We start from the raw sequence: 72,089 nt of genomic DNA on the forward strand, positions 1-72,089 counted from the left end.
TATTCGTCATCGCCATACTGGGGTATCACCCGGCGTGATGGTATGGGATGGCATCGGTTACACGTCTCGGTGACCTCTTGTTCGCATTGACGGCACTTTGAACAGTGGACATTACATTTGAGATGTGTTACGACCCGTGCCTCTACCCATCATTCGGTCCCTGCGAAACCCTACATTTCAGAAGGATAATGCACGACTGCATGTTGCAGGTCCTGTACGGGCCTTTCTGGATACAGAAAATGTTCGACTGCTGCCCTGTCCAGCACATTTTCCAGATCTCTCACCAATTGAAAACGTCTGGTCAATGGTGGCCGAGCAACTGGCTCGTCACAATACGCCAGTCTCTACTCTTGATGAACTGTGGTATCGTGTTGAAGCTGCATGGGCAGCTGTACCTGTACACGCCAGCCGAGCTCTGTTAGACTCAATGCCCAGGCATATCAAGGCCGTTATTACGGCCAGAGGTGGTTGTTCTGGGTACTGATTTCTCAGGATATATGCACCCAAATTGCGTGAAAATGTAATCACATGTCAGTTCATATATGTGTCCAATAAATACCCGTTTATCATCTGCATTTCTTCTTGGTGCAACAATTTTAATGGCCAGTAGTGTATGTGTAATAACTACAGAAATCAATGTGGGACATACGACGCACGTATCCGTTAGGACAGTGCGGCGAAATTTGGTGTTTATGGGCTGTGGCAGCAGCCGACCACCGCGAGTGCCTATGTTTGCTAATAGCACGACATCGGCTCGAGCGCCGCTCATGTGCTCGTGACCATATCGGTTGGATCCTAATCGGCTGGACAACCGTGGCCTGGTCAGATGAGTGCCTATTTCAGTTGATAAGACCCAATGGAAGTGTGTGTGTGTGAATTCCTAATGGACCAAACTGCTGAAGTCATTGGTCCCTAGACTTACACATTAGTTAAACTATCTTAAACTAACTCATGCTAAGAACAACACACACATCCATGCCCGAGGCAAGACTCGAACCTCCGTTGGAAGGGGCGGCGCAATCCGTGGCGTGGCGCCTCAAACCGCCCCGACATTCCGCGCTGCGCTGATGGTAGCGTTCGAGAGTGGTGCAGAACCAAGTTTTCAACAAAGTGCTGGACAAGTTGGTTCTGAGACCATAATGGTGTTCGTTGTTTTCACAGGGGATGGACAGGGTCCTCTGATCCAGGTCAACCAATAATTGGCTGGCAATGGTTATATTCGTCTACTTGGAGACCAAACAACAATGGATGTTTTTTGCGGATGATAGTGCGGCATGGTACGGGGCCACAATTGTTCGCGATTGGTTTTAAGAACATTCTGGACCTTACGAGAGCCTGATTTTGGCCACCCAGATCGCCCGACGTGAATCCCACAGAACATTTATTTGACATAAACAGTAGGTCTGTTCGTACACGTAATCCTGCACCAGTAACACTTCCGCAGTTATGGACGGCTATAGAAACAGCATGGCTCAATATTTCTGTAAGGGACTTCCTGTGGCTTGTCGAGTTCATGCCACTTCGAGTGGCTGTACCACGCAAGGAAAAAGAGGTTCGACAAATATTAGGAGGTATTCCATGACTTTTGTCTCCTCAGTGTCTGCATTTATTGTGGAAAAAGTACACATTACGAAAAGAAAGAAGATTAAATTTCCTAATTAGAATGACTTTTTTGTCATATGAATAGTTTGGATGGAAACCTGAAGTGAAATTCGTTTCTCAATAACAGCCCAGTCAGACACTTTCACCCATAAATGAACACCCTCAAAATTTTTTCGAATGAAATTTTGACTCTGCAGCGGTGTGTGTGCTGATACGAAACTTTCTGGCAGATTAAAACTGGACATAGGCTTGAATAGGTTAGTTGGTAGAGTGCTTGCCCACGAAAGGCAAAGGTCCCGAGTTTAGTCTGCCTCAGGCAGTGGCGCAACACAGGCCTGTTGTCCCAGCCACAGGTGCTCGTGGAAGAAGAAGTGTTTACACCACTGATACTTGCGCGAGTTGTTGTCTGACTATTTAGCCATGGCACACAATTTTAGAAAGACTACACGCCAATTTACGTTTGACAACGAATATGCCAGACCCAAGGCTTTCGAAATAGAGCTTTTTTGAGGGAAGAAGTTCGCTTACATGCTACAGGTAATCAAATGTAAGTCAAGATGACCGATGAAGCTGTATCTGAAAGAACTTTCGCCGCTGCTCAAATACGATTTAAATTTTGACACTCTGATGGTGATATCAGCGATGTAACAGTAGCTCCTTCAATCTTGGGTGTGAGGATCATTCGGATCTTTGAATTGCCGTTTGAGGTACCAGAATCGATGGTTATTGAATCGCTTGCGACCATATGGGACGGTACTCAGCCACATGCCTGAACGCTGGGCGAGTTTTAGCACCTATCCCGTGCTAAACGGCGTCCGACAGGTGAGGATCGTTCTTAACAAACCAATCCATTCATATTTATATATTGGAGGATGTCTAGCTATTGTAATTTATGGTGGTCTTCCATACACATCTTCTGGATGTGGTGGAGAAGGACATATCTCTCGGAGTGCATACAACGCCAGGTCATGTAACTGCCACATGGAGGTCAAAGCGAGAGGTTCCCACTCAACTGCCGGTGACGTACTTGTCTGTGACCCGTCGGCAGGTGTTTCCGAGTTCGGAGCGTTACACGTACTTGTTGATGCAAGAGCAAACCGAGTCAGCGGAGCATGGAGGTGACACGGAGAATGCCCCTACACCCACCTCACGTCAGATAAGGGAGGAACCTTCCGCACCCTCACATGTAGCACGCAGAGTGGAATTTGAGGTCGAGATAGTCGCGGCAGCAACGGACCAACCAACGCTTGACGAACACAGTGAGGCGTCGCCTATGGCGGCAGAGGGCAGGGCGAGCAAACAACGATAACCAAAGCGTCGCAAAAAGCGTCGCCATAGTTCGGGTGACGCGTCCTCCCCTAGGCTAGAGGACATGGAAAATATTCAATCAGATGGTGACTGGATGTCCTGCCTTTCAGACGGTCCCTCTTCATTGACACCGACTGGCCTGGTACTGTCGACGGAGCAGTCAAGGACCATGTCCCAGCAGTCATATCGAAATGCAGCAGAGGGTGTTTCTGGGATTGGTGACTAATGCGACTGGGTAGAACCAGTCGGAGAGATACAGGAATTGGCACCCCCACTTGATGACGGCTCATTTATAGGATGAACACCACAGAATAAGAAAAACGGAGGGCAGCCTGTTGGCTGGAACCCCTCGGAGCGCGAGTAGTGGACTTAAGTCCTCGGGGTTCACAATGACATGACACATGCATGTCAATGGCAACAGACCAAGCATATAAAGTGGGAACAGTGAACATCAATACCGCATGATCACTTGCAAAGATGCAACTTTTCCGGGAAATGATCACTGTTCTCCATGATGGTGATGGTCGCCCCTTGACGTCACAACAGGACATTTATCCTGGATTTCTGAAGCATTACCGCCTCCTTTTCACTGGAGCGCCGACGGAAAATCGGATTGGGAAAGAAAGTTTGCGGCAGATGCAAACGGAGGTGTTATTGGAACTCCTAACGGAAGATGACATACGGAGGGCACTCAAGAAGGGTACGATGCTTAAATCCCCTGGGCCAGATGCGATGACATTCAAATTTTATGGCGAATTTAATGATGTTCCAATGGGTGTTGATGTGTAATGAGTTACTGAGCCCTGGCACGGACGCCCGGCCGGCAGGAGTGGCCGAGCGGTTCTAGGCGCTACAGTCTGGAACCGCGCGACCGCTACGGTCGCAGGCTCAAATCCTGCCTCGGGCATGGATGTGTGTGATGTCCTTAGGTTAGTTGGGTTTAAGTTGTTCTAAGTTCTAGGGGACTGATGACCTTAGAAGTCCCATAGCGCTCAGAGCCATTTTTGAACGGACGTCCCGTCGCAATTCATGGCGTGACTGTTTATGCCGATACCGGAATTGGTAGGGATTCTCAGCGCCCATCAACTTCGACCGCTCACAATGCTCAATACTGACTACAACATTTTTGCGAGGATGTTGTCGGCAAGGCTCAATACTGTATTATCCAAGACATTACCCCCATACCAAGCTTGTCTAGGGGTTCGGAGCAATATCCAGTCTATCCTAGGCCAATACCGTGTCATCATTTCCCTGACTGAAGCTTGTCGTATGCGAGCGGCGTTCGTATCAGTGGATATTGATTATGCCTTTGACAGGATCAACCATGATTTCCTTGACTCGACCATGCGACGCATGGTGATATCTCAGGATTTTACTACCGTCCTCAAGCGCCTCCTTCGCGGCTCTTCCTCGACGGTTAGAGTCAGTGGCAGGGAGGTAGGAACGATTCCTGTTTGCAGCTACGTTAGGCAAGGATGTCCCTTGTCGATGATGCTGTTTGAAAAAGCGCTCGAACCATTGATGCAGCCTTTGGACGGACTCTTACAGGCGTCCGACTCAGTGCGAGTTCCTTCACGTGTCGTGCATATGCCGACGACTTGACGATACTCGTCCGGTCAGAGAACGAAGTACGTAGGGTGGTTGCCCTTCTTCCTACGTACGGAGTAGCGGCGGATAAAAGGTCGACATGAATAAAACCAAGATTATGCACATCGGACGAGGACTGGACGCTCTGCGCAGTCCGTTTACGACGGTGGACATCTTACGATACTTGGGAGCATTGTTCACCCGATCGTTAAGATAATCAGCGGCGGCGAGCTACCGACGTCTTTTCCTGCACGTCTGACTGCACATGCGCAACAATTCCCTCCCAACCCACGACCTGCTACAAAGGGTGGAATAATGTTCATCTGGCCTCGCGACTACCGCACTTAGCACAGGTACAGCCAATGCTACATGGTATTGCTGACAGGTTAATGGCGGTCTTTGGATACTATGTCAGCCAAGGGATATTGTTTAAGGTGAAATACGAGAATTTAGCTCTCCCACACCATTCTGGAGGACCTAATCTCACGAATGTGTGGAACAAGGCTCTATCTCTATACCTGCGAGCAACGATACGGACATGGAACCAACGGCAACACGGCGTCACGTCGGCGAACCTGGACATGCTTCTTCCCCCGTCCATTGAACCGCCGGTGGCGATAAGCACAATATCGCCTTCTTTTTCTCACGTCGCGCAATTATTTGTTGATTTTAGTTATGTTCAGTTACAGATAGCTTCTACAAGGATCCCCACTACCCGTCTGATATATCGATACTTGAGCCGTCATCATGGCAGCAGTATTGTCGAACTCAAGTACCCAATGAGGGATTGGCGACAGATATGGCGTGCTGTCCATACACATCTCCTCATCACGGCATCGAGATCGTCTTGATATACATTAATCAACCGCAAGACAGTCACTCGCCGACGATTGTACGACAATGACATGGCAGGTTCCCCGCTCTGTCTTATATTTGGCATGCAGTAGACCAACGAACATTCTCTGCGATGAGAAGAAGGATGTTTGGCGGCTCACGCCACGCACCATGGCACTCTTCCGACGTACCGACGACTCCACGATCACGACGGACGCTTTAATTTTCCCAGACGCTGTCTTTTTCCCCTCACAGAATACGTCGGCAATTCGCTGGACTGGAGGACGCGCATCGCACAACGTGCTCTCGCTGACCGTGGTATCGGGTATGGACTATTGGCATTATTTACTGGAACAGCACGAAATCATCCTTCACTCTAAATGCAAAACGCACTTTGTGAACTTTCTAGCCAGCATGTTTCATGACCCCCGAAGCGGTGGGGGTTCCCAGGTATACGTAGCTTCGCGTGATATGATATTACTCCCACTGAAGTGACGATGACATCACTTGGGCCCTATATTTGTTTCCTTTATTTTTCATATGTTATCTTTTTCCTGGGAAATTGAAATTAAATAAATAAAAAAAATTAAATGGAAAGGAAAACATTACTGTACAATGTTTCCTTCGCGCTGCCTTTCCCTTATCCTGTCAGGAGACGGGGACATCGTGGCTATTCAAAAATTAAAAAAAGAAAAAGAAAAAAGGAAAAAAGTTTTAGGCTGCCAGGAAGTAGGAAATTTTCTGAGTAGTTTATTACGAAGTTCATCACCTACTTTATGGCGACAATACTGAAAGCTGCTATACGTTAACTTCTATACCTCCAACCTGATACAAAACATTGCGATCAGTACTCTTCGCCTTTTTGTTATTCTGTAAACTCAGGTGCGATATGAGGGTCAAACAAAACGCAGTGGATTTTTAAAGTGAAAGTCACTTCACAAGAACGTATCGTTGGTTGTGGTCGATCCTGCTAAGCCTTCTTGAATTGGGCGGCAATCACCTATTCATTTTTCTACAATTTTCTGCACTTTTCGTGTTCTTCTATAGACGCAAGAGAGACGCTCTGCATCGCGGTGTAGCTTGCTCGCTAGGTTTCGCGAGGGTGCGTTTCTGGATGAGGTATCGAATATATTGCTTCCCCCTACTTATACCTCCGAGGAGATCACGAATGTAAAATTAGAGAGATTAGAGCGCGCACGGAGGCTTTCAGACAGTCGTTCTTCCCGCGAACCATACGCGACTGGAACAGGAAAGGGAGGTATTTACAGTGGCACGTAAAGTGCCCTCCCCACACACCGTTGGGTGGCTTGCGGAGTATAAATGTAGATGTAGATGTAGACGTTTGAAATTGACGTTTACACGATCTTTACTATTCCTGTTTGATTCAACAAACCCTTTACGTCAAGAATTCAGACTCAAGTTAAATGATATTCAATGTTTATGTTAACCCTAATCGATTTTTATTCTTCTATCCCATCTATAGATTTACCTAACAGATGTACATAAAATCGACATGTTGTACATTTATCACTATCATGTCTTATTGGCGTCAATTGTCCTGCAGTAGCGTGCAGTGTGAAACCCGGGACCCAGAGCACCACTCACAAACTAACGAGCTCAGGGGCCAGCTGCTGGAGATCATTTAACTATAGTCTGAGGAAAATTAAAGTTTTCTTACAATTTATCATACCACTTCGTTCGCCTGGCTACATTAACAATACAAAGTTAAAATTCTCGAATCCTCTTTGCCCTACTGTGATCATTCTGTTAATTATAACTCGTAAAACTTCACGACAAATAAAGTACACTTTCCCAAAAACACTCACGTCCAGAAAAATATAGAACATCTTGGATGACTAGAGATAGGACATTCATATTCACAGCACACGTACATTAATATATTTTGCAGAAATGATTAGCATTTACCGGTAACATTTGCCTGAGTCTCTCGTTGTCCTATAAAACGAAGGGAAGGGATCATCATGAATTGAGAAGACGTGCAGAATGCCTCGCAGACTTATGCGTGAACCGTGCCGTCAAATTATTGAGTTTGAAAGACGGCTTGCTATTGGCATGAGAGAATGTGGTGCATCTATCGGCGAAATTGCTGCTCATGTGGGGCGAAGTGTTTCGGCAGTGCAACGGGTGTTTGCAGAATGGTTCACGGGAGGCCGCAGAACACTGCAAGGTGGGTCAGGTCTCACCACCCAGACCACCCCACACCTTATTGAAATGCCATTTGAGGAGAGATCTGAGTCCTTCTTTAGCTCTGCCGTAACAGTGGAACACATCATACACTATCAGGGGTGACAGTTCGTCCTGATTATTACAGCATTGATTACGTGTGCGTCGTCCACTTTTCTGCCTATCTTTCGCGAATGTGTAGAAACATGCTAGATGGCAATGGTGTCACTAGGGACAGAAATGTTTTCTTAAGGATCCAGGTTCTGTTTGTTTGAAAATGATGGTCACATTTTGGTTCGCCGCAAACTAGGGGAGTGGCATCATAGTGATTGCATTCGCAGAGATATACAGCGCCAACTCAAGGCCTTATGGTGTGGGGTGCTATTGGGTACAACCGCAAACCACAGTTGGTGCGTGTAGGGGTCACTGGGACTAGTTTGACCTACGTGAATGACATCCTGCAACCCGTAGCCATACTCTTTCTGAACAACACCCCAGACGCCTTTCTTCAGTAAGACAGTGCAAGACCACATATTGGTGTCACAGGATGTCAGTCTTTTGCCAGATCATCAGACTTATCGCCAATCGAAAATGTGTGGAGTGTGGTGAAACGACAGCTGCAGTTCTGACCCAATTCCAAACACCACAGATGAACTTTGGAACCAGGTGAATGCAGCGTGGATGGCTGAACCACAGGACGCCATTCGTGCCATCTCCTTTTGATAGAAATATAACAACATCGAGTCTCAGTCGCCTTCCGTTAATCTTCTTCCAGTTCTCTGAATGTAAAAGTCGCTAGCTCCTCACATTATTAGGATTTTATTTAAATCAGGGTACCACAGAAAATAGTAGTTTTTAATAGCCAAGCAATTTTCTACGGGGGCAGCAGTACTGGCACAGATACTTTTGTTCTTAACTTTCTACTGTAAGGCACAAACAGTTAAACAGTAGTTAAGTATCAATATGTTGCTTGATATTAACCTTCTAGGAGGATTTATTGTTTAAGCTATGTCCTTTTTTTGCTTTTTTTGTCTTCTTGAAACTACATTACCTTATCGCAACTTTGAGAAGTCTGTTACAACTAAGCCTAAGCAAATAGAAAGTTACCGTTGTGCACACCTCGTGAAAATTTCAGAGTATGGCAGTACTTTAGGGCTGACATTTGGCATCCTAAACGGAACAAATGACCATTTCCAGCATTTTGATTCTAGGAAATATTTTGAAAGATGTAACCACCTTCTGAGAATACTGCCCTGCCGCACTAATTTGACATGGCCACCTCTGGTAACGAATTCTTTTAGTGTGACTCTGGTAAACACAGAAAACAACGACATGACCTCACGATCCAGTACACTCTACCAAGCTTCGCGGTTGGAAAATACACGCATTGATCCGTGCATCTCATACGTAAGCATGCCATGCGATAGCGAACAGCGTAAGGGTCGCCTCTTTGAAAAGCGTTAAATGATTCCATTCGTCATTAGTGAGTATTTTGTGCTCTTTGTACCCAGTATTTTACTGCCATTCTTTATATTTTTGAGAGACTTTTCAATTATTTCTGAAGTGTGCAGTTTTCGTCGCTATGTTTACGTGGACACGGAGTTTTCTGGATTTGAAATCAATTTCATTTATGTTTCAGCAATAACATTAAATGTGTAGTATGTTCAGTAGGCGAAGTTGTTACTTGAGTGTTTTGTCTGTTCTGAGTACACTACAACACTTCAAGTCATTCACCGTAACCGTTTATGGAAGGAAGGACGATTAAGGTTTAGCTTTTCGTCGATGACTAGGTCAACATTGGCAGTGCACCAGTTCGGACTGAGGAAGAATGTGAAAGGAAATCGGCTGTGTCCTTCTCATAGGAGCTTAGGGAAACGACGAAATCTGTGATCATTGGTACATATACAATCAGACACCGTTAGAAGCTTGTAATGTTAGGCTCAACGACAAATCAAGAACCCGGATCGAACAAGTTTTCCAGGACTCTTTCAGAGATGTCACAGTGTGGCGGAAGCTGGGTGCGAGGCGTTAAAAATGGAAAGAGAATGTGGGTGGAGGAGAACAAAATTCAACACGAGTACAGAGAAATCTTGTAAAAAGCAATGATAATTTTATTCTCTCCTACCCTTCTATGTAATGGGAGCATGATGTCAGAAGGAAGTCCACAGTAATAATTGTGTTGCACTATTGGTCCAGACATCAGGTACTCAAATCGAAATCTTTAGGGAATTAATTTTCATTTTCTTCCTGTACCTTTTTGGGATACTGAACAAGAATTTCAAAACTGCCATCAAAACGTAGCAAAATATCACAAAAGAAAGTGAAAAATCATATTTTTGGTTGGTTTTTGGTTTATACCTAGAAAAACAAGCAAGGCGGCTGATAGCTGACTAAACTGTGGTTACTAGACACTTCTTGTTGAAAACAATGAAAATAGCACTACCTGTCTCTGGACTGTATTCAAAACAAATACGAACCGCGGAAAACCCTCAGCGTAAGAGTAAAGCACATTATACTTACTGAAAACTGTTAATCTGTGACTTTTTTGAGAAGAATTTCAGGCTTAGCGAGCGTTCGCAGTGTGTTGTTTTCGCCTTTCTCTTTACTGATATTCCCTTTTTCGTAAACTCTGGTGATTTCTCATGTTATCTGCTTTAGCAGAAGCTTCGCCAGCCACAAGCGGAGTACACGTAGGTTTTATAGGCCAGTACGTCTGTAATGTTCTCATTATACACTCATGGTCAGAAAAAAACAGACTTTGAACGTCTAGAGATAGGACGTTCATACTCACAGGATATGTTCTGCAGAAATGATTAGCATGTAGGTCACCTCGGTTCACTATGTGTTCAGTCGCCTAGTAGGCACAGGGTCCGCCATGGCCTTGATAACTAAATCCACACGTGATGGAATCGACGGTTATGGCACGAATGGGGTCCTGTGGTTCAGCCATCCACGCTGCATTCACCTGGTTCCAAAGTTCATCTGTGGTGTTTGGAATTGGGTCAGAACTGCAGCTGTCGTTTCACCACACTCCACACATTTTCGATTGGCGATAAGTCTGATGATCTGGCAAAAGACTGACATCCTGTGACACCAATATGTGGTCTTGCACTGTCTTACTGACGAAAGGCGTCTGGGGTGTTGTTCAGAAAGAGTATGGCTACGGGTTGCAGGATGTCATTCACGTAGGTCAAACTAGTCCCAGTGACCCCTACACGCACCAACTGTGGTTTGCGGTTGTACCCAATAGCAACCCACACCATAAGGCCTTGAGTTGGCGCTGTATATCTCTGCGAATGCAATCACTATGATGCCACTCCCCTAGTTTGCGGCGAACCAAAATGTGACCATCATTTTCAAACAAACAGAACCTGGATCCTTAAGAAAACATTTCTGTCCCTAGTGACACCATTGCCATCTAGCATGTTTCTACACATTCGCGAAAGATAGGCAGAAAAGTGGACGACGCACACGTAATCAATGCTGTAATAATCAGGACGAACTGTCACCCCTGATAGTGTATGATGTGTTCCACTGTTACGGCAGAGCTAAAGAAGGACTCAGATCTCTCCTCAAATGGCATTTCAATAAGGTGTGGGGTGGTCTGGGTGGTGAGACCTGACCCACCTTGCAGTGTTCTGCGGCCTCCCGTGAACCATTCTGCAAACACCCGTTGCACTGCCGAAACACTTCGCCCCACATGAGCAGCAATTTCGCCGATAGATGCACCACATTCTCTCATGCCAATAGCAAGCCGTCTTTCAAACTCAATAATTTGACGGCACGGTTCACGCATAAGTCTGCGAGGCATTCTGCACGTCTTCTCAATTCATGATGATCCCTTCCCTTCGTTTTATAGGACAACGAGAGACTCAGGCAAATGTTACCGGTAAATGCTAATCATTTCTGCAAAATATATTAATGTACGTGTGCTGTGAATATGAATGTCCTATCTCTAGTCATCCAAGATGTTCTATATTTTTCTGAACGTGAGTGTTTTTGGGAAAGTGTACTTTATTTGTCGTGAAGTTTTACGAGTTATAATTAACAGAATGATCACAGTAGGGCAAAGAGGATTCGAGAATTTTAACTTTGTATTGTTAATGTAGCCAGGCGAACGAAGTGGTATGATAAATTGTAAGAAAACTTTAATATTCCTCAGACTATAGTTAAATGATCTCCAGCAGCTGGCCCCTGAGCTCGTTAGTTTGTGAATGGTGCTCTGGGTCCCGGGTTTCACACTGCACGCTACAGCAGGACAATGGACGCCAATAAGACATGATAGTGATAAATGTACAACATGTCGATTTTATGTACATCTGTTAGGTAAATCTATAGATGGGATAGAAGAATAAAAATCGATTAGGGTTAACATAAACATTGAATATCATTTAACTTGAGTCTGAATTCTTGACGTAAAGGGTTTGTTGAATCAAACAGGAATAGTAAAGATCGTGTAAACGTCAATTTCAAACATCTACATCTACATCTACATTTATACTCCGCAAGCCACCCAACGGTGTGTGGGGAGGGCACTTTACGTGCCACTGTAAATACCTCCCTTTCCTGTTCCAGTCGCGTATGGTTCGCGGGAAGAACGACTGTCTGAAAGCCTCCGTGCGCGCTCTAATCTCTCTAATTTTACATTCGTGATCTCCTCGGGAGGTATAAGTAGGGGGAAGCAATATATTCGATACCTCATCCAGAAACGCACCCTCGCGAAACCTGGCGAGCAAGCTACACCGCGATGCAGAGCGTCTCTCTTGCGTCTATAGAAGAACACGAAAAGTGCAGAAAATTGTAGAAAAATGAATAGGTGATTGCCGCCCAATTCAAGAAGGCTTAACAGGATCGACCACAACCAACGATACGTTCTTGTGAAGTGACTTTCACTTTAAAAATCCACTGCGTTTTGTTTGACCCTCATATCGCACCTGAGTTTACAGAATAACAAAAAGGCGAAGAGTACTGATCGCAATATTTTGTATCAGGTTGGAGGTATATAAGTTAACGTATAGCAGCTTACAGTATTGTCGCCATAAAGTAGGTGATGAACTTCGTAATAAACTACTCAGAAAATTTCCTACTTCCTGGCAGCCTAAAACTTTTTTCCTTTTTTCTTTTTCTTTTTTTAATTTTTGAATAGCCACGATGTCCCCGTCTCCTGACAGGATAAGGGAGAGGCAGCGCGAAGGAAACATTGTACAGTAATATTTTCCTTTCTATTTAATTTTTTTTTATTTATTTAATTTCAATTTCCCAGGAAAAAGATAACATATGAAAAATAAAGGAAACAAATATAGGGCCCAAGTGATGTCATCGTCACTTCAGTGGGAGTAATATCATATCACGCGAAGCTACGTATACCTGGGAACCCCCACCGCTTCGGGGGTCATGAAACATGCTGGCTAGAAAGTTCACAAAGTGCGTTTTGTATTTAGAGTGAAGGATGATTTCGTGTTGTTCCAGTAAATAATGCCAATAGTCCATACCCGATACCACGGTCCGCGAGAGCACGTTGTGCGATGCGCGTCCTCCAGTCCAGCGAATTGCCGGCGTATTCTGTGAGGGGAAAAAGACAGCGTCTGGGAAAATTAAAGCGTCCGTCGTGATCGTGGAGTCGTCGGTACGTCGGAAGAGTGCCATGGTGCGTGGCGTGAGCCGCCAAACATCCTTCTTCTCATCGCAGAGAATGTTCGTTGGTCTCCTGCATGCCAAATATAAGACAGAGCGGGGAACCTGCCATGTCATTGTCGTACAATCGTCGGCGAGTGACTGTCTTGCGGTTGATTAATGTATATCAAGACGATCTCGATGCCGTGATGAGGAGAGGTGTATGGACAGCACGCCATATCTGTCGCCAATCCCTCATTGGGTACTTGACTCCGACAATACTGCTGCCATGATGACGGCTCAAGTATCGATATATCAGACGGGTAGTGAGGATCCTTGTAGAAGCTATCTGTAACTGAACATAACTAAAATCAACAAATAATTGCGCGACGTGAGAAAAAGAAGGCGATATTGTGCTTATCGCCACCGGCGGTTCAATGGACGGGGGAAGAAGCATGTCCAGGTTCGCCGACGTGACGCCGTGTTGCCGTTGGTTCCATGTCCGTATCGTTGCTCGCAGGTATAGAGATAGAGCCTTGTTCCACACATTCGTGAGATTAGGTCCTCCAGAATGGTGTGGGAGAGCTAAATTCTCGTATTTCACCTTAAACAATATCCCTTGCCTGACATAGTATCCAAAGACCGCCATTAACCTGTCAGCAATACCATGTGGCATTGGCTGTACCTGTGCTAAGTGCGGTAGTCGCGAGGCCAGATGAACATTATTCCACCCTTTGTAGCAGGTCGTGGGTTGGGAGGGAATTGTTGCGCATGTGCAGTCAGACGTGCAGGAAAAGACGTCGGTAGCTCGCCGCCGCTGATTATCTCAACGATCGGGTGAACAATGCTCCCAAGTATCGTAAGATGTCCACCGTCGTAAACGGACTGCGCAGAGCGTCCAGTCCTCGTCCGATGTGCATAATCTTGGTTTTATTCATGTCGACCTTTTATCCGCCGCTACTCCGTACGTAGGAAGAAGGGCAACCACCCTACGTACTTCGTTCTCTGACCGGACGAGTATCGTCAAGTCGTCGGCATATGCACGACACGTGAAGGAACTCGCACTGAGTCGGACGCCTGTAAGAGTCCGTCCAAAGGCTGCATCAATGGTTCGAGCGCTTTTTCAAACAGCATCATCGACAAGGGACATCCTTGCCTAACGTAGCTGCAAACAGGAATCGTTCCTACCTCCCTGCCACTGACTCTAACCGTCGAGGAAGAGCCGCGAAGGAGGCGCTTGAGGACGGTAGTAAAATCCTGAGATATCACCATGCGTCGCATGGTCGAGTCAAGGAAATCATGGTTGATCCTGTCAAAGGCATAATCAATATCCACTGATACGAACGCCGCTCGCATACGACAAGCTTCAGTCAGGGAAATGATGACACGGTATTGGCCTAGGATAGACTGGATGTTGCTCCGAACCCTTAGACAAGCTTGGTATGGGGGTAATGTCTTGGATAATACAGTATTGAGCCTTGCCGACAACATCCTCGCAAAAATGTTGTAGTCAGTATTGAGCATTGTGAGCGGTCGAAGTTGATGGGCGCTGAGAATCCCTACCAATTCCGGTATCGGCATAAACAGTCACGCCATGAATTGCGACGGGACGTCCGTTCAAAAATGGCTCTGAGCGCTATGGGACTTAACTTCTAAGGTCATCAGTCCCCTAGAACTTAGAACAACTTAAACCCAACTAACCTAAGGATATCACACACATCCATGCCCGAGGCAGGATTTGAGCCTGCGACCGTAGCGGTCGCGCGGTTCCAGACTGTAGCGCCTAGAACCGCTCGGCCACTCCTGCCGGCCGGGCGTCCGTGCCAGAGCTCAGTAACTCATTACACATCAACACCCATTGGAACATCATTAAATTCGCCATAAAATTTGAATGTCATCGCATCTGGCCCAGGGGATTTAAGCATCGTACCCTTCTTGAGTGCCCTCCGTATGTCATCTTCCGTTAGGAGTTCCAATAACACCTCCGTTTGCATCTGCCGCAAACTTTCTTTCCCAATCCGATTTTCCGTCGGCGCTCCAGTGAAAAGGAGGCGGTAATGCTTCAGAAATCCAGGATAAATGTCCTGTTGTGACGTCAAGGGGCGACCATCACCATCATGGAGAACAGTGATCAAGGATAGGGGATTACGTGCATGATACATGCTAGTACGTTCTCCATCGAGGTTGCTCAATCATTGGGCACGGATCGAAAGTCCCTCCAATCAACATCTCGTGATCGATAAAATGCATGCCGAATGCAACAGATTTCAGCTTGACGCTCGTGCGAAGGGGCCCTGGAGGACACGTCACGGAGCACCATATAGTAATAATCAAGTGTATCTCGGAGCCATGTCGCTTTTTTGTCGCCATACCTTATGACAGCTCTTCGTACCGCCTGTTTTGTCCATGGCAGCCACCATGAAAGAACCATACTGTGCGTCGACAGACGGCGAGTGTATGTCTGCCACGTTTCTTCGATCCATTGGCGACATTCTGGATCCACCAATAAGGAGGTGTTAAGTTTCCGCAAGCTTCGGCTCCATCAGACCCGCTGTCGTGGTAGTGTTAACGTGCATAAATATACAAGGTGATCCGTAAAAGTTGTGGGCCAACGTTCAGCAATCAACACTTGATCTCTTAATTCGTCAGAAACATAAATCCGATCCACCCTGCTCGTCGAGTGCCTAGTAAAAAACGTGTAGCCCTCTCGCTGTCAATGAATTTTTTCCGAAGTGTCCATTAGTTTCATTTCCCGGCAGATCGCGTGCAATGCGTAGCAGGAACACAAATTAGGGGTTTGATCTTTCGATGTCAGAACACAGCTAAAATCCCCTCCTACCAAGACGTGGTCATATCTCCCATGGAATCGGGGCGCATTCTCATCTGAGTTGAATGGCACACGCACCCGTCGATTGTCAGGTCCGGAGGATGCACAGATGTTGACAATACGATTGCCGTTCACGGTCACCGCCAAACCGAGGTCACACACAGCAATCTCTCCCCGGACTAATATCGCTGTGCCACGTCCTCCGTCTGGAGTCGGTGCCAGTTAAGTATTGTAACCATGCACGTCGGGAAAGGCAGCATCGCAGGTGTCCTGCAACAGCAGAATATCCACGTCTGTGGCGTAAATCATTTCCCGGAAAAGTTGCATCTTTGCAAGTGATCATGCGGTATTGATGTTCACTGTTCCCACTTTATATGCTTGGTCTGTTGCCATTGACATGCATGTGTCATGTCATTGTGAACCCCGACGGCTTTAGTCCACTACTCGTGCTCCGAGGGGTGCCAGCCAACAGGCTGCCCTCCGTTTTTCTTATTCTGTGGTGTTCATCCTATAAATGAGCCGTCATCAAGTGGGGGTGCCAATTCCTGTATCTCTCCGACTGGTTCTACCCAGTCGCATTAGTCACCAATCCCAGAAACACCCTCTGCTGCATTTCGATATGACTGCTGGGGCATGGTCCTTGACTGCTCCGTCGACAGTACCAGGCCAGTCGGTGTCAATGAAGAGGGACCGTCTGAAAGGCAGGACATCCAGTCACCATCTGATTGAATATTTTCCATGTCCTCTAGCCTAGGGGAGGACGCGTCACCCGAACTATGGCGACGCTTTTTGCGACGCTTTGGTTATCGTTGTTTGCTCGCCCTGCCCTCTGCCGCCATAGGCGACGCCTCACTGTGTTCGTCAAGCGTTGGTTGGTCCGTTTCTGCCGCGACTATCTCGACCTCAAATTCCACGCTGCGTGCTACATGTGAGGGTGCGGAAGGTTCCTCCCTTATCTGACGTGAGGTGGGTGTAGGGGCATTCTCCGTGTCATCTCCATGCTCCGCTAACTCGGTTTGCTCTTGCATCAACAAGTACGTGTAACGCTCCGAACTCGGAAACACCTGCCGACGGGTCACAGACAAGTACGTCACCGGCAGTTGAGTGGGAACCTCTCGCTTTGACCTCCATGTGGCAGTTACATGACCTGGCGTTGTATGCACTCCGAGAGATATGTCCTTCTCCACCACATCCAGAAGATGTGTATGGAAGACCACCATAAATTACAATAGCTAGACATCCTCTAATATATAAATATGAATGGATTGGTTTGTTAAGAACGATCCTCACCTGTCGGACGCCGTTTAGCACGGGATAGGTGCTAAAACTCGCCCAGCGTTCAGGCATGTGGCTGAGTACCGTCCCATATGGTCGCAAGCGATTCAATAACCATCGATTCTGGTACCTCAAACGGCAATTCAAAGATCCGAATGATCCTCACACCCAAGATTGAAGGAGCTACTGTTACATCGCTGATATCACCATCAGAGTGTCAAAATTTAAATCGTATTTGAGCAGCGGCGAAAGTTCTTTCAGATACAGCTTCATCGGTCATCTTGACTTACATTTGATTACCTGTAGCATGTAAGCGAACTTCTTCCCTCAAAAAAGCTCTATTTCGAAAGCCTTGGGTCTGGCATATTCGTTGTCAAACGTAAATTGGCGTGTAGTCTTTCTAAAATTGTGTGCCATGGCTAAATAGTCAGACAACAACTCGCGCAAGTATCAGTGGTGTAAACACTTCTTCTTCCACGAGCACCTGTGGCTGGGACAACAGGCCTGTGTTGCGCCACTGCCTGAGGCAGACTAAACTCGGGACCTTTGCCTTTCGTGGGCAAGCACTCTACCAACTAACCTATTCAAGCCTATGTCCAGTTTTAATCTGCCAGAAAGTTTCGTATCAGCACACACACCGCTGCAGAGTCAAAATTTCATTCGAAAAAATTTTGAGGGTGTTCATTTATGGGTGAAAGTGTCTGACTGGGCTGTTATTGAGAAACGAATTTCACTTCAGGTTTCCATCCAAACTATTCATATGACAAAAAAGTCATTCTAATTAGGAAATTTAATCTTCTTTCTTTTCGTAATGTGTACTTTTTCCACAATAAATGCAGACACTGAGGAGACAAAAGTCATGGAATACCTCCTAATATTTGTCGAACCTCTTTTTCCTTGCGTGGTACAGCCACTCGAAGTGGCATGAACTCGACAAGCCACAGGAAGTCCCTTGCAGAAATATTGAGCCATGCTGTTTCTATAGCCGTCCATAACTGCGGAAGTGTTACTGGTGCAGGATTACGTGTACGAACAGACCTACTGTTTATGTCAAATAAATGTTCTGTGGGATTCACTTCGGGTGATCTGGGTGGCCAAAATCAGGCTCTAGTAAGGTCCAGAATGTTCTTAAAACCAATCGCGAACAATTGTGGCCCCGTACCATGGCGCACTATCACCGCAAAAAACATCCATTGTTGTTTGGTCTCCAAGTAGACGAATATAACCATTGCCAGCCAATTATTGGTTGACCTGGACCAGAGGACCCTGTCCATCCCCTGTGAAAACAACGAACACCATTATGGTCTCAGAACCAACTTGTCCAGCACTTTGTTGAAAACTTGGTTCTGCACCACTCTCGAACGCTACCATCAGCGCAGCGCGGAATGTCGGGGCGGTTTGAGGCGCCACGCCACGGATTGCGCCGCCCCTTCCAACGGAGGTTCGAGTCTTGCCTCGGGCATGGATGTGTGTGTTGTTCTTAGCATGAGTTAGTTTAAGATAGTTTAACTAATGTGTAAGTCTAGGGACCAATGACTTCAGCAGTTTGGTCCATTAGGAATTCACACACACACTTCCATTGGGTCTTATCGACTGAAATAGGCACTCATCTGACCAGGCCACGGTTGTCCAGCCGATTAGGATCCAACCGATATGGTCACGAGCACATGAGCGGCGCTCCAGCCGATGTCGTGCTATTAGCAAACATAGGCACTCGCGGTGGTCGGCTGCTGCCACAGCCCATAAACACCAAATTTCGCCGCACTGTCCTAACGGATACGTGCGTCGTACGTCCCACATTGATTTCTGTAGTTATTACACATACACTACTGGCCATTAAAATTGTTGCACCAAGAAGAAATGCAGATGATAAACGGGTATTTATTGGACACATATATGAACTGACATGTGATTACATTTTCACGCAATTTGGGTGCATATATCCTGAGAAATCAGTACCCAGAACAACCACCTCTGGCCGTAATAACGGCCTTGATATGCCTGGGCATTGAGTCTAACAGAGCTCGGCTGGCGTGTACAGGTACAGCTGCCCATGCAGCTTCAACACGATACCACAGTTCATCAAGAGTAGAGACTGGCGTATTGTGACGAGCCAGTTGCTCGGCCACCATTGACCAGACGTTTTCAATTGGTGAGAGATCTGGAAAATGTGCTGGACAGGGCAGCAGTCGAACATTTTCTGTATCCAGAAAGGCCCGTACAGGACCTGCAACATGCAGTCGTGCATTATCCTTCTGAAATGTAGGGTTTCGCAGGGACCGAATGATGGGTAGAGGCACGGGTCGTAACACATCTCAAATGTAATGTCCACTGTTCAAAGTGCCGTCAATGCGAACAAGAGGTCACCGAGACGTGTAACCGATGCCATCCCATACCATCACGCCGGGTGATACCCCAGTATGGCGATGACGAATACACGCTTTCAATGTGCGTTCACCGCGATGTCGCCAAACATGGATGTGACCATCATGATGCTGTAAACAGAACCTGGATTGATAGGAAAAAATGACGTTTTGTCATTCGTGCACCCAGGTTCGTCGTTGAGTACAACATCGCAGGCACTCCTGTCTGCCTGTGACGCAGCGTCAAGGGTAACCGCAGCCATGGTCTCCGAGATTATAGTCCATGCTGCTGCAAACGTCGTCGAACTGTTCGTGCAAATGGTTATTGTCTTGCAAACGTCCCCATCTGTTGACTCAGGGATCGAGACGTGGCTGCACGATCCGTTACAGCCATGCGGATAAGATGCCTGTCATCTCGACTGCTAGTGATACGAGGCCGTTGGGACCCAGCACGGTGTTCCGTATTACCCTCCTGAACCCACCGATTCCATATTCTGCTAATAGTCATTGGATCTCGACCAACGTGAGCAGCAATGTCCCGATACGATATACGCAATCGCGATAAGGTACAATCCGACCTTTATCAAAGTCGGAAACGCGATGGTACGCATATCTCGTCCTTACACAAGGCATCACAACAACGCTTCACCAGGCAACGCCGGTCAACTGCTATTTGTGTATGAGAAATCGGTTGGAAACTTTCCTCATGTCAGCACGTTGTAGGTGTCGCCACTATCGCAAACCTTGTGTGAATGCTCTGAAAAGCTAATTATTTGCATATCAGAGCATCTTCTTCATGTGGGTTAAATTTCGCGTCTGTAGCACGTCCTGTTCGTAATGTAGCAATTTTAATGACTAGTAGTGTAGTTTAGCCTGTAAATTAGCGCTAACAACTCTACACAAACGCCGCTGTTTTCGGCTGTTCAGTGAAGGCCGTCGGCCCCTGTGTTTTCCCTGATGAGAGGTAATGCCTGAAATTTGATCTTCTCGACACACTCTTGATATTGTTGATCACGGAATATTGTATTCCCTAACGATATCCGAAGGGGAATGTGCCACGTGTCTAACTCCAACTACAATTCCGCGGTCATTGTCTGTTAATTCCCGTCGAGCGGCCATAATTACCTAGGAAACCTTTTCGCTTGAATCATGAGAGTACAAATGATAGCTCCGCCAATGACTGCCATTTTATACCTTGCGTACGCGATACTACCGCCGTCTGTACACGTACATATAGCTACCCGATGACTTTGTAGTTGAGTTTACTTTTGAGATGTTAGCAATAAACTGACCAAAAACGAGATTTTTCACTACTCCTATATCTCTACTGTTCAGCTTCTTTGTGTTTGCTAGAAACTAGTAAGTCGTATTCAGCTACCTGAAATCCTAAAAAAACTGCCGCAAAGTGTTCCAGCAAGCATCTTCTGAAGACGATTACATAAGTCGTAACCGAGTAACATGCATTAGGTCTTAGCAAAACAGCAGATAATTTCTTGCATGCAACTCATAGCGACTTATGCAGTTTATACGCGAACATAAACTGAGGAGCTGTGAAAATGGAAGTGGTGCCGAAGGAACAGATTCTGTTGTAAATGCGATAGAAGTTCGGTGGGAGTCCTACGAGCAAGACGATAACAACGGAGAGTCACTGTTTGCGGTTGACGCTGTACGTGCTTGCAGCGTGTCAGCTGACGCGGGGGAACCACAAGTCGCGTGGCCTAGGGCCAAGGTCAGCGACGCGTCAGCTGCGCGCGCAAGCTCGTCGTGTCCTCGCAGTCAGCTGAGGCGCAACTTTACCTGGGGCCCCGTTTGACGTACAGTTCGTGTGTCCCCGCGTCTCACGTGACACTGTTCGATGCGAACGACGCACTTCATTCGTGACATCTTATCGATAGTGGCTTCTTTTGCGTTCACGTGTACCCGAGAGAACCGTCACGCACCTACGATTCACAACGCTGGGAGCCGAAAAGGAATTTCATCGCTTAGAACTGAATGTGTCGCTAGAGCTTCCGCCTTGGAGGCACCACACTGACATTGCGCTATAGAGGAATAAACCTTCAAGGTATGAGCGCATGTCCTACTCAGTCATAAGTGTACTTTATTCTTGCAATGTTGCTTAACCTTCCGTTGCTCACACTGATGAAACTCATCATCCACATGATTTTCCCGCTCTGGTTTGACTGACTGGGCTGAGTTGAGTTCGCGCCATTTTCAGTACCTTTCCCGTTCACTACATCCTTTAGCTTCAGCCATCATTGACTTTAGGTTACGCAGGTTTGCATTGTGTATGAAACATTATTATAGCTTGGAAGATATTGGTCATCCATGCGAGTTCTACTGCTAAAATGTGAAACATAGTAAGTATATAGAACTTCTTCCAATACATGGCAGTGTGATGCAAAAGGTCTCTTTTGCAGCCAACACTGTTCATCTCTTTAAAAAAAAAGTAGGTACATATATGACTTTACTGCTTTCCATTTTCCATGTGCGTAATTTCATGCATATCGAAACTAATAACAGTTAATTCACTTTTTACCTAGAATACTTATGTATGTAATGTAAATCTTCTGCATATTTTTAGTTTGTGGAATAAATATAAAAGGTAAAAAAGGCGTTGGATAGAGTTTAGCAGAGCTCCGGAGAATGGGTAGAATGGTTCCGCGATCTGAGTGATGAAGATCTTGATATTGCTGGCTCAGAGAACGAGGATTGTGTAAATGGAAGTGATATGGTTCGGGAACAGAATAAGAAGTGGCAGGAAATGATGAATATGAATCATAGGAAGAAATAACTCGAAAGGCCGTACTCCATTTAAGAAAAGATAGAAAGGCTAAATGGAGGAAAAGAAAATATCCTACCAATGTTAGAACTATAGTTTGTAATATTATTACTCCTTTTCCTGGACCCATAAATGAAGCTCGTTACAACACGGATAGAACTATTGGGAAGTTATTTTGGGATGAAAATTCCAACAAATGGCTTGGTTCAAATGGCTCTGTGCACTATGGGACTTAACATCTATGGTCATCAGTCCCCTAGAACTTAGAACTGCTTAAACCTAACTAACCTAAGGACATCACACACCATCCAGCCATCACGAGGCAGAGGAAATCCCTGACCCCGCCGGGAATCGAACCCGGGCGCGGGAAGCTAGAATTGTGAACAATTGCCAAGAATATTTACCAACCTAGTGTAGAACTGTACTTCACTCTATTTATGTATTACGTATATTAAATTTACATTTAAATAAAACACTCCAGAAATAATAGATATACACCGTTCAAAGTCAGCAAATACACAGTTTATGTTGTGGATCACACCTGTCATCCGCGTCGCGTGACAGTGTCGGGAATTATCGCGCGAGTAACGGTGGGTTGAGGCCATTACGGAGCCCCATGGTGTTTTGCGATTGTACTGGCCAATTTTCAGCAGAGCTGTCCTAAGCTCTATACACGCAAACAAAGAAAATATTTGATATGGTGTGTGCGTTTTTTTTATATAACTGTTTGCAAGTTTAATATTACACGTTGTTCATTTAGTCTTCATGTACATTTTCCAACATGCCTTACGTCGAAATTAGGATATACAAAAATAATCTTTACGCTTTAAATCTCAAAAGTTTATGCCATGATTTTTTCTGCAGTAAATTTTCACGTCTCGAGAGCAAATTAGTGGGAAAGTGGCTTTGACTTGATTCACTACAGTTTCCATCTAAATACATACTCTGCAAACCACTGGGAAGTACGTGGCAGAAGGTACTTCCCAGTGTACCATTTGTTATGTATTCTCGTCGTTCCATTCACGTATGCAACGCACGAAGGATGATTGCTTGAATACATTTGTAGCCGAAGTAATTAGTGTTGTAATTATTGCTGTCTTGTCTTCGAGGTCCCAACGGATGCGACACCTAAGCGCCTGCAGTCTAGTCTTACATTCCTCATTTAAAGCTGGTTCTCGAAACTCTGTAAGCAACATAAATTTCTGTTAGTGGGGCATCCACAACTGTTCCTAATTGAAACTTCAGCTACAACTGTACAAATTGCAATGGAAGTTTCAGTTACGAACTAACTTTGCAAGTAGGCTTCTGCCTTTTAGTTGTCGTGTACAGTGAACCGGTTACCGGTCAAGGTTTTCCAGCGTCTCCGCAAAACTCCGTTGTGCGTCAAATCTGTGACCATGCGTGGTGTCCTTTTTGATTATATTTTCTTTTTCATCATTCAGTTTCTGTGTTAATTCAGACCCAACAGCTGACCAACTTAGCTTAAAATTTCTGTAATATACTCAAGATTGCCCTAAGTCAGTGATTGCTTATCGTAGAGTGCCTTCAACAGGTGACTTTGGCCATAGTTGCTCAGAACACTTCTAATTTCGTGTTTCCTTTCGTCGCTAGTGTTGTGTTTCCTGCGCTTATGGGTGGCATCCTGAGAAGTTTCTGTCGCTCCATCACAACGTTCTTTCTTAAAGTTGTTCGTGCTAGTGTGCCGATGATTGTGCCACTGTGAGGCGGATTTTTCATTATTCTTCGCTTTGCGTCTAGGGATTTGTCCGTCATGTGATCCTAAACAACCAGAAGTATCAGATTCACTCTGCTACCTGTTTTCCGCGTACTCACCACTTGGCATCCTACAACTATAACACAGTCCTTGTTAATTACACTCCACTGTGACTAGACGAGGCATGGACAGTTCGCTATTCTCCTAGCGGAGGAATACACTACGAACATTTTAGGCCTTTCAATTCATAGATTAATATTGCTGCAATTACATTCTTCTTAGCTCCGATTGCATTTCAGGAAGATCAGTTACGTATATGTCTCTTACGAATACTCGTTTAGTGTCTGTAGTCAATATAGTCTTATTATCAAGGCTGAGTCTGGACGTTTGGAGCAGCGAAAACTGGACAGCTTTTGCAGTGCTAGATCGTAGTATTCAATCTACTATCCTGGGAGCCGTTATGGCAGATTCCGAAAATTATTAGAGATGCATGACAAATGAGTAATTGGTTGGTGCCGAAACGCCTGGCCGGAATGTTCCTCGAGTTTTTAAACTGGCGAAAGGATTTACGTCGTTTATTCTTACAGGGAATTTCCTTATGCCCACATTTCCCTGGAAAGCCCTCCCCCAATGACTGGAATCGTGGGAAAATGAATTTGGCCTTAAAGCGGTGTTGCGTCAGATGATAGCGTCAGAATTGTACCTAGTCAGTATGTTGTGAATCACCTGACCAACTTTAAGTACTGTAGTTAATCCATTCACGCAGTACTGAGGGGGCAAATATGCCAGCTAATACTTCGAATAAGTTCTACGGTATTATAAGAGGCGCAATCCTTAACTCGCTTTAACTATATGTTTATATTATACTTTTTCATGCACTTTTTCATGAGTGAATTGAAACAGATTTTTTAGTATTACAATTGTCTTCGTTTTACGCTGTGAAATCCCCCCATGTTGTGCAACTTCTTTATAATCCGCACACGTGTTTCTCTTCACAGCTATTAGAAAACCGTTGTGGTTCCCGCAATTGTTAGCACTTTCGTTCGATGGCTAGCTCCTGCGATTCTTTCGTGTCCAAAGAACGTAATTTATAATCCACGTCTTCAACATTCCTTCCACATGCTGATTCAGTAACAGTGGTCGTATTCTGTGAAAGACTTGTGATGGATCACACAGTGTGGATATATTCCATTATGAGGATGTACGGGGTATGACAGGAGGAATGATCAGTATTCAGGGAAATACGAACCGAGCTGTGAGCATTTCTTCAGCTTCCATAATGTGAAGCAAATCTCTTCTACTGCAACCTCTGTGCTCTCCATATTTTGGGAGGAGGTGGTATGAACCTAAAGAAGTGCTTATGTCCATTAAGGTACTCTTTGTAGTGTCCATGTCCACTTGACTTTTTAGTTTTGCATGACCGTCACAGTAGTATCCCTGAATACTGACTATTCCTCCTGCGACACCCTTTCTTCGCAGCACAGTATCAAATTAACAGCTGAATATCTGTCCTCTGACGATTGGTGTGGTTTTACAGACCTATCATTTAATTTCGTAATGGAAAGTATAACACTACGAAGCACCAGTCTGACAAATACTTGGTGTTCATGATGTAACTTGCATTAAATAGTTGAACTTCCATACTTCTCGCAATAGATGTACAACATTAGTATATATCGGAAGCACCATATACACAACTTGCCATGCCTAATACGGCGAAGGAAAGACGCTGGCATTCAAAACAGCTTCCAATCGACTCCGAAACCGTAAAGAGAGGTCCTGCATTGTTTTAAATGAAATCTTCTTCCTACAAATTAGTGACGAGGAGGTGGATAGTGATCAAACACCATTGTTCCAACGCAGAGCACGAAGACCCACCAATATTGATATCTGGTGACTGTAGTGGCCAGCGGAGATGCGACAGTCACCCTTGAGCCTACAGAACCAGTCCTGGACGATGAGAGTTGTGTGAGCAGGAGCCTGTCATCTTGGAAAACAAGATCACCATTGGAGAAGAAACATTGTAACATGGGATGAACCTGAAAAGCCAAAATGGTCAGACAATCCTTGACAGTAATACGACATTGTCAAGGAACAGTAGGAAGTATAGACCTATATCTCTAATGCCGATCAGTTGTAGAATTTTGGAACACGTATTACGTTCGAGTTTAATGAATTTTCTGGAGATTAGAAATCTACTCTGTAGGAATCAGCATGGGTTTAGAAAAAGACGACAGTGTGAAACCCAGCTCGCGCTATTCGTCCACGAGACTCAGAGGGCCATAAACACAGGTTCCCAGGTAGATGCCGTGTTTCTTGACGTCCACAAGGCGTTTGATACAGTTCCCCACAGTCGTTTCATGAACAAAGTAAGAGCATATGGACTATCAGACCAATTGTGTGACTGGATTGAAGAGTTCCTAGATAACAGAAAGCAGCATGTCATTCTCAATGGAGAAACGTCTTCCGAATTAACATTGATTTCAGGTGTGCCGCAGGGGAGTGTCGTAGGACCGTTGCTATTTGCAATATACACTCCTGGAAATGGAAAAAAGAACACATTGACACCGGTGTGTCAGACCCACCATACTTGCTCCGGACACTGCGAGAGGGCTGTACAAGCAATGATCACACGCACGGCACAGCGGACACACCAGGAACCGCGGTGTTGGCCGTCGAATGGCGCTAGCTGCGCAGCATTTGTGCACCGCCGCCGTCAGTGTCAGCCAGTTTGCCGTGGCATACGGAGCTCCATCGCACTCTTTAACACTGGTAGCATGCCGCGACAGCGTGGACGTGAACCGTATGTGCAGTTGACGGACTTCGAGCGAGGGCGTATAGTGGGCATGCGGGAGGCCGGGTGGACGTACCGCCGAATTGCTCAACACGTGGGGCGTGAGGTCTCCACAGTACATCGATGTTGTCGCCAGTGGTCGGCAGAAGGTGCACGTGCCCGTCGACCTGGGACCGGACCGCAGCGACGCACGGATGCACGCCAAGACCGTAGGATCCTACGCAGTGCCGTAGGGGACCGCACCGCCACTTCCCAGCAAATTAGGGACACTGTTGCTCCTGGGGTATCGGCGAGGACCATTCGGAACCGTCTCCATGAAGCTGGGCTACGGTCCCGCACACCGTTAGGCCGTCTTCCGCTCACGCCCCAACATCGTGCAGCCCGCCTCCAGTGGTGTCGCGACAGGCGTGAATGGAGGGACGAATGGAGACGTGTCGTCTTCAGCGATGAGAGTCGCTTCTGCCTTGGTGCTAATGATGGTCGTATGCGTGTTTGGCGCCGTGCAGGTGAGCGCCACAATCAGGACTGCATACGACCGAGGCACACAGGGCCAACACCCGGCATCATGGTGTGGGGAGCGATCTCCTACACTGGCCGTACACCACTGGTGATCGTCGAGGGGACACTGAATAGTGCACGGTACATCCAAACCGTCATCGAACCCATCGTTCTACCATTCCTAGACCGGCAAGGGAACTTGCTGTTCCAACAGGACAATGCACGTCCGCATGTATCCCGTGCCACCCAACGTGCTCTAGAAGGTGTAAGTCAACTACCCTGGCCAGCAAGATCTCCAGATCTGTCCCCCATTGAGCATGTTTGGGACCAGATGAAGCGTCGTCTCACGCGGTCTGCACGTCGAGCACGAACGCTGGTCCAACTGAGGCGCCAGGTGGAAATGGCATGGCAAACCGTTCCACAGGACTACATCCAGCATCTCTACGATCGTCTCCATGGGAGAATAGCAGCCTGCATTGCTGCGAAAGGTGGATATACACTGTACTAGTGCCGACATTGTGCATGCTCTGTTGCCTGTGTCTATGTGCCTGTGGTTCTGTCAGTGTGATCATGTGATGTATCTGACCCCAGGAATGTGTCAATAAAGTTTCTCTTTCCTGGGACGATGAATTCATGGTGTTCTTATTTCAATTTCCAGGAGTGTATATAAATGACCTTGTGGATAACATCGGAAGTTCACTGAGGCTTTTTGCGGATGATGCTGTAATGCATCGAGGGGCTGTAACGATGGAAAATTGTACTGAAATGCAGGAGGATCTGCAACGAATTGACGCATGGTGCAGGGAATGGCAACTGAATCTCAGTGTAGACAAGTGTAATGTGCTGCGAATACATAGAAAGGAAAATCCTTATCATTTAGCTACAATATAGCAGGTCAGCAACTGGAAGCATTTAATTCCATAAATTATCTGGGAGTAGGCATTAGGAGTGATCTAAAATGGAATAACTATATAAAACTAATCGTCGGTAAAGCAGATGCCAGACTGAGATTAATTGGAAGAATCCTAAAGAAATGCAGTCGGAAAACAAAGGAAGTAGGTTCAGTACACTTGTTCGTCCACTGCTTGAATACTGCTGACCGTTGTGGGATCCGTACTAGATAGGGTTGATAGAAGTAATAGAGAATATCCAACGGAGAGCAGCGCGCTTCGTTACAGGATCATTTAGTAGTCGCGAAAGCGTTACGGAGATGATAGGTAAACTCCAGTGGAAGACTCTGCAAGAGAGACGCTCAGTAGCTCGGTAAGGGCTTTTGTTGCAGTTTCGAGAACATACCTTCACCGAGGAGTCAAGCAGTATATTGTTCCCTCCTACGTATATCTCGCGATATAAAATCAGTGAGATTAGAGCCCACACAGATGCATACCGACAATCTTTCTTTCCACGAACAATACGAGACTGGAAAGAAGGGAGAACCGATAGAGGTACTCAAAGTATCCCCCGCCACACATAGTCAGGTTGCTTGCGGAGTACGGATGTAGATGTAGATGTAGACCGATGGAATACCATGATATGGCTGCGCAAATCATTACCGAAACCAAATGTTTCACTCTTGAGGTGTAAATTTGCCAGAACGCGAAGGCAGTGTGACAGAAGAGTCATTCGACGAAATGACTTTCTTTCATGGCTTCATAGTCCAGGTTTTATGGCTTCGGTATCACATTTTCTTGTTAGGAGAATTTCATGACTGATGAGTGACTCTGGAGTTTTTCTATTTATTTTATTTGTTATGTCTAGTTTCGTTGGACCAAACTGAAGAACAAGTCTCCTTAGTCTTGGAACGAGTCAGTATATGTACGGATTACATACAAAATAAATCTAAAAGAATCCTTTGCAGATGACAAGTTGCGATTACGCATTACCGTAATCAGTAGTATCATACAGGAATTAGGTTGTATTTTCCCACGAACTCCGCGGCAGAATACTATGAGTGATCCAATAATGGCACAAATGGCTCTGAGCACCATGGGACTAACATCTGAGGTCATCAGTCCCCTAGAACTTAGAACTACTTAAACCTAACTAACGTAAGGACATCACACACATCCATGCCCGAGGCAGGATTCGATCTTGCGACCGTAGCTGTCCCACGGTTCCAGACTAAAGCGCCTAAAACCGCCAGGTCACACCGGCCGGCAGTCCATTAGGTAATTCTTCAATTTGAAATTGTGTATCTATCCGCCACTGTGCCGATCGGTTCGGTACGCGAGATATTGTAATTCTTGTAGTAGCTAATTCAAAATGGATATAGCAGAATAATACACAACAGTCGAGGAGGTGCAATCCAAATATAGATTGCATTTCTGCCTAGTATTTGTTGAGTGAAAGTTGCTAATTTCTGTCTGTAATTGCATACTGTTGACTGAAAACGAGATTGAATGCTGTTTATATTATGAGGCCCGTTTCAGTATTCCCGTACTCTTGAACTGCAGTCGACAAGATCTTCGCGGACTTACGCGACATACTTCTCGAACTGCCGGTTTATGACCCAAAAATACCGTTTCTGAATGGGAAGAGTTACCCCAGAGTGTAATGTTCTATACCTTAAGGGAATGAAAATAAGAAAAGAAGACTAACTTCCTTGTGGGCTCTTCACTTAAAGCAGATAATGGTCCAACGGTAAATAGAGTAGCATTCAGTTTCTGAACAAGATCCTGAACATGGGCTTTCCATGACAGCTTACTATCTATCTGATCACCTAGAATTTTGAATTGTTCGGACTCAGTAATCACGTTCCCACTCCGTGTAATCGAAATGTCGAGGTCCCCCTGCAATTTCCAGCTTACGGAGCACCCTTCTTGTTGTTTTGGTGCTGACAGAGTTCGCGACGGCGTCTCAGTTACGCTGTGTCTTTTACACCTATGGTCAACTTATGTTTCGTCACAGATCTGTCCCTTGCGATTACGCCACACACAAATTCCTCAGCGTCATTACTTAGCAGATACTGTCTTCTTGCTTTCTTCGTATGCGGTGTAATTCTTCCATATGGTGCCTCTTGCAACATCAAACACTTCTGCTGCCTTGGTTACGGTAACACACAACATACGATCATCAACAATTAGTCCCTTTTCGAACTCACTCGATATAACACACTCATAGCTATATATAGGACACTGTTCTGGGGCCCTATTCTGTATCGTTCATACCGACCGGTGCAGTAGGTTAGCCTCGGTAGTGACGTCAATTTCAGTGTCATATCCGAAGTTCCTATTCAGTAAGCTGCTGAGACCTGATACTGATCGGTCTATCGATTTTACGACAACTGGACCGAGTGGTTTTGAATTTCGATATAGCCCCCTCCTTCGGTTTGGTGTGGTTTGTTTACACCTGGTATTTACTATTTTAAACATACTGAATAGTTTCAGCTCCGGATTTAGTGATTATGTTACTGAAAAATCACCAGGCCGTGTCTGGGTGGTAAGTTAGTTCGTAATAGACTATTTTCCTCTGCTACAAATATGTTTTTTATTGTTGTTACTGTGAATGATTATAGCATAAAAAACAGTTTCGGTCAATATTCCCACAAAATACCTGTAATTTTTACGTAATTAAGGGTTTAAAAATAATTAAATTTCAAAAGGTCGGCTCTGCATACGTATATCTCATGTCTTAGCTGAAATTACTAGTGACTTCGCGTACTCTTTTCCGCAAATGCTTTACTTATTAACTTTCGAAACTCGTTTAAGACTTTTAAGTAACAATGCAAAGGAATTTTGTGAAGCCTGATAGCAGAAACCATCCAAAATTTCATGCGTTTACGGCTTACGCCCGTATCATTCGGCAACGAAGTCAGCCTCTCAAATGGAATTATATAAAATGAACCTTTGCGAGTTGTAGTAGCGATGGTGGTAATGTGACGAACTGCCATGGCGAAAGACGTGGGTTCGCATACCGCTGGATGCGAAATATATTTTTTCGTCTTCGTGTTTGCAACACAGTCTGAGACTTTGTTAATCGTCCAAGTTCACCATTTTTCTGAAGTATTCGTTGTAAGTTACACGTAAGAGCGCGCTTTCTCAGTAACGAGTATCTCCGATTTTGTTACTCCATACGTTTAAGGAGTGAAAGATGAAATTACTGTGCGTGAAACAACTGACAGTGACATTTATACTTCTTCTTCTCACAAATAATTCAAAATTTGTTTAAAGAATACGTAGCGATTTCCGAGAGTGTGATCAGACAGGAATCTAAGAGCACAACGTAAATTACTGCGAATGGAACTAGCAGCTATCGTCTTTATACTCTAGCTAGTCACAAGTATTTATCTGCGATCGAATCCTTAACAACAACAGACAGAGATGAAAGATTCCGGCCACAATACCACCACACATGAAACATTATGATTAATCAGATGCATGTTATAAACTACAACGAATTTCTATAGCTGCACTCGCCACTTGTCCCAGAAAAGGTGATTTTTAAAATTTTGTTTTTATAAACCAAATCGTCGATGAATCATATAGGGAAATAGGCTACTTCATAATTTGGATCTCTAGAAGCGAGTTACAACCACAGTCTATGCATCTTCCTATTCTTTGGACGTGTTCCGTCTTTGGAACTAACTGAAGGCAGTTTATTCCCGTACGCGGTTCGCTTCTTTCATTTGTGAAGCACCATCATGAACAAAGGAAGCTAAAGGCTTATGGCAATAAACAAACTGCCTTCAATTAGTTGCATAGACACAACGTACCTCCACGAATTTTGAAGCAACTAAGGAACGACAGAAAACGAAAATATGACGAATTTTTCTGGTGTTTATGTAGATGTATTTGTACAATGTGGTACTACACTCCATTCCTAACTCATATTCCGAAACGTAAATTCCAAAACAAGACGTCGATGTGGATGAGAATAAAATGACATAATGTGACATTTACGACAGTTTCCAGAACTCAGTCAATATCCTATCGTTATCATGCATTCATGGAAGCACGTGGTCAACGAAATTTGAACAGTATGACGTAGTTTAATCATATGCCTGTATAGGCTGGTAGCCGCTTCGATTTCATGCCGCTGTGGTGGTGTTGTGCGCATGCGCGGATTTGAAGCAGATTGCTTTTGATTGGCTGGCATGAAGAGAACTGACAACAGCGCTTCCATTCGCTAGGACCGTTCGGCATCGCTTCCGAAATGCTTAAAGAATAGTGTTTGGACTCACTTTCAAAAACAAGACCATTCGGTGCTCTCGCGTACCAAACCGATCGGACGTGTTGAGGGCAACCTACAAGCTCAGCTAGTACCTGCATTTCAAGCATATGTTTCACGTGATGTGCCTTTAATTTTGTCCAGCCCCTGTAAGTATGAAGTACCAACCTGATTGGCACGAATATAGTCTTATACTAGATGTAGGATGGAAGCAAACAGTTTCTGAATATCATGGTTCAAATAGTTCAAATGGCTCTGAGCACAATGGGACTTAACATCTGAGGCCATCAGTCCCCTAGAACTTAGAACTACTTAAACCTAACACCACACACATCCATGCCCGAAGCAGGATTCGAACCTGCGACCGTAGCAGTCGCGCGGTTCCGGACTGAAGCACCTAGAACCGCGCAGCCACTGCTCTGAATATCATCTTGAGGAAGTTCTTGCCATGCCATGCTGGAGACTGGTGTGGAAGTATACGTCTTCCCATTGCATATCAGATATACTCTATGAACAGCAAAGTAGCGGACCAAGCAGACCTGTCAAGAATACATTCATTTTTCAAAGTGTTTTTGGGATGAAACTGCATTATTGTCATGAAGGGTACGACAACAAGGTATTACTATTCTTGTCACAAAATGGCGAACATTGAGCCTCTTATCAGTAATTACCAAGTCAGTGCTGTTACCACATCCAACGGCTCGCCAAACTGGGATTGCAGGAGATGAAGTGGTATAGGTCACGACAAGAGCTGCTTCTTATTATTTTTCACCATATCTTCTACCGCCTCACTGGCGTCGATATAATCTCCACAAACAGAAGCTAGACTCATCGCTGAGCACCACAGAATGGCAGTCAATGTCTCAGTTACCTCTAGCTCTGCTCCAAGCTAGTCCCTGTTGGCTGTGATGCGTTGTCAGCGCTTAGTAACGTATGGAAACTCGAGATCTCCACCCAGCTCCAGTAATCACATTTCGTGGTGACGTTCTGCATGTGTCCACTGCCCGGGTTTCTGCTGTTGTCATCATTCTACTCGTCAGAGTCAGTCGAACAATCATACTATCTTTTCGTGGCGTAGTTCTTCGCGGAGGTCACATGCCTGCTACTCGTGCCACTCTGTCGAGCTGAGTCCATCTCGTAACCAGTCGCTCCGCAGCCATTGCACTATAGACTGTGTGATCTGTGATCTACCGATACTTTACTCCCCAATTCCCCATGTCAATAACTTGATTACTTAATCTTGCACAACCTCTGCCCATCCTCTGTTCCGATCTCCAATTGAAAAGTTCCAGTAACTTCCGACACGTTTAATTGCCATCGTGTACTCATGGTTATCTTCACACACTGACTGAAAAAAAAATCGCAGCACCAAAAAAATGTTGAAGTAGAGAAATGAAATTTCTGGAATACATTTATCTTGGTGGCCTATTTAAGTGATTATATTTGCAAGATCACGGGTTAATGTAAGCGTGAGTTAAGCCATTGCAAATGTAAAATGCTGGTACAGTAATAAGTGGTGTAACCGCCAGAATGTTGAAGCAAGCAGGTAAATGTGAATGCATTGGGTTGTACAGCTGCCGGATGTCTGTTTGTGGGGTGGTGTTCCACACCTCTTGCACTTGGTCAGTCAGTACAGGAACGGTTAATGCTGGTTGTGAATGACACTATGTCATCCGATCACGTCTCGTGTGTGCGCCATTGGAGACAGATCTGGTGTTCGAGCAGTCAAAGACAAGATGTCGACGGCCTGTAGAGTCTGTTACAAGAGCGGTATGTGGACGAGCGTTATGCTGTTGGAACGCACACTCCGGAATGCTGTTCATTATTGGCAGCACTACATGTCGAATCAGTACAATTTGGCGTACAATTTGGCAGTCAGGGTCAGTCGGATAACCACGAGAGAGCTACTGCTGTCACACGAAATCGCACTCCAGACCATAACTCCGCAACTAAAATTAGCACGCCGACAGTTTGCAGGCCCTTAACTGGCCTCCTTCTAACCAACACATTGCCATCGCTGGCACCGAGACAGAATCAGCTTTCCTCAGAAAACACAACAGATCTCCACCATGCGCTCCAATGAGCCCTCGCTTCACATCACTGAAGTCGCAATTGGCGGTGGTTTGGGGTCAGTGGAATATGCGGTACACGACGTCTGGCTCGCAGCTGTCCTTGAAGTAACCGATTTGCAGCACTTCTTCATGTCACTGTTGTGCCAAATGTTGTTCAGATTTCTGCTACAGTTGCAGTACGATGCGACAGAGCCATTTCGTCCACTAAAGAGAAACTGAGTCGGTTTCATACCCCGCCAACCACAAACGTTAAGAATTAATTGCATATACCAGAAAATTTGTCACATTGTCTCATACACCCTTTTTCTTTTTTTTTTTTTTTTAAAAAAAGAAAGAACTGGAACACCTCCACTGGCGCGCTGCCATGGTGACCAACACAAGAAGTTGTACTGTCACCTCTGGGCAGTGGGTGGTATTGGATTTCATGAATCACAGGATGCAGGACTCTGATGTTGACAGAAAGCGAGTGAAGGGAAGCGGGTTTACGGCAGAGGGGATAAAAGTACTACGGAAAGTGCCGTGGTGGGAAGAAAAAGGAAAAGGAAAAGCTCTGCGAGAGCGTAGGCAGGTAGCAGTGCTACTTGTGGATTCGTGCCAGTAGCGACAGTGTAGGAGTATGTGTGGGTGCTGGGAAATGTTAGTGGATTTACCATTGTAGCTGGCCTCCAACGAATCTCCTGGGCCAATTGCAGAGTCAACGTTCCTATAACTTACCAAGTCGTCATAAGAGTGGTGAATCGGATTATGAAATTTGCCGCTCGTTGTGTAGAGTCGTGTGCGGTTGGTTTGTCTTGTGTGTTCGGATTCCCTGTCTGTGCCGACTAGCTGTATGAGGGTAAGTGGCGGTGGCACTCAGATCTGCAGTAGCGTAGGGATTCATCATTGTTTATGTGCTTAATTTAAGCCTCCCATACATGGTTTATTTTCCCCTAAGGTAAAGTGGTTTGGGCGGTTATGCTTTCGCCTGTGGTTTTGATCACAGTTCCGCAGATTAAGGATCAAGCTATGATTGAGTGTCTCGAGTTCCTCTAGAGTCATGCGACGATTTTTTTGAATACATCCACGAGAATTTCGAGAAGTATTTCAGTACGTAAGTCCGCGGTACGCCTAAATCTCGGGGTATTGTTTATCACCTGTAAAACCTTGTTCTGTATGACCTGCAGGCGGGCAGAGGTGTTGGAGCTGCGTATCTCGTCAGAGGTTTGATAATTGTCATATACATAGACCTCGATAGCTTCCCGTTCACTGTGCTTTGCCTGTTAAGCGTAGGGTACAACTGTTTAATCCTCGCGTCTGCTTTATGGGCAACGTGTTGTATGTGGTCGGCGTCGTTCCCCCATACTCTCCGCCATGTGAGTTCCCTATTCAATCAGACTCTGAGGTATCTGACTTTTCACTGAAACGTATAGGTCGCGTGTGTAGAGTTAGCTGTGTACAGTGTTGGTGTCTCAGCAGTTGCCTCGGTCTGCCTGTGAACAGAACTGCCTCGCGTTAGTCGATATTTACCTTGATAATCCATTTCTCGATCAAGGCTGACGGTTCTGAGTGCTATCTTTAGACATGAGTTAATTTTTGATCATTTACAGTATCGCGTTGGGATGTCTGTGTCATCGGCGTAGATGGCACCATCATGTTGCTGGAATACCGTTACTCAGAGGTTAAATATAACGCGCCCCAAGGTGTCGTCTCAGGTTATTCCGGCCGGAATACCATCTCGTGTTGATGTTTTTCTCCCTGTATGTCGGTGTTAAAACTTCTGTTAGTGACGAAAGAGTGTATCAGACGTAAGAGTCTGTCGGGATAACCAGCGTCACTGAGTTTGCGGATGAGACCGTTGTGCTAGAGACGGTCGGAGTCTTTGTCGATGTCCAGAAACACAGCCTCTATTGCTGGTGTTGTAGCCGTCCGTTATGTATTTCTACTACGTGGAGTTGTTGCCTTGTAGTATGGTGATTCCTAAAGCCGAATTGCTCCGGCATCCTGGCTACACTGTTGATGCAATACCTAGTGAGTCGTTTTACTATTACGTTCTCAACAATCTTATCTAGCGAGCTCAGCAGGCTAATACGTCGCTAATTTTGTGGTAGGGAGTTGTCTTTGCCTGCGTTTCTGAAAATCAGGACGTTCTCCACCTTCCAAAAGGCAGGGACATGTTGATATCAAAGGATGGCATTCGTGATGTGTGTTCAGTATTCTTCATCTACACCTACATACATGCTCCGCAAGCCAAGGTACGGTGCGTGGAGAAGGGTACCCTGCATTTCCTTTTCTGTTCCACTCTCAAATAGGGCGAGGAAAAAGACTGTCTGGATGCCTCCATACGAGATCTAATCTCTTCAATCTTATCTTTCTGATCCTTACGCGAAATCTACGTTAGTGCAGTAGAGTCGTTCTTTAGTCAGCTTCAAATGCCGGTTCTCTGAATTTTCTCATTAGTGTTCCTCAAATCCCGAAGAATCTCTGTAATAATTGCGTGTTGTTGATAACTACTGGAAACAAATCTATCAACCCGCCCCTGAATTGCTTCGATGTTTTCCCTTCATACGACTACATCTACAATTCTCCAAACTCTCGAACAGTACTCAACGACGGGTCGCAGTAGTGACCTATACGCGGTCCCCTTTACAGTTAAATCACATTTTCCTGAAATGCCCCCAATAAACCGAACTCGACCATTCGCCTTGACTACAGAGATCCTTACACCCTCATTCCATTTCATATTGCTTTGCAACGTTATGCTTAGATGTGCCTGTATAAAGCAGCACACTATTAATACTGTATTTGAACATTATGAGTGATTTTCCTACTCATCTGCATTAACTTACATTTTTGTACATGTAGAGCTAGCTGCCATTTATCACACCAACTGGAAGTTTTGTCTAAGTTACCTTGTGTGCTCCTACAGCCACTCAACGACGACACCTAATCACACACCATAACATCATCAGCAATCATCCGCTGACTGATGATTACCCTGTCCGCCACAGCATTCTTATGGATAGAAAATAACCGACTTTAGGGCAGGGTTTTGGTACTATCATGGACAGTAGCTTTCTTACCTAGGGTGGGGGCTAGTTTTCTGGCCATTATCATATAACCTGTACTACAACAGAACTAATAGTCCTACTAACGGGAAAGCCACGTATAACACTATTACACAGGGAATTGTGCATATAGCATAATGTTACTCCTTTTACAGGATGTGACCGTGACGTACGACAGTTAATTCTTTTTCCTATGAGTTTTCTAGGTGTTAGAAAGAAATGCAGTAAAAATGGAATGACACTGAATCGAGGACTTTTTTTATACCAAGTTCCTTAAGTGATTTGTCTAATGGATTTACGGTTGCCAGACTATTTGGGCAAATAAATGGTTAAGTTTAAGAAAAGTAGAAGAAGTAAATTTGTCTTACTTGCTGTTCCCTAATGTAACTTCATAAATAAATTTAACTTCACGAATATATTTCTGAGAAAAGACACAGGAATCTTTAAGCTTCTACACCCACATACATATATAATTTTCATCTAGAAAGGCCACGAATTTTTAATCAATACTATGTGCAAACAAAATTTGTCCACGGGGGGATTTTTGCATTCTGTTTACACAGTAAAGTGAATACTTAAATATTCTAAAAGCATAAGCAATTTTCTGTTCAGTACTCCTGTTACTTTGTCATTCACTTTTTATATGCACTCATACTTCAGTGTTACTGAGACACATTGCTGAATTTCATTTGTAACTAAAAGAATTTTATCTGTACTTGACTCAAAACTTATTTACTCACCTTCATTTTAAAAAAGTTAGTCCACAACAATTATTTTCAGACATTTATTCAAAGATGAAAATTAGTGCTTGTAGATACTGAATAAAACGCTCCAAATGTTTCTACTAGTAAAAGAGATTGAATGATCAAACACCTGGAAGGAAGCCTATATAGTTGAATGATTAGGAATGAATACAAGGGTGAACTCAATTTTAAGTCTGAAAAATTAATTTTTATTAATGGTTCACTCTTCTACAGTTGTAAGTATACTGTTTGTAACCTGTTAGCTGTAGCCGTTGGGAGCGGCAGATAATAATGGCGGCTACACTGCCCACAATGCAGGGTACAAGTTCCTTGAAGTATGGGCTAATTAATACTTCAGGGCGTCATCCTAACGTCAATTACTTAGCGCAACAACTTGTGCCTAAGCCGTATTAATTCAGCAGTCGTCATATGAGGCTATTGTGCAACAATTTCCAGGCAAGGCATCGCCTGCTTCGTCCGAGTGCTGCCTGTTTCACTGCTGCCTACAAACTGTGTCTTCTCGTTCCCACTCGCTCTACAGGTATCGCACCAAAATCCCAAGCCAACGTTAATGTTTCCCGTAGTAACTACCCTACACTACAAAAGCACTACACATTGTCCGTAAGTGTGTACCATTTTATATATATGACAACTGGCAGACAAATAAAATTTACATCCACAAACATTTTCATTTCATTAATCCGTGAAAATATATTATTTCGTAAACTATACATTTAGGATATTTCTTTGCGTAAGTTACAAATATAACTTAACAACGTACTCTAACACAACATAATCACATTTTACACGTAGTTCTTGCATATCACAGTTATGTTGTGATAAAATTTGAAGGGGAAAATTTAGAAATTAGATGAATGCTTGTATTGCGCTATATCTCCGCCTTCTCCTCTGCGGAGTATGCAGTTCCAGCTGGCCCTTGCAGAGCGGTTGTATAGTGTCGCTCCCTGATGCCAGCGTGTTTTTCGTCCCACTGTGTGTTTTTAAATGTTTAAGTATTTTCCCGATAATACCCTGGAACCCGTCAATATGCAGTTTCAACAACGGGCGCCTGGTGAGCTGCCAGTTTCTGCTGAGACGGTTTCTAATTGAGGCAAGGTCCGGCTCTTCCTGCGGAAGGTCCGTGGGATGTCGCTGTCGTGTGAAAATTGAAATGGCGTCAGCCATTGCATCCTGGATTCTAGAGGTGAGTGCTTCTACAACTCCATCAGGTTTTTCTGTGCGATTAATGTCGTCTGTTTCTGGGATACTACTATTAAACGTTTCCTTGAATACGGTTCAATTCGCACGCTTGCAGCTTATTATTAGAGTGGTTCTGCGTCCCACAGTTGTTCTTCAGTGTGCAGTGTTACTGGCATGTGATCGGGGATCAGGTCATTCTAACTGCAACGTTGAGTGTTCGTGTGTTGCCCTACGTCTGTTATGTCTGCCGTCTGTCGCCTGTGATTAGGCACCAGCGTGGGTAAGTGTAGCCTTTGTATAATTTGGTTTCGCCGTTGTTAATGCTCGTACATACTGTCTTGAACTGCGGGCAATCGCGGCAAAATCATCGTTTTTCCTGTAGAAAGTATATTATTAAAGTAACGACCGATTTCACGCTAATTTAGGCGCATCGTCACGTGACCTAAACAGGAATCGGAAAGGAAGTATTTTACATTTTCTTCCCTTTTTAGCGCTGGCTTAGTAACTCTCATTATATGAAGTAAAATAGTAGTGTACATTAGGCACTTACATTGTGACTACAACATTATTCTATGCTTCCCGTCGTTTACGTCATTGATAAATGGAAATACGCTAGAAGCGTTTGTAAGATTGATTAAAGATGATGTCCCTAAAGCAAAATAAGAATAGGTTTTGCTGCAGAGAGAATAAAATATCTGCTGCAAAGCGTGTGAAAATGTGTATAACCACAAAAAAACCACACCAAATTATCAGCTGGAGGTGATGCGGGCATCCCCGTAAGGGTCACGGAACCCTATGCAAGCAGCCATGAGGAAAACTGCATTGGCTGTGATACCCGGAATACAGCGAAATGGCGCTAGCGAAAGTTGGGCAGTAATCGAACGGCGAAACATGAAAGAGGGGGAGGTGCTCTACATAAAAATAAATTACGATTTAAATTAGCAAATGATATAAATCACGGACCATGCGTGGACAGAAAACTAATACGGTAAATCCAGTGTGATGCAGACTACTAATAATTATAATGGATATTATTTCACGCTGTGTGAAAACCAATGGAGAATTTCTAAACAGTAAACGTTTTTCACGCAGTAAAATACGTTATCGAAAAATAAGAACAATGGGCTACCTGGTGGTTTTAATAAAACCTTTATAAAGCCGGAGTGGAATTTTTTGCCTTCATATAAAATTGTTCGAACAGTTTTTGCCGCTGGAGCTTTTACTCGTGAGTTCCAATCTGGGTCGTTTGCGATAGGTTCTCCAGCGGTGATTACTCGCGATGCTATGTTGAGTATGGTGCTGATATAGCGTATTATAACGTTATTTGGCTGTTTGAATGGCGATACCACTGCGGTGAAGGTTCCGTTGAAATTTTACTACTAGGTCTGTTGGCCGCGGCCTCCAGTCTTCCGAATTTTGGAGCTCTATGTTAGTGTGTTCTGTGTCTTCGTGGACGATGACTGCCGTCCCGCCTCCTGCCCTGGCGCCTGGTCGGTCGGTACGATACACGCAGTAGCTTGACATATGAAGCTGCTTGTGCGGTTTCAGTAGTATCTCGTTCGCGACAGCGATAAATGGTTCAAATGGCTCTGAGCACTATGGGACTCAAATTCTAAGGTCATCACTCCCCTAGAACTTAGAACTACTTCAACCTAACTAACCTAAGGACATCACACACATCCATGCCCGAGGCACGATTCGAACCTGAGACCGTAGCGGTCGCGCGGTTCCAGACTGTAGTGCCTAGAACCGCACGGCCACTCCGGCCGACTGAACTACATCTTTAAGAGACCTTGTATTGAATGTTATTTACATCAAAGTCTTGGAATCTTTTATATCTTCATTATTTAATACATGAAATAAAGTGCTGCTGTCAGAACTGTCTATCATTAATATAATTGATACTTTATCTATTACAAATAAGGACGATTCTGTTCCAAATTTACTTTTCAGTAAATTACTCGAAAACTATTAGAGGTAGCTCAATGAGGTCCCATAGTTGATGTTCTTTTATCGAACTAAAGCTACATACGAATTTTCATATTTTTAAGTCTAATATTTAGCGCTTTCAATTTTTTATAAAATCTCCAATTTTGACCAAAATATTGTTCTGAGCAAGTTGAAACTTCTAACAGTTAAGTTTGACATAGATGTGCACATTCTGAACAACTTTCGATTTTCTGGTTTTATTATTTAGCGCCACTTATTTTTTTCTTAAAATGTATTTAGGGAAAAATATTCGTATGATCACTCTGAGATTTAACAGTCTAAACATAAATATTCTGAAGCATGTATTGACGAAGTTAGGAAAAGAAACTTCAAATTTTAATTTCATCCTTAGATTGTGGTGCAAAACTTGTATGCCATGCAGAGAAGCATTGTGATGACTTGGCGCTAGTAGCAGGGAACTCGGTACGTCCCTTCACACCCGCTTGCCTCTGTATCTCTCAAATGATACAGCGCTTTTTCGCCACAGGCGGGTGTGTCGTTCGCGTAGTGGTTTCTCTGATTGAGCTGATTGCTGGCGTTTGGGTGTTCCATCGTTGCTTTGTCTGTTGTGGTGTGGGAGTGTTTCCCTTTTTATTCGAAATGTTTCTCCTACTCCATTTCTGAAGCTTTGTTTGTTTCCCTTGTGTTTGTGCCTCTGTTCTGTTTGTTTGTATGTTGCATTTCGTGGGTTGAGATTTTTTTTTGTGTTCTCGTGAGTTGTGTCGCTTTTCGTAGCCGGTGTGAGCATTGCTTCTGGCGTTGGCTGTGCGGGCTACGTAGCTGTTGCTGGGTGGGTGTGTTCTGGGCGCTGATGATCGATGATCCTCTGGCCTCTCTGCTCCACTGATGACAACACCAGTGAAGCTAGCGCCACTCCTCACCAGTCGCGCGGTGTGGGTGGCGGTAGGCGGGGGGGGGGGGGGGGTAGGGCGAATTTAAGAATTGGATTGGAGCTGTAATCGGTTTTATGCTTTTGGTGTTCTTGCGCCTCAGCGCCTCCTTGTAGGGAATGCACCCACTGTAGTTGTCCACAAGTGGTCCACCACAGTTGGCACATTTGAGTGCACCTGTCTGTTTTTGCCCACACTGTTGTGTGTGGTCGTTGCTAGCACATTTGCGGCAGTGAGGTGGCAAGCGTGTGGATGCGTAACCAAATCACTGGCAATGGTGATACTGTTGTAGAGCATACAGTCGTTCATGGAATTCTACTTTTACGACAATATGAAGGAAGATACCTAACTCGAAAATGGTCGCATGTTTAGCTGTATCAGCTAACTGCACAATGTAATTAGCAGTGGGCCACGTGTTCTGAACTCCCTCACCTCAATCACGCTGATGCACTTCCAGTCTAGTCTGGTGAGTTCTTTCAATACTGTCACGTTCGTGATGCTTATGTCAATCTCTTTGGACACATACTGATGTGTTTTTCGTCAGCATTGGTGTACATGTGATATTCTACTTTGCTTTCCTCTAGAAATTTTACAAGATTTTTGTAATCTGTTCTGGTAGACACGCACAATGCAATCTAATTCCAAGAAAGTTTGGTGTAGTACATGACTGGGCTGTGCCTACTCACGAGTGTTGCGTTTAGGCAACTCACGTCGTCATAGTTACATACCATGACTGGTGTGGTCTGTTCACCGGCTTGTGCCGGCTGGAGTGGCCGTGCGGTTCTAGGCGCTTCAGTCTGAAACCGCGCGACCGCTACGGTCGCTGTCCAAATCCTGCCTCGGGGATGGATGTGTGTCATGTCCGTACGTTAGTTACGTTTAAGTAGTTTTAAGTTCTAGGGGACTGATGACCTCAGACGTTAAGTCCCATAGTGCTCAGAGCCATTTGAACCATTTTGGTCTGCCACTGAGCGGTTGGTGTTGTCACTTGTGTTTCTGTCCCTCATTCGTAGTCCGTTGAGTGTTGGCACAGACGTTTCGTCGTCGCAGCATGAGTTTTTGGGCTTACCTGTCCTTGTGTTTGTTTTCTCTCCCTTTTTAAGTGTAGCCTGTTTCCAGAATTCCTCCCCGTGTAGCTTTTCGAGTTTTGTATCGGAAGTAGCATTTTAAGTTGTGATTTGCGTTATGTCTGTGTAAGTGGTGGCGCTGTTGTGGTGTTGCCTGCATCGCCTTCGCCTCTTGCAGCGCTTGCCTGTTGCTGTGGTTGAGGTGAGGGACTTCTACCGGGGTGGTCCACCATCTCCGCAGCAATCAGGACCTTTATTTAGGGATAACGGCAATTCTGCATTTTTAGAAAACGTAGGTAAATCGTGTGACCCTACCTAGTCTGTGGGCCTAGATCGAGAGAACGCGGAAAGAAGACAATGGCCTACAGTGCGTGGGGTTATCCGCCGTAAGCGGGCTCTTGACACTGACGCTCCTTATCTACGAACGGGAGAGTCCCGCTGAGGAGGTTGCGGGAACTGTGTGTCATGGACTGTTTTTTTCGCTGAGCGCTAGAATGGGTCAGCGTAATTTCAACACGACTCTTTATTGTTTAGCATTTCACGTTGTGGTCTGCGCACGGGGAGCTGTCGCTGACTCGCTGCATCTGTCCTACCTATACCGCAGTCAAAACAGCACCTAGATAAATTTATGTTTGCACGCACAGCAAAAAAAAAAAAAAAAAAAAAAAAAAAAAAAAAGCCAAAAAAAAAAAGTTTTGCATCACCTCGGTTCAGAGAGTTCTTTGGAACATGTACAGAAAATTGCAATAGAGATCAACATAAACATAATTTTTGCGCTTTTTATTGCTCATGAAAACCACACATTCCATGTTGTAGCACCATACAGCGTGTCCTTAAGAGGTGGTGGTACAGGTTGCTGTACACACCGGTACCTCTAGTACCCAGTAACACGTCCTCCTGCATTGTTGCATGCCTGCATTGGTCGTGGCATACTATCCACAAGTTCATCAAGGCACTGCTGGTCCAGATTGTCCCACTCAGCAACGGCGATTCGGCGTAGATCCCTCAGAGTGATTGGTGGGTTACATCGTCCATAAACAGCCCGTTTCAATCTTTCCCAGGGATGTCCGATAGGGTTCATTTCTGGACAACAACCTGGCCACTCTAGTCGAGCGATGTCGTTATCCTGAAGGAAGTCATTCACAAGATGTGCACGATGGGGACGCTAACTGTCGTCTATGAAGACAAATGCCTCGCCAATATCCTGCCGATATGGTTGCATTATCAGTCGAAGAAAGACATTCACGTTTCGTACAGCCGGGACGGTGCCTTCCATGACTACCAGAGGCGTACGTCGGTCCCACATAATGCCACCCCAAAACAGCAGGGAACCTCCACCTTGCTGCACTCACTGGACAGTGTGTCTAAGGCGTTCAGCCTGACCGGGTTGCCTCCAAACACGCCTCCGAAGATTGTCTAGATGAAAGCATATGCGACACTCAACGATAACGTGATGCCAGTCCTGAGCGGTCCATTCGGCATATCGTTGAGCCCATCTGTACCGCGCTGCATGGTGTCGTGGTTCCAAACATGGACCTCACCATGGACGTCGGGAGTGAAGTTGCTCATCACGCAGTCTATTGCGCACAGTTTGAGTTGCAACACGACGTCCTGTGGCTGCACGTAAAAGATTATTCAACATGGTGGCGTTCTTGTCAGTGTTCCTACGAGCCATAATGTGTAGGTAGCGGTCTCCCACAGCAGTAGCGCGTGGGCGGCCTGAGCGAGGCATGTCATCGAGAGTTCCTGTCTCTCCGTATCTCCTCCATGTCCGAACAACATCGCTTTGGTTCACTCCGTGACGCCTGGACACTTCCCTTGTTGAGAGCCCTTCCTGTCAAAGTAATAATGCGGCCGCGACCGAACTGCAGTATTGACCGTCTAGGCATGATTTAACTTCAGAGAACACGAGCCGTGTACCTCATTCCTGGTGGAATGACTCGAACTGATCGGCTATCGGACACTCTCCGTCTAATAGGCGCTGCTCATGCATGGTTGTTTACATCTTTGGGCGGGTTTAGTGATATCTCTGAACAGTCAAAGGGACTTTGTCTGTGATTCAATATCCAGTCAACGTAAATCTTAAGGAGTTCTAGGAAGGGGGTGATGCAAAAATATTTTTGTATGTATTTGCGATGGTTTGTCGTTGCAGTGTTACTTCGTATACCACGCTTCAAAAGAACTGCTGGCAGTCATTCTTGGTGCACAGTATGCTAAGGCCTGAAGTTATTATTCTGTTTGCTACCGCTTGAAACCCATTATCTTTGCAGTTTAGTTCTGCCAGTGCATGCTTCATCACATCATCAATCAGGTGCATGACCTCGCCTTTCATCCATATCTGTGGTTAGAATGAATGTGATATCCTTGGAAACTCACGGTAGTCTTAGATTTATACCAAAAACTTAGCAGCAACTTCTATTTACGTCGCACATAGGTCGCGATGTAACATACCCTCGAAAAACTGCTTATTGGCTTCTGTCTCGGGTTCTTCGGCCGACGTTCATCTAATGATTTTTCTCATTAGGTGAACGTCGGACGAAGAACCCGAGACAGAAGCCAATAGGCAGTTTGTCAACAAGTGGCCACGAAGGCCTTAACAATTTTGTATACCCTCGAAATTTCCAGTTACCGAAGCTGGAACTTTGTCTTTCGTGGGAAACATTCTTACTGATTAAGCTGGCCCATCACTGCTCACTACACGCCCTGGAAACTTTACTTCTGTCAGTACCTCCGTTCTACTTTCTACGCTTCATGGGAATTGTGCTGCATGTCTTGCGAGGACAGCAGTAATGGAAGGAATCAAATGGCATAGCTACAGTCTTGGATACTGTTTCCAGAATACTTCTTTTACGCTTCTGTGGACCGTTTAGTGTTTCGAAACTTGGCGGCTAAAGCTGTATGCCTGGCCGGAAACATCCTCGTCAGCAAGAGCAGGACCTGTTATTCCATTCAGGACTCTATGGTGCAGTACTAACATACGTCAGCACATTAGTGAGCCATGACGGTTGAGTCGATGTACGTTTGCGCAAGAATCCTATTTGCCTCATATGTCAGCAGTGCTCAATTCTTCGGTTGTGATTGAAAATGGTTCAAATGGCTCTGAGCACTATGGGACTTAACATCTGAGGTCATCAGTCCCCTAGAACTTAGAACTACTTAAACCTAACTAACCTAAGGACATCACTCACATTCATGTCCAAGGCAGGATTCGAACCTGCGACCGTAGCAGTCGCGCGGTTCCGGACTGAAGCGCCCAGAACCGCTCGGCCACCAGCGGCCGGCTCTTCGGTTGTGACCAGAGGATATGAAGGACCGTAGTGAATTCTCAGTAGTGCTCGTTTGGTGAGCGACGTGCAGAGAAAGGAAGGTTGCAGGGCTTTCTTTGAGACGGCGAGATGCGATCTTAGTGATGGCTGTGAACTTGCTACGGACTTCAGTAGTGATTCAAATCGCGTCGCGGCGACAGAGTTTGCTGGCGTTGGACATAGCGGACGGGAACTTCTACAGCAGGACTTGGGAGGAGCCATGGCTGTTGTGATACGGCACTATGATGGTGACTTATCGCCTGCGTCGTGAACATCCTGTGGGACCGGTTTGATTTGTCCGCTTGTTGCAGCAACTTCCTTTGTTTGATGGTGAACTTTGATAAATTTCCTTGGGAAATTGTGAATCTTATGGGCTAACCTTTGAGGTTTTTTTATTAATTATTTTATTTTTTAATGAGTAGAGAGTCCGGGATCGAGATGAATGTAGGTATAAAGGCTGTGATAAAATTTGACCTGAGGCTTACAAAGTAATTAATGAGTGCTGAGTGCAGGAAAAATTGTGGTTAAATAATTACCTGATTGCGTAAGACACAGGTCGGAGCCGTTGATAGATTTAAAGGCATATTTTGAGACGGTTCCTTAAATAATACGATGGTAAATTCCAAGTAGTTAAATTTTGTTCATTTGTGGAAATCTGAACGGATTCCTTTAAACGGCGCTCATATGTTCTGATCCTGTATTACATTTCTTTCATGTGTTCCAAGTAGCTAAATAAGTGTGCTGGGAATCCCCGGAGCTTGTACTGACGGCTGACAACTGGTTTGTACATCATGGCTTAGTAGTCCATAGTTACCGCTGCGTGTAATCAATTCAGCCATCTGATGACTGTATCTACGTCCGCTGATGGATGCCTCACTCAGTTGCTACTGCAATTCTTGAGGCAACGTGCAGCCTTATTCATATGAAAAATTTAATTCCTTTAGCGTCTCAGAAATCGTATGCTGTGTCAAGATTTTAAGTTATTTTTAACGTTGTGTCTTGCAAATTTTACTTAAGGCATTACTTAAGACACAAGTGAATTTTGTTTCTATAAGAACTGTTTGACTTCTAGCCGCTGTAATTTTCTGGAGTTTAAAATTAATTGAGCGTTTCAATGTTTAAAAGAGAAGTTAAGATTGAGTTTTCATGTATAATGCGTGATTCTTTAAATGCACTGTGGACGTGATCAATTCAAGGTACGATTAAGATCTTGTTCATTTTATATGTAAAAAATGTATTTTGAAAGCATCAGTCGTTTATTACCTAATCCAGCCCTTCAACACTCCAACAAATAGCTCGTGGCTATCACTTCATTTGAGTTACCTACATTTGAGCTTTAGCTTCTGGGTAAATACTTTTTGGCTGCGTTATCGGGGCCTGAAAGAGACTGAAGATTCCGAACACTGGTAAGGCATTCAGTGGTAACGGCTGCACTCTAGATAATACAGAAATAACCTGTACGATTGCTCCTTATCCTTGTTTGTTAGTTTATAGTCCTGTCAAAGAAAATCAGTGTCAGTACTCCATGGTCGTTGTGCCAGATGCAGATGGACTTTGAGCACTGCTGATGATGAGTATCTAGTTGATACCCTTAGTGAGAATTCGTACGTTTTGTGAAAGTCAAGTTAGAATTGTTGGCGACTCTAGTGTAATCTCTGGATAATAAATCCGCAATAGCGTAAGACTGCTAATTTAACACCGCCCACGTTTACTTGACGAAGATATTACTGTATGTTCCACACTCTAGGATTTGTTGTTGTTTAGATGCAAATTTCAATGGAAGTGAAACTTTGCTCAAGTGTTACTAATGGCAACACGTAAAAAATTTGTTGTAGCACTACTCACCTCGGCAGGACCGTGATGGTCTACCTGGTAGAAAGAGCCCTGGAGGTTTCGTGTTAAATCCTCGTTCCAGCCGCTCCATGACGGAAGTCAGGCTGACTCAACCTGACGTCAAAATGAGTACCGGTTTCTCTCCCAAGGGGGAGAGAGACAGTCGCTGCACTCAGTACCCCCCGCCCTCTAGTGGCGCTGTGGTTAAAAGGGCTGCACTCTACCTGCAGACAGGCCGATAGTCTTTCGCCACAGACGGTGTCTTCTGCTGCTCACCTCGGACGTCATTATTTTACTTATTTTGAAGCTTCGTAATGAAATACACTACTGGCCATTACAATTGCTACACCAAGGAGCAATGCAGATGATAAACGGGTATTCATTGGACAAATATATTATTGTGATTACATTTTCAGGCAATTTGGGTGCACAGATCCTGAGAAATCAGTACCCAGAACAACCACCTCTAGCCGTAATAACGGCCTTGATACGCCTGGGCATTGAGTCAAACAGAGCTTGGGTCGCGTGTACAGGTACAGCTGCCCATGCAGCTTCAACACGATACCACAGTTCATCAAGAATAGTTACTGGCGCATTGTGACGAGCCAGTTGCTCGGCCACCATTGACCAGACGTTTTCAATTGGTGAGAGATCTGGAGAATGTGCTGGCCAGGGCAGCAGTCGAACATTTTCTGTATCCAGAAAAGCTCCACAGCACCTGCAACATGCGGTCGTGCATTATCCTGCAGAAATGTAGGGCTTCGCAGGGATCGAATGAAGGGCAGAGCCACGGGTCGTAAAACATCTGAAATGTAGCGTCCACTGTTCAAAGTGCCGTCTGTGCGGACAAGAGGTGACGGAGACGTGTGACCAATGGCACCCCATAGCAACACGCCGGGTGATACGCCAGTATGGCGATGACGAATACACGCTTCCAATGTGCGTTCACCGCGATGTCGCCAAACACGGATGCTACCATCATGATGCTGTAAACAGAACCGTGATTCAGCCGAAAAATGACGTTTTGCCATTCGTGCACCCAGGTTCGTTGTTGAGTACACCATCGCAGGCGCTCCTGTCTGTGGTGCACCGTCAAGGGTAACCGCAGTCATGGTCTCCGAGATTATAGTCCATGCTGCTGCAAACGTCATCGAACTGTTCGTGCAGATGGTTGTTGTCTTGCAAACGTCCCCATCTGTTGACTCAGGGATTAAGACGTGGCTGCACGATCCGTTAGAGCCTTGCGGATAAGATGCCTGTCATCTCGACTGCTAGTGATACGAGGCCGTTGGGATCCAGCACGGCGTTCCGTATTACCCTCCTGAACCCACCGATTCCATATTCTGCTAACAGTCATTGGATTTCGACTAACGAGAGCAGCAATCGCCATAGGCTACAATCCGACCTTTATCAAAGTCGGAAACGTGATGCTACGCGTTTCTCCTCCTTACACGATTCATCACAACAACATTCACCAGGCAACGCCGGTCAACTGCTGTTTGTGTATGAGAAATCGGTTGGAAACTTTCCTCATGTCAGCACGTTTTAGGTGTCGCCACCGACGCCAACCTTGTGTGAATGTTCAGAAAAGCTAATCATTTGCATATCACAGCATCTTCTTCCTGTCGGTTAAATTTCGCGTCTGTAGCACGACGTCTTCGTCGTGTAGCAATTTTAAAGGCCAGTAGTATAAACTTCTAGCAGTAACTGTCTTTGGTGATTTTTACTCTTTTTGCACTCTCACGTTTTACAGCTCTAATTAAAATATTTGCTGAGAAATCTGTACGCTCCATGTTTCGTTGGGTCCCTTATTTTTATCTGTAGCCTAAATTTATATTAGAGCTACAGTTTTCCCACGATTCTTAGTCGCTGTCATTGTCGGCTACTTCTAAAATCAACGGTGGTTCCATAGAGTGACTTTATGTGCGATCTTCTTTCTCTTACTGCGGCCATGACGTTCTCGGCTTCTGGGTGCTTATCATTAAATTGCAGCAACTCATAGAGGCGCACCGTGGGCAGTAATTGGCAGCGAAACTTGGTAGACATTCTAACGCTGTTTGTAGAAGCTATTTACGCTGGAAAAAATTGGTTCCAATTTTGGTTACGTATTGGAAAATTTGACATCTCTCCAGTCATGTGACAAGTTATAACGTGAATGAACAGTACAGCTATTGAGAAGAGCACCGTGCGTTGTTAATGAAACTCTTTTATGTGAACGGCAGCAACTACAGAGCTCCACCGAAATAGTATCGTCGACTGAAAAGGTCTGAGGAGAGGCCTGACGTCGTTAAATGGTTTAAAGAAGGTTATGGTGAAATTCGAAAACACGGCAAGGAAGGCGTCCTCTCCCGGTCGAAGTTATTGTCGAGGCTCTTGTTGCTGTAGGTGACTATGTAGCACGTGCCCCACGTAGTGCTACGGTTCGTGCAGTGTGACGAGCATTTTCCATGCTATGGTCAACAGTACGGAAGGGATTTTCCACTGGTACCGGTACAAGGTCCAGATGGTGCAGCAACAGGAACATCATGACTTACAGCAACGTTTTGAATTTGCTCTGCTGTTTCTGGCACAGATCGAAATTGATGACATGTGGCCGGGCAACATTCTCTGGAGTGACGAAGCACATTTTACAATAGAGCGTGCAGAGAATGCAGTGTGGTGTCACCGCCAGGCACCACACTTGCTAGGTGGTAGCCTTTAAATCGGCCGCGGTCCGTTAGTATACGTCGGACCCGCGTGTCGCCACTATCAGTGATTGCAGACCGAGCGCCGCCACACGGCAGGTCTAGAGACACTTCCTAGCACTCGCCCCAGTTGAACAGCCGACTTTGCTAGCGATGGTTCACTGACAAATTACGCTCTCATTTGCCGAGACGATAGTTACCATAGCCTTCAGTTACGTCATTTGCTACGACCTAGCAAGGCGCCATTACCAGTTACTATTGAAGCTGTAAGACATGTACCGTCACGAGCGATGTTCACCAATTGTGGATTAAAGTTAAGTATTCCAGCAGCTGCGTACGTTATTGGCTATATTAATTACCTTGTCCTGTTCCAGACCCCACGCCAGCCTGCGTGAGCTTAAACGCGTGCCTTTCGGCTTCCTCATAGTGGCTTGGCTGTCTTGCCAAGCCACAACTGCCGAACTCGGGGTACTGTTAAACCTAGTGTTAACCGAAAACAGCCACTGCACTCGCCGTGTGTGACTGTGTCGTGTGGATTCACAAGGACCTTGATTCTCGGTCCTTTCTTCTTTGAAGGGAATATAGCCAGAAGACCTTCCAGGGGTAGCATGATGTCTGCACGCTATTGAGACCACCTTGTACAGCATGTGATCCCTGCCTTGGAAGAGCACAACCGTGCGGAAAGCACTGTTTTCATACGAACTGGCGCAATACGTTATGTCGCTCGTCCTGTGAAAGATCTGCTAAATGTAACCCAGAAGTTTTCCAGATTCATGGCCTCGAAGGTCACCTGATATGAACCATGTAACTTGTGGCTCTCAGGGTATCTAAATGAACTCCATTACCAGGGACACATTCGCTCTCTACCTGATCTGAAGGCCAGCATACAGGAACACTTTGCTTGGATTCCACCGGAACTGCTGCGAGCAACTAGTGATCATGTCGCTTTACGGATGCAGCACGTCGTTGATGTCTAAGTGCTCGTACTGAACAAATTATATAAATGGTAATTAATATTCTTTCCTGCCCAAGTCTCGTTGTTAATCCATTACACAACGAAACATTTCTACACGCCTCTCTTCCATATACAGCACCAGATTTGTACCTAGAGAGTAAAACTTAACTAACTTTTTCCAGCGTAAATCGGTTTCGCATTGACGCATTAGTATATCTAACATGTTTCGCTACCATACGATAATTACAGTCCACTCGATCTCTGTGAGTAGCGGCAGTTTAATTATATCACCAAACATGTGAAACACTCGATTTATCCCTGCTATCTGTCGTCATTTTTAAGAGAGTAGATTGCTTGTGAGATTATAGGATGGTAGTAGATTTCACAGAGGTTTAAAAAGGTTGTGCTGAAATCCAGTTAACGTTTTGGTGGAATATTGCCTTTCATTCTGAATCTATTATAGACTGGAAACATTTCATTGCAGGCGAGATATTTCTAGGACGATAACGGATTGTTTATTTATATACTTGGGATTGAGTGCTTCCGTTCGTTTACGCATCTATTTATTCATCACGTTTGTCTGTCGCATATTTACATTTTCTGATATGCCACAATGCTGTACATTTCTAAAAAATATATAATGACAAACAAAATACGTGACAGTCGTTTGTGTATACAGCGAACATAAACACTGGACGCGGAATGTAGTTTTCAAAAGCTGTTGAAAATAGCGTTCGGCATATTTCATCGAGGAGGCGCGTCAGATTCCACGGTTCCTATATATTCTGTCAAGTGCCCTAGAAAATACACCGATCTTATCAGTATCACTGTATCAGAAATGAGGAAATAAATAAATTATTATTAACAATACATAAACGTATAAATAAGTACACGTGCTGGCTGACAAACACTGGAGTGCACTGGGGCAAGAGTTTTACTCCAGCTTTTATTTCACATTACATGTCTTGCCATTGTTATAAAGAGCGATCTCTCCTAAGTCTTCCATGTTTCATGGAGTATTCACCGTTTTGTTTACGAGGTACTCGGTGTACAATGGCAGACTCTGTCTAGACGAAGGCAACTTAGCTTAAGTGAAGCAAAATAGCTGAATAATGGTTGCTTATTACTGGGAATATTTTTATTAATTTCTTTTTTTGTCATCGGCGAATCTGAAATAGCAGGTTAACACATCCACTAGAATTTTACTGAAATGCGCTACGTCAGCCAATACCTACTGTCCTACATTTTACTTTCATGTAGTTTATCTGTACTGTAATCGCCATAAGCAGTTAGGGTAGTTGCTATCCGGTCTTTTCGAAGACTCGTTACCCTGCGGGACAAACTTTATAAACTCCCTGAGTTCCATTCAGTACTATGAGTGGTCGAAAGTTCCTTCTGTGACTTGAATATTTCCTTTGTTTTAGTATTATTATCTGTGTGGATAATCGATTATAACTAGGGATTTCATGAGATGCGTTTACATTCGGTGGTGTTATTTACAGAAGAGTCTTGAGTTTTAAGAGCGAAAAGCATAATTTTTTTTTAAATTTCGTCTACATGTCATAGAAAATGAAAACAAGTGGCAGGCAGAAAATGCGCGAAAATATTGCTTAACAACTGTCTAAAATATGCAGAACTATTTATTAGACTTGGGAACGAAGAATATGTGATCTGCCTTGATTTTTAGGCCATATATTCGAGAAGTTTACATACTGTAGTAAGATCAACCTGTGAGTGCAACTGCGCTATAATAAACTTTCGTTTTAGCTGTGCCGTTTGAAGACAGGTAAGATTCTGTCACGCTTCGTATCACGACTCTCCACTTCCTCTTTACTTCAGGGAGGGAACAGCTGTCGGGGAGTTCATTGGCAGATGAAGTCGAAATTCTACTTCGTATCCAGAACGCACGTAAAGCGACGTTATAGATTTGTAATACGCTTACAGAATATAATTCATCTTAGATCTATTACAGAACTGAAGACAAATCTGTGACCTCAGCTTTTATTATGTAAGAGTAAAAGTTACGTTGGGATGTGGATTCTTACGTAAAGGATTTTCAATTATGTCGCAAAGATGTACGATTTTTTAACATGCACGGTGACAAATAATTCCTCCTACCGTGAACAAAAGGGGTCAATCGACTAGCGAAGTATCAACGACATAGCGTTTGTGCATCCTCTTGATAATGAAACGCGAACAACGTCGACAGTGAGGTGTATTCGAAGCAAACAAGATACCGTGTAGTCCAAATAAGACTTAGGGGCAAGAAGCATCCGTTATCGCAACACACTCGTTTAGGTGCTCTCCGGACAGAATTCGTAGGTGCTCTGCGTTAGACTATTCACAGAAAAGTGATAGTTTCAGTGCTGCTGATATTTTATTTGCCATCTCAGAGCGTGTCATGCACAAATTGAGAAAGATACAAAATCTTAACACACAGTTTTCGATTTCTGAATTTAAACGTGCAGGCAATCTCGAATCGACTGGAGTACCGTACTGGAAATCAGCATAGAGGTGGGATTGGACGAAAGTAGTAAGACAGTGCCTGAAGTATCCGAGTATGGACCTTACTATGAAAGTAATAGTTGCTTATAAGAAATAAACACTCATGACGGAATTACAAAGTTTTTTTCATAAAACAAGTAACAAAATAAGGCGTTTGCATTTCCCGTATGGAACCTGGCATAAAGGTACTCAGTTTCCTTTTGAATTACTGCATTTTAGTACCTTGTCCAAACACCGTTCTTCATAATTACGTCAAAAATTCTATTACGCATTGATTTTGTTAGGGTTTATGTTGAAACATTAGACATTTGCCCTGTAGGTACTCATACACACTAATCACTTCTAACATCTCAGTATACATAGAGTTCATTCTCGCGTTCAGCCAAGCGATATGTCATTAACCTTTAGGGTAGATCGTTGCCCAGATAATAACACTTCCACCATCAAAATTTCTCCTATTACCTGCATATCTGTTCTCATATCATACCAATAATACAGAAACCCTTTGTGCTCAACTAAATTAAACTTCCTCTCATCGCTGAAGATCACTTTATCCCATTCTGAAGTCCGTGACATATAAAACGAAGATCCAAAGAAACTGATACACCTGCCTAATATCGTGTAGGACCACCGCGGGCTCGCAGAAGTGCCGCAACACGCCGTGGCATGGACTCGACTAATGTCCGAGGTGGTGCTGGAAGGAATTTACACCATGAGTCCTGCAGGGCTGTCCATAAATCCGTAAGAGAACGAGGGGTAGATCTCTTTTGAACAGCGCTCTGCAAGGCATCCCAGACATGCTCAATAATGTTCATGTCTGCGAAGTTTCGTAGCAAGAGAAAGTGTTTAAACTCAGAAGAGTGCTCCTGGAACCACTGTGTAGCAATTCTGGACGCGTGGTGTGTCGCATTGTCGTGCTGGATTTCCTAAGTCCGTCGGAATGTATTAATGAACACGAAAGGACGCAAGTGGCCAGACGGGATGCTTACGCACGTGTCGTCTGTCAGAGTCGTATCTAGACGTATCAGGGTCCCGTTTCACTCAAGCTGCACACGCCCACACCATTACAGACCCTACACCAGTTAGGACAGTCCCCTGCTTATATGCTGCGTCCGTGGGTTCATGAGGTTGCCTCCATACCGCTTGAAACAATCTGAAACGAAACTCGTCCTACCAGGCAACATGTTTCGAGTCATCAACAGTCCAATGTCGGTGTTGACGGGCCCAGGCAAGGCGTAAAGCCTTGTGTCGTGCAGTCATCAAGGGTACACGAGTGGCCCTTCGTCGCCTAAAGCCCATGTCGATGATGTTTCGTTGAATGGTTCGCACGCTGGCACTTGTTGATGGCCCAGCATTAAAATCTGCAGCACTTTGCGGAAGGGTGGCTCCTCTGTCACGTTGAACGGTTATCTTCGGTCATCGTTGGTCCCGTTGCTGCAGGATGTTTTTCCGGCCGCAGCGATGTCGGAGATTTGATGTTTTACTGAATTCCTGATACTCACGGTACACTCGTGAAACGGTCGCACGGGATAATCCCCTCTTCATCGCTACCTCAGAGATGCTTTCTCCTGTCGCTCAGGCGCCGACTGTAACGCCACGTTCAAACTCAGTCTTGATAACTTGCCATTTTAGCAGCAGTAACCGATCTAACATCTGCGCTAGACACTTGTTGTCTTATATAGACGTTGCCAACCGCAGCGCCGTGTTCTGCCTGTTTACATATCCCTGTACCGGTTTCTTTGGTGCTTCAGTATATTGTTCAGCAAACTCTAATATAACCTGTTTATGTTTGGGTGCTAATGCTAGTTTCTGCAGTCGTTTCTTGTGTGCAAGATGTATATCATGTGTCATGGGAACTGTAAATCAGCAACCATTTGAGAAGAATAACGGTTTGTGGTTTTTGCTTTGCGCTGAGGTAACCCTTTCTATGCCTCAGATAATTTTCTTCGTGCTCATATTTTCCGTTCTGTCCACATCGTGCGCCCAGTCTAACGAAATTACCAATCACTTTGCGTAAGCAATTCACCGTCTTGGCAATTTGACGATCAGGTGGTTCCGTTTCCTTGTACGTACCGATTTTTACTTTTTCACCGCATGATAACTGTTTTCCACGTGGCAGTGTGACAATCGTGGTCTGTATATACGCAGCATTCACTGTACTAGTGTTGTCTGTTACCTGTCTGCAGTAAGGGTACCTACGTACACACTAACACTGCACAAAGCCCACTGCCCTTATGTGTATTCCACCCTCTACCACCTGAATTGCTGACGTCTCGTTATACACTGTACTACTGACAGCAAATGCAACATCATTTGACTGAATTTATCGGTATACTAGATTTCATACAATTTCATATTCGTTGTGTACAACTATTCCAACCGACATTGTTAATTTTCCTACAATTAACCGTGCGTTTATAGTGTATACTGATTTCCACTAGTATAGCGTGATTCGGGGGAAATTGTAATCAGTACCTTCAGCCGGCTTGGTTATATCTTGCGCGTCGAATAGCTCGGATGACAAATGGTGATAGACTAGGAGCAGTGCAGCAGATTATTTGCTAACTTATTTCTGACCTACAAGGAAAATTATGTACTACGTTGAAGGACATGTGAATTAACGTAGAACTTGATTACCCGCCATGGAGGCTCGAATTGTGGAAGAAAACGATATGCACTGTCTTTGCTACGAGACTAGTGTACCTTCTTATGATTATTTTCTTAACAGAAAACCTGCATGTGGATTAAACTAGAACTCTAGTGGATCTGATAACGTCCGTGCTAATAATACGCCTACCAGTTCACGGTTACAGTGTGTAGTACCTCTGTGGAATTACGTATGTTTATGGAAAGCATTCCGCCATCCCTGCTGCTTCCACTAAAGGACCAATGAAATCTATGAGTACGAGGGTACAATTAGGATCGGAGGCCTGTCATACTGATAACATTTGAGTTCTCCCACGAGATCAGAAAGTTTCACGAGTGGTCATACAGGAGCAGGTCAGGCTCATTAAGAAGGTGTGGTTGCAGCAAATTTCCGTAGCGCTCCCTGTAATCAGTCATACTTTAAGTCAGACAACGTACAAATAGAAATTTATTAGAAAAAAATTGTGTCCTATATTGGATCATAAGAAGCAAAGATCTATCTGGTAGCATAAAATAGAATGAACACAATCAAAATTGTATGGGACTGTAAGTCCTGTGCCTAAATCTAACCATCTGACTACCATCGGGACTTACGTGTCCGTCGATAGATTATCACAGAGCCAATGAGAATTTGCTGCATGTTATTGGTATGTATCAACGTCACCTGGTGAAGGGAAGCCTGCTAACGGTGTGTAGAATTCCCATAATTACAGATTGCACGTGTAAGTTGTGTTGCCCTCATGATTCATTGTTAACCTTCGTCTCCCTGTTGTCGCATGTAATTGGTTCGCGCTTGCATACAGCCAACCCAGTCACCAGATTTACAAAGCGGACTAACCGTAGCACCCTCCCGGAAACATCGTGTCAACGAATTGCCACAGCACAAATGAAGTCAGTATTGAGCGTCTGTAATCTCATTTACAAAGTTGTATGTACTCCTGTTTTCTCTAGGTCTCGTAGTTTTTGCAATCACCTTCTGAAACCACGGAGGTACTTACGAGAGTGACCTTACATGTTCTGCCCTTCTCCGTATAGGAAAACGAAATGGCTGGAAATATTCGTTTCATATCGTTATTAATGATTACTTCATTAATTAAAACAACTATTTATTAATGTTTTTGAAACAAAATTGGTAGTTAAGCTTATTATTTGTTTTCGAAACCTAGGTCATGCTTTTATAACATTAAAAAATAAAAACTTAGTTATCGTGTTCATCCCACACAGAGGGCTGAATCGAAAATGCAGTGTTAATATTATTATTTCTTTAATTTATTGACCTTTGGTGTGTATAGAGACATGTCAAAATCTGTTTCGGACCTAGGCAAACAAGAAATAAAATTTATGTCTTAAAAATATTTTATTCAATACAAAAAGCTAAAAATAAGGCATGAATTGTGTTGTTTTTTTATTCTTTCTTCCAGATAAAAATTTTTGTACCTCTAATTACTTCAATGTAACATTAAACTAATGAAATTGGTTCGTTACAACACTAAACCACTGACAACATGTTGAAATTGATACATTTGAGTCTGCAAGGCGTTCCCCAGAAGTAACAAAAAGCTATCGAACAACATCTCCTTCATGACCCCTCATCTTTTAAAATAAACGCGGTTAGTCAGAATTTTTTCTCAAGGAAAAATAAAACATCAACATAACCTTTGTCTCCATGTAACAAATTTTACAAACATACCATCTAAATCGCTGCTTCCTTTTTTATATATATTTTAATCAGAGCATATCTTCCTCTATTGAGAACAGTGCCAAGTGTTTCGCCGTTTCCGTTAAATTCATTGTCTTCTCCTCAAGAAACACAATTACTGTTGCAATACTCCGAAAACACAACCATACGTTTTCAGTTATCAGAAACCAAGTCAGATTAAACCATACTTTAAGAAGGATTGCAAATTTGCTTCCCATAAAATTAAATTAAAACAGCAAAATTTAGATTGATAATTAAAAATAAATTTCGATGTAGGCAAAATGAGCACCACATTAGATGTTAGGCACCTAATGCCCAAAACATCAGCAGGCAGTGTTTTAAACTTTGAAGTTGATAATTTGCTTGCTATATTGGTTCACTACCAACCTAGACAAACAAACATTTGAATTTTTTTCCCACTTATCTTCCGACACAAGGGCATAAAATTTTTTAGAAATTTCGTTTTTATTTACCCCATTGTTCCTATTCACCCAGTTTTACGCTAAGCGACCCGGTCCAGCTGTCAATTCTAATCGGAGAAGCAATGTGTTAAAATGTTCAATTGTGTGCGAATTCCTGAGGGACAAAACTGCTGAGATCATCGGCCCCAAGACTTACAAACGACTTAAACTAACCTAAACTAACTTATGCTAAGAAAAACACACACACCCGTGCCCGTGACATGGCGCCTCAAACAGCTCGGCCATTAAGCGCTGCGAAGCAATCTGCTCCAGCGCCTCTGTTACAAATCCTAATCCGTAGTGTGAGAGTGTTAGCATGACGCTCAGCTGACACGTCGCTACCCGGGTTAATGCTGCTCGTCCAGTAAGCAGATGAGTTGAGCTGATGTAGACACACCCTGCTTAGAAGATTTGATTTCCAACTGAAGAACTGTTCTACTCTACATCCCTGCAATTATCCCTCCTACCAGATAAATATGTATCCATGTAAATAGTAGTTGCCGCTATACCTATTTAGATTTTAGTTGTACTAGGAATTTGTTTGATTACAGTCGCGGCACTACATACGCTACGTTTATTTCGAAGAGTCTGTTTTGACAAGACATGACAACGACGAAATCCCTTAAAGTCCATCGTACATGCCGCAAATTACGTCTTCGTCTTTGAGGTGTGGTTTTGAGTCAGGGTTGTACAATTATATTGATATTGTTTTAACTAAACTCTGTTGCATTTGACATGATATTACATCTCTTTGTCAGGAAACATAAAGTCTGAATTATGCTGCAGAAAGAACAATTGAAGCCTGTATAGACAAATTGTTAGGAGCTTCAAGTAAGAAGCACCACCAAGAAACAGCGACACAATGAGGAATATGGACTGTATCAGTGCTTCTGAGAGGAGTGCTCAGGATTCTATCAGGTAGGGTCCACCAGATACCACAGGTAGAAGCAGCAGAAAAACACCAGTAAACAGGCATGAAGATTACACTGCAGATTACAGAGGTACACGGCAGCGTCCGATGACCATATTTGCAGGGAGGAGTACAACTCTCCCACCAGTAGGAAGCAGCGAACACCAAGTGACCGGTATCTACAATATTATAGGTTCTTCAGTTTACAACGTAGCCACTAAAACAACTTATTACACACCTGGTGTACAAAATGGAAATGAGAGTACAGCATTGTGTGCCGGGAGTCCCCCATTCGAGGAAGTTCGGCCGCCGAGGGCAAGTACGTATTGCATTCGATGCCACATTGGGCGACGTGCGCGTCGGAGATGGGGATGAAATGATGATGAGGACAACACAACACCAAGTCCCTGAGCGGAGAAAATCTCCTACCCCAGTCGGGAATCGAACCTGGGCCCCTTGGCGTATCTGGTGTACAGATTCAGTAACACTGACAGCGGTAGCAATTACACTCTCCAGACTAGCACATTACTTGCCACTGTACCCTACTAATTGTGATAAAGTCAGCAAATTGTTTTGGAATCGTCAGTGAGTGAAGGCTACTGTATGTTAACGAGATACATGGCAACCAGATCTGTTTGAGCACTTTGCTATGCACTTGCCGTCGTAGTTGTGGAGACAAGTGATTATGAACGTACAACTGCTTCTGTGAAACAGAGTTATGGACGGCTCTTCCAAAACACGAACAGGGCCACTCCATAAGACGAGTAAACAATCCCTTATACAGAAGCAGTAATAGAAGCCATTTGATGACGGTCAATAGGTTATCTCTGATTCGTGGGTTGTATAGAGAAGGAGAATCTGGAGGCATATGGGATGCGTAAGCTTCTAAGAAGGCTAAAATTTAAGTGGACGTTTAAAACATGGTATGAAGAGCTGCTAAGGAGAGTAAGCTAGGTGAGCTGACTACTGAAAACCTACCAGATGAAGTGGCAAGTCGTGAAACATGCATTACGCGATTCAGGAGAAAGAGCGAGGGCAAACAAACAATGTGAAACACTACTGCTACGCAAAAACGGTAGTAGGGGGTACTGGGTGTCGTAGTTTCCTAGAGATGACACTAAAAAGTCGTAAGGCTATTGACAGAAAAATAATAGTGGCTATTTCCAGAGAGCTGAAGCACCTAGTAGCGAAGCCTACTTCTGAGCTAAGGTAGATGGTGTCTTATCTATATTTTCAAACTTGTGCGTTATGAGGACGAGTCATGAGGAGTGCTTGTATAGTCCAGTAGCTTAGAGCGTCGCACCAAATGGCAAGGATCTGCTTTCTAGGCCTTGTCCGCCACAGGGTTCTATTCTCCCAGTAAGTTACAAACCTGCGCACACTCTCTTCTCCAGAATGAAAGAATCGTTCAGAACCACCATTAGGCTTTTACTAAACCATTTTCCCGGTGTATCTTTTCTTACTGGGAATCCCGCAAACTATGTACCAGAGGCAGTGTTACATTTGTGAATTAGGAGAAAGGTTCAGAGAGAATTTGGTACTGTGTGGATGCTAATATAAGTAGTGCCAGAGTAGCTAAGAGGGTGAAAGGCAATGTCCCATGTGTCCGCATGGCTTTCTGTTTTGTTATATCAAGAAGTTGGAAAATAGTGTGCAACAGCACCACAGTGAAAGTTTCACTCTATGAACGAATACTCTGACGACCAAATAGTAAAGTCTGTGGCACAAGGCCATAACCAGACGATTGGCCTGATGCCAAGCATAAGGCAACCATCCTTCGCCTCGACGCTAGGAGGGGGAGGGTGATGAGTTCATCGACTGGTCCACCTTTTACCCCTGGGGATGATCTCCGGCGCTCAGTTGATTGCAGGCTGAATGGACATGGAGCCACCGTGGAGAGACTAGAACGAGGAAACATCCACATCCCTATCCGGGCTTGAACTGGGATCTTCAAGGCAGGCAGGTTCTACGCATTGGACCGACACCATCACACCTTTATTATTATTTAAAATAAATTGCCAGTGACCATTTCGACAGGAATCATACGGTGTTTGGGATATGGACTTCCATTGGACAGTGTAGTTTCGACGCTGTTGGCTTTTCGAACAGAGCACATCTGAGATTTCAAGTAGAGAATTAATGCCTAAGTCGGGTATAAAAGTAGTGACGAGACGAGATGGAGAGCATCTTAGATGTATTAACTATTGTGCCTATTATACTTGAGGTAAATGTCGACGGAAGGTAAGGACTGGAAGTGCGATAAAAAGAAGCGGACTAATTAAAGAACTCAGGGGAAGGCAATGAAAAGAATGAAATTTACTAGACAACAGTTTCATCGTAACAGTAAGGCAGTCCGCAACGACACTCGTAATTTTCTTTCCAAAGCTACTTTGTTAGAATCACTCTGAAACATTCCCTCCTAAAATCACTGAACATTAAGCATTTCCACTGCAACTGGAAACGGCACCGTTTTCAAGTGCGCCAACTTTTTAAAATTTATGGTAGCACGGGATGAGAAATGATAATTGCGCTAAAAATACTTAATGTTCAGTGACTGTCGTGGGGAATGTTGCAGAATGACTCTAACCAGATAGTTTTGTAAAGAAAATTACGAGTGTGAGTGAGGACTGCATTATTGTTAGGATGAACCTGTTTCTTAGAGACTTCAAGTGCTTCTGTCATTTGTCAAATATAACCTAGGATATTATATCATACACTATTAGATCAACAGTATCAGGATGCCCTTATGCAACGCCGAATAGACCAGTAAACGTCACGAGAGGTGGACCTTTCATTATTGAAAAGGAACAGCGACTTCGTTCGAGACCCCGACGTCCGACATAATTATCTCCTTTGCATTCGGCTCTTGAGGAATAGTGGGCTGCCTTTCCTCCAAAGACATTCAGACACCTCTTTTAAAATACAGCCAGCAGAGTTCAAGCTGTAATAAGGGTGAAGATTGTAAACAAACCACCATAACGTCCACTAGCAGGTGTCCGGGTACTTTTGCTCAGAGAATGTACATTATATTACAGTTAAAAATGCGACAAACGGCAGTAAAAGTTGAAAACAGGGACACAGCACTGCTGATGGGCAACCGATTAGAGCTTTTAGCTTCCTTCGTTTCCTTGGGTGTAACCTCTCACCACCGAACTAAATATTTTAAGGTGACCTTAGCTTAAATTTGCGACCGTTAAAATAAGCATTCAAAACTTCAACAATGTGGAAGGAGCGTTACAATACAATTTTTCGATGTTTTACTAGAAAATGTTATTAAGATATAAGGGACAGACAAATATAAACGAGAGAGATGTAAAAAAGTAAGTTAACTGTTTACTGTCCCGTAAGTGTTCGCTATAACTGTTAATGCATCTACATGTACATGGACACTCTGAAATCACATTTAAGTGCCTGGCAGAAGGTTCATCGAACGACCTTCACAGTTCTCTGTTATTCCAATCTCGTATAGCACACGGAAAGAACGAACACCTATATCTTTCCGTACGAGCTCTGATTTCCCTTATTTTATCATGGTGATCGTTTTTCCCTATATAGGTCGGTGTCAACAAAATGTTTTCGCATTCGAAAGATAAAGTTGGTGTTTGGAATTTCGTTAGAAGATTCCGCCGTAACGAAAAACGCCTTTGTTTTAATGATGTCCATCCCAAATTTTGTATCATTTCAGTGACGCTTTCTCCCCAATTTCTAGATAATACAAAACGTGCTGCCCTTCTCTGAACTTTTTCGATGTACTCCATCAATCCTATCCGGTAAGGATACCACACCGTGTGGCAGTATTCTAAAAGAGTGCGGACAAGCGTAGTGTAGGCAGTCTCCTTAGTAGATCTGTTAGATTTTGTAAGTGTCCTGCGAATAAAACGCAGTCTTTGGTTAGCCTTCCCCACAACGTTATTTATGTTTCCTTCCAATTTAAGTTGTTCGTAATCGTAATTCCTAGGTATTTAGTTGAATTTACGGCATTTAGATCTGACTGCTTTATCGTGTAACCGAAGTTTAACAGATTCCTTTTACCACTCTTGTGGATGACCTCACACTTTTTGTTATTAAGGGTCACCTGCCAATTTTCGAACCATAAAGATATCTTTTCGAAATCGTTTTGCAATTTGTTTTGATCTTCTGATGACTTTATTAGTCGATAAACGACAGAGTCATCTGCAAACAACCTAAGACGGCTACGCAGATTGTCTCCCAAATCATTTATATAGATAAGGAACAGCAAAGGGCCCAAAACACTACCTTAGGAAACGCCAGAAATCACTTCTGTTTTACTCGATGACTTTCTGTCAATTACTACGAGCTGTGACCTTTCTGACAGGAAGTCACGAATCCAGTCATATAACTGAGACGATATTCACAAGCACGCAATTTCACTACAAGCCGCTTGTGTGATACAGTGTCAAAAGCCTTCCAGAAATCTAGAATCAATCTGAAATCCCTTGTCAGTAGCACTCAACACTTCATGCGAGTTAAGAGCAATGTTCTCTAAATCCATGTTGACTCTATGTCAACAGACCGTTTTCTTTGAGGTAAGTCATTATGTTCGAACACAAAATATGTTCCAAAATCGTGCTGCATATGGGCGTTAATGATATGTGCCTGTAATTTAGTGGATAACTCCTACTACTGTATTTGAATACTGGTGTAATCTCTGTAACTTTCCAGTCATCCCACTGTGAGACAAGACGTTGCATGGCTTCATAGAAAAATACATGCCGTTGCCTACGCTATCATGATTGTACCCAGACGTGCACCACTTTGTGCGAAGCAAATCGACGGTAACGAATGTCTTTCTTCAGGGCTCAAAAAATGTAGGTGTCGCGTGGGGGAAGATCAGGACAGGATGGAGGACTTGTAAGCCGCACGAGCTGGCAAGATCATTTCAATTGAGCTGCAAAAGTTTTGCTGAGAGGTCCTTACAAGTCCTCCATACGGTCCAGACTTCTCTCCATGCAATTTTCATATTCTTGGAACGCTGAAAAAGACACTGGTGGCCCTCGATTTGCTTCGGACCATGAGGTCACTCCTGGGTACAATCATAGTTCCGTAGGCAATTGCAAACATTTTTCCACGAAGGAATTGACGGATTGTGTCACAGTGCGATACATGTGATAACAGTTATGGTGATTACTTTTGAAGTAGTAAATAGTTTACTTACTTTTTTTACAAGCGTATCGTCGTTATTTGACTGCCGCATATAAAACGTTTGCTTGTGCTGCAGAAAATTAAAAAGAATTTTCACCAGACGGGTTTTACTTTATTTTTAAATCATCATCTGTGGTCATTCTGGAGACATGGATATATAATAAGTCTATACATATTGCTCTTTTTACCTATAAAACTGACGCAGAGTTCACTCACGCTGATTTTTGTCTCTTGTTTACATGGTCTACTAACCACTGCTTTATCCTTTGTGTTTAGCGGAGGTTAACGTGGAAAGAAACTTGATCCCACATTCACTTTTGGCAGTTCTTCTCCTATTTTGAACTCACTGCATTATTGTCCTTACATTTTTCACATGGAACTGATGTACTGCTCGTGTTGTGAAGTTTTACAGAAAGTGTGGTGAAGTGAAAGAAACAACAATGCAGCGCAAGAAAAATGGGTTTCTTAAAAGTTGGAAAATTGCCGAGAATGAATGAATAACCAATGTTCTGTCGAACTTAACCGCCGCTAACAAAGGGAATGCTAAAGCAGTGGTCTGCAGAGTACAGGGTGATTATAGTTAAAGTTAAACTTTAAAACCGCTGTAGAAATAACACCATTGGTCAGAACGACGTCCGATTGCGACGGAGTATTATTGGAGAAGGGGGAAACGTATTGCAGAAGAAACAAAATGTAGCAACAGACGGCGCTTTAAGCATCATAATTTAATAGTGGGTGACTACAAATGACAAATGAATCATACAACAATGCCTAAGGTATACGTTTGACGTTAAACAAACTGCAGTACTCACTGTGCATGGGTGTACAGGTGTGATACTTCTAGTTAGGTAAGTCCATCCACCACGGCAAGGTCATATGACATCGAATGGGAAAAATTGATTTTTAACTGTCCTGAGGCCAAAAACCGTAAAAAAGCATCAATCACATCGGTTTGTAATTGTCCTGAAGCCAAAAACCGATCAATCACATCAGTTTTTAATTGTCCTGAGTCGAAAAACCGCCTAAAAAGCATCAATAATACCGATTTTTAATTGTTCTGAGGCAAAAAAAACCGCATAAAAAGCATCAATCAAAATCAGATCGGATTAATAATTTCCGAGTGACTGGCGCAAAACATGTTCAATATGCTGTCCAATGTTTTCAGCAACGTCGAAATAGAGTAATAGCATTTCTACAGCTGATAGAAGTGTTTCCTGGGTCATGTTCAGAATGTGTTGCGCAATGCATGCCTTCGATGCAGCTAAGTTTGCAATAGGAACACTGAACGCATTATCTTTCAAATAGCCCCATATCCAGAAGTCACACGGATTAAGATCAAGTGATCAGAATGGCCAGGCTGTAGGGAAATGGCGGCAGATAATTCTAGCATTTCCGAAATGGCGCTTCAGCAGCTGCTTAACTGGATTTGCAATGTTCGGAGGTGCGCAATTTTGCATAAAAATGATCCCATCCACACGTTCCCGCTGTTGGAGAACTGAAAAGACGTGGTTGCGCAAAAGACACTCATAGTGCTTACCAATGACGGTACAGGTAACAGAACCGGAAGCACCTGTCTCTTCGCAAAAATATGGCCCTATGATGAATGGTGCCGTAAACCCACACCACACAGTGACCTTTTCAGGATGAAGTAGTACTGGTTGATTTACGTGTGGATTTTCGGTCGCCGATATTCGGTAATTCTGTGCTTTGACATATCCGGTCAGATGGAAATGGGCTTCATCTGTCCACAAAATCTTCTGCTGCCAGTCCTTGTCCACTTCCACACGAGCAAGAAATTCTAAAACAGAGGTCAACAGGAAGCAACTCGTGCACATGGGTAATTTTGAATGGATAGCAAAGAAGGATGTTTCGTAGGATTTTACGCACCGTGCTCACGGTATGTCCAATGTTCGGGCAGTTCTCCGTGCGCTACACGTTTGCACACCAACACTCGTCTTCTTCTGCATTGATATGGTCACTGCTTCCACTGACGCCGAATCAATTAGTTTCCTCCCTCTACCAGGCTGCACACCAAAAGAATCTGTCTTTTTTAATTTCCGAATCATTTTCTCCAGACTCACGGCAGTCATCGAACCAACGCCTTTTTTCTAACAATTCATTGTTTCGAACATCCGCAGAGCGATGTGTGCACAGTCATCAATCTTCTAATACAGCTTTACAAGTAGAGCGCGATCCTGCATTGAGACAGTCATGGCGAACGTCGCAGACACGAAAGGAGGAAAAGCCTTATACCCGGCGTGTTTATACCATCTACAATGGGTCGTGCGCATGACAAGTGTTTTCATTTACGTATTGTGACACATACAGCGCCATCTATTGATCAATTTTCAAATTAATTTTTTCTTCTGCCATACGATTTTCCCCTTCTCCGATAATATTTGTTATATCCTAGGCAGTAATGCCAACCGAGCCCGCTGCCAAAAGGTTGGCAGCATCAAAGTCCGGACGCCGTCCGCGTAAGTAGCGCCAGCGATACAGGAAATCGCCGCAAGTCTGCGCGCGCCACCGCTGGCTTCTGGCTTCTTAAGCGCTGGAGTCGCGAGCGCTAGGACAGTTCTGTATTCGCCGCTCAGTTGTATACTCGCCACCGAATTGTGTACTTGCTAGTCAGTTGTGTGTTCATCGCAGCAGAGTTGTTGTTTGTTGTCAGCCGACGCTGACCTAGCCGCTCCGACTCGAACTAGACAGATTTCTGTAGACACGGAGTTCACTACTGTGTTGCTGTATCTTCGTTAATAAAGATGAGTACCGACTTTTATTTAATCAGAGTGTTTGGGTTTTCATCTTTCTGTTCACTGTTCCAGCGGACCGGTCGGCCCGCTATTAAAAGTGTGGCGGTGACTTCGTAAGCCGTTTCTACAGCGAATTGCTTGTCGCTACGAACACCGCCACAAAACTGGCGACGAGGGCTTCCGAACTCGTGTGCAGGGCTGGTTCAACTTGTTCTTGTTATACTAATTATAGAGATAAAATTTTGGGGGCTGGTTTAATTTGTGTTCACTATGTCTGCCGAATTACAACAGTTGATCTTGTTACAGAGTCAGCAAATTCAAAGTCTGGTGGAAGCAATCGCCAAACAAGCGGCTAATCCTCCAACACAAAAGGAACAAGCACAGGCAGCACCACCTTTCCGTGCTTTTGATGCATCAAGAGAAGAATGGCGAGAATATTTCGGGCAGTTGCAGGCGCACATGACAGTCTACAAAATCACAGGTACTGAGCGGCAGCTTTATTTCATTTCCACTGCAGGCGTGGAAGTCTATCGACTACTTTGTAAGTTGTTCCCGGAATCCCAGCCAGAAGCTTTAGACTATGACGTTGGTGTTAACAAGCTTGCTGAGTATTTCGAGTCGCGAGTTCATGTGGCAGCAGCCAGATTCAAGTTCTTCAGATTAAAGAAACTGCCACATCAATCTAATAAACAGTGGTTAACAGATTTACGGGGCCTCACCCGTCAGTGCCGATTTAATTGTGTGTGTGGAGCTTCCTACAGTGATGTCAAGTTACGAGACGCTATTACTCAAAACATTGCAGATTCTCGTATTCGTGCGCTATCTTAAAGTTGCCTGACCCGTCATTAGAGACTGTGATGAACATCATTGAAGCCCAAGATACTTTTGACTATGCTGAGTGTGAGTTAGATCAGCCATGTATTTCTCAAATTGCCTGTGCTAAGCAAGTTATGTCACGCCCGCGGCCCCACCGGCAGAGTCAGACTGTAAACACTAGCCGGCCGCGTCATGTTAAACACATTCGTCAGCCGCGTGTGCAAAATGATAGAGTTAAGTCTTGCCCTAAGTGTGTTCTTGCTCATCCTCGTAAACGTTGCTCGTTAAGAAACGCGGTTTGTCACTTTTGTCAAAGGAAAGGACACATCCAGACTGTTTGTTTGCGTAAACGCAAGAACAATTCTAGTGCTGCCCAGCCCACGGATATTCATGTTCTTCTAAGCCAGCCCGCCCAGAAGGTCGCGTTTAAAGACTCTTCCACGGTTCGTGTGGGTAATAAACTTGTTCGCAATAAGCCACCCACCCAGCCCTCTGCTATGTGACCCAAGCGTAATTCAAACGCTGTAAAAAGTAATGTACAGACTGCAAGTGAAGCGGGAGTTGTTGTTCCACCCGCCCAACCCACGAGTTGTAAGCAGCGAACACGCGCTAAACGCGCTGATTTTGTGTCTTCCGCCTCCACTGCACCGATCCAGAGACAGTGTAATAAACTAATTTTCAATTAGACACTGGTGCGTCTGTGACTCTCATAAATAGTGCTACGTATGCGGCTATCGGCCGCCCTAAACTTTCAGCGGCAAAACATTCTTTGGCTACTTATAGTGGAGAACAAATTCCTGTGTTAGGGGTATGTAGCGTGCCAGCCACATTCCGTGGCAATACAAAAACAGTTTCATTCACAGTGCTCCGCGCTACAGACAGTGTCAACATTTTCGGATTAGACTGTTTTGACTTGTTTGGCCTGTCTATCCAAGACAATGTGTTGCAAATTAATTCTGTTGTTGTTCCTCAAGACAGCATAACCGATTTGTGTAAACGATACAGTGACATATTTAAAGACGAACTAGGTTGTGCTGCGAACTTTGCCGCTCATATTACGTTAAAAGATAATGCTCAGCCTCGATTTTGTCGTGCTCGTCCAGTGCCTCACGCCCTCCGGGCACCTGTCGAAGATGAACTTCGTCGTTGGCAAAACAACGGTGTTATTCAACCCGTTTCAGCGAGCCAGTGGGCTTCTCCCTTAGTTATTATAAAGAAACCGTCTGGCAAGTTACGTTTGTGTGCTGATTTTAAGTCGACAGTTAATCCTCAGACTGTCATTGATTCTTTTCCTTTGCCTAGACCGGACGAGCTGATGGATAAGTTAGGGGAAGCTCGTTTCTTTTCCAAAATTGATCTCCGTGAAGCATATTTGCAATTGCCCCTCGCCGAGCAATCACACCAGTATTTTGTCATAAACACGTCGTTGGGGTTGTTCAGTTTTCTGCGTTTGCCTTTTGGTTGTGCGTCAGCTCCAGCTGTTTTTCAGCGTTTTTTGTCACAACTTCTGGCTAATGTGCCATCGTGTTGCAAATATTTAGACGATATTGTTGTGTCCGGTCGGACGCCTGCTGAACATTTCCGTAATTTGGAGTGTTTGTTTAAAGTGTTGTCTCAGGCAGGCCTACGTTGCAACATCGATAAATGTTCATTTTTCCTTACGGAGATGGAGTATCTGGGACATGTTATTAATGCTCAAGGCATTCATCCCTCCCAGTCACATTTAGCAGCTATTCGTGATTTGCCCGCCCCTCGCAATCTGCATCAATTGCAAGCAGTTCTTGGCAAATTGACGTATTATATTAGGTTTATACCTAATGCATCACAGATTGGTGCACCGTTGCATCGTCTCCGCCGTAAGAATGTTCCGTTTGTGTGGTCAGCTAATTGCCAATCAGCCTTTCAGCAGCTTAAAGAGGCTTTATTGAATGATCGTTGTCTGGTCCATTACGACCCTAACAAGCCTCTGGTGTTAGCTTGTGATGCCTCTTCTTTCGGCCTCGGTGCTGTGTTGTCTCACCGAGTCGGTAACACCGAACGTCCTATTGCGTTCGCATCTAAATTGCTAAACAAAGCTCAGTGTAATTATAGCCAATTGGTCAAGGAAGCGTTGGCTATTGTGTTCGGTGTCACAAAATTCCATCACTACCTCTATGGTAGACCATTCTATTTAGTAACAGATCACAAGCCCCTGACGTCACTGTTTCATCCGTCTAAACCAGTTCCTCAGCGGACAGCTCAGAGACTACAACGTTGGGCTCTTTTGTTATCACAATACCAGTATGAGATACTGTATCGCCCTACAGCTCAGCATGCAAACGCTGACGCGCTTTCTAGATTGCCTATTGCTGCGGATGATGTCTTCGATTCCTCTGACGACTCTTGCCATCAGATTGACGCCGATGAGCATCAATCCCTCCGGGATTTTCCGATTGATTATCGTCAGGTGGCACGTGAGACAGCTACGGATCCTCATCTGAGTTTACTATTACGTTTTGTTCAACGTGGTTGGCCGTCCAAGGCAAAGGACATATCGGGTCCTGTGGTTCGTCGCTATTATCCGCAACGTCATCTGTTGTCTGTTTCGCACGGAGTTTTGCTGTTACGCACCGAGAATGACCAGCTTCGTGTAGTGGTTCCCCAAGTGCTCCAATCCAAGGTCCTCGACTTGTTGCATCAAGGTCATTGGGGAGTGGTCCGCACCAAGCAGCTTGCCCGCCGTCATTGTACATGGATCGGCATTGATAAGCAGATTACGCAGATGTCTACAGATTGTTCGACGTGTGCCGAATACCAAGCTGCTCCGCCTC

The sequence above is a fragment of the Schistocerca piceifrons genome, chromosome 5 (assembly GCF_021461385.2).
Source record: "Schistocerca piceifrons isolate TAMUIC-IGC-003096 chromosome 5, iqSchPice1.1, whole genome shotgun sequence".
Classification (NCBI taxonomy): Eukaryota; Metazoa; Arthropoda; class Insecta; order Orthoptera; family Acrididae; genus Schistocerca; species Schistocerca piceifrons.